A 72089-nucleotide genomic window follows, 5' to 3' on the forward strand; every position below is an offset into this window, starting at 1 on the left:
ACGATGCCATTGGAGATACTTCCCTCTCCAGTGATAAAACCGCCTTTGTCACCCGCAAAAGCAACATACCCTCCTCTAATATTTCTCACGTCGTATAGGAGCCGTAAGTCGCCAGTCATGTGCCTGGATGCCCCACTATCAACAATCCAATGACTATTAATAGGTCCTCCTAGAACATCCTGCACATGTCATGTGAAAACATCAGTTGAGAATGGGGACCCAAGCCTTAGTGGTCTTGGGTCGTCCCTGAGCATCACGAAACGTGATATCAATCTCTTGATGGTTTTCAAGAACAATTGCTCCCCCTGAATAGTCACCCGCCTTAGGTAACCAAGTTCGTTTTTGCCTACCAGTTTTTGAAGATTCTGGTTTTACAGGTTGTGACACACTTGGTTCCTTTTGAACTGTTTTAACTTCAGATTTTAAAGCTTTTTCAACAGTTTTCATGTTCTTACGTCGTTATTTAGTTTCTTGTTCCTTTACAGTTCGTTTATCATGTTTAGGTGAAACTGACCGACGTTGAGGGTGAACTGTTTCAGGTGGAGCTTTCTCAACAAATTTACTCTTTGCAACATTTGGGCAGTTTCTGATGATGTGCCCAATTTCTCCACATTTAAAACATGTTCTCCTTTCAACAGATTTTGGAGAACTTGATTGACCACAAGATGTCGAACTCGTGGAACCCGAGGTACTAGCCTTTTCATCACACCCATTTGTGCGTTGAGTGTAATTGTTATCACTGTTACGCTTTAAGATTGTTACTTGTTTTACAAAATCCGTGTTAGATTTGTTTTCAAAAGTTTCAATCTTATCACTACCCTTGGATGACACGAACTTGACATCTCTTGCTTTCTTTTGAAAACGAGCTCCTTTTGTTTCAGACTTCATCTGAGAGACTTTATGCTTTTGAGCTCGTTTGACTGGTTGTTTACCATTAGAAGCAGTAGGTTGTTGAGTGGTTGAAGATTTTTGTTTACCAAACTGTTTTCTAATCTCAGCCTTAGGAATTGGATCACATTGTGTTACCACAATTCCCGGAAGTGTTTTTCCCAAAAATTTGTTTGTGTTGTCTTCAAAGACTTTGTCAATCAAAGATTTATTTACATTTTTAATTGGGAAAACATGATCTGAGTAGATTTTATTATCTCCAACCAATGTATACAACACGTTACTGCTTTTAACAGTAGTCACACCTGTCTTATCACCTTTGACAGGATCAATCACTTGCTTCTTAACAGATGGAACATCAGGAGTATCAGGATCACAAAGAATGTGATTCTCTCGTGGAATAACTACTCCTTTCATCTTGTTAAGTGATTTATCCCGTTCACCTACATCCACTTCTGACTCATCATCTGATGTCTCATAGTCCTCGATAATTGGAGGACTTTGCTTCACGGATGATGAAGTTTCCGGTTGCTCAGAAGATGTATTTGAAGAATTGTCCGGTTTGAACCCTAGGCCAGCAGCAAATTCCTCAACATCAAGAGGCACACTGGGTTCATACCGAGGCATTTCCTCCTCATCAGGCATTTTGGTATAATTGTTCATCAAAGGGGGCGGACATTTCTTATACCCTATGCCTTTCTGATTTCCCTTCGGTTGTTGAACATCGATGATGTGATCAAGCACAAATTGGGAGTTAGAATAACTATCCAATTTCTGTTTGATCGCATCATGCTCGCATTGGGCAATGGCTAATTGCTTTTTAGTTTCTTCCACAATGTTAATATATTCATTTATACTTACTTGCTTGTGGTAAACTACTTTGTTAACCTCGGACACATTTTTCTTTAATGTTTCTATTACAGATTTAAATTCTTTTTCATTCCGAGTTAAAGCCATGTTCGCCTCTTTGCATTTCGACAGTTCAATAACCAAATTCTGATTATGACTATGAAGCTTTTCTGATTCAAGCTTCATATCAGCACATGATTTACAAACACTAGGAGCAGGAGGTTCAGAATTTACCTGACTAGAAGAGGCTGAACCGTTTTCCATAAAGGCAGTTTGAAAAGAAAAAGCTCCATCTTCAGAAAATAGCTTCTCCATTTCCTTTGATGCAATAGCCGCCTTTCTAATCAGAATTGATTTCTGACATTTAAGCTCATCAGCTTCATTCAGTAGATCCTGAATATCATCATCTCCTTCCTCCTTCACATCAGGCTCTGAGTGATTATCCCCAGAAATAGAGCCTTCTTCATCTGAGCTTCCAGAATAACCAGAACTGTCATCACTTCCAGAAGACTCTTCTTTATGAACATGCTCGATGATCTTTGCATAAAGAGCTGTTCCACTTCTCTGATCATCATCACCAAACTGAACTGACCAGTCACATCCCTCATCTGCTTGAACAGCCAGAGCCCGATTGGGATTTGAAGTTCCAGGCTGGCCCTGATTGTTATTAACTGCCACCATCCTCCTCTCACGGTTCTCTTGCTGGGCATTCACATTTGTATTACTCGTCTGGTTTCTGAAAGGGTTGTGATTGCCATGTTTTGTTGGTAGAGTGCACTCACGTTTGAAGTGCCCTTTGTTACCACAGTTGAAGCATGTCACGGCGTTGATATCAAAACCATACTTCGTATCTTTCTTTCCTTCCAACGAAGTTCTACCAGTACGAGCCATAAAGTCTTTGGCCCTTCTAACTGCACTTGCAAAAGCCCACTTAATATCCATCAACTCCATTTCTTCCTTGTCGATCTGTTGATAATCTTCATTCGTCATGTTGATATTTCCATGCTGACCTGCTACCAATCCACAGTAAGCACTGACCATTGTATTAATAATTTCCATGTGCTCTTTAGCAACTTCAATGCTGAGGTGTGAAAGGTTTGAATTATCGACTCGGATTGTGTGAGGATTTTGAGGTTGAGGATTGTTTGTATAATGAGCCTGCTGTTGTTGTTGTGGAGGTTGGACTTGTGGCTGTGTTGGGACAGGAATGTACGACCTCGGATCGAATTGAGGTTGTGGTGGAGTAGCCGTTGACTGAGGAAACGGAAAGGAACTTGTGTTGGACACAAAAGCAGTCTGCAGTTTAGGTTGCTGTTGCTGAGCTGCAGCGGATCTTGCCAAAGCATCGAAGCCTGGAAGGTACATTTCTGTATTCTGAGGAGCTGGAGCACGCCTTGCTTTCCTGATTTCTTCATCATTTTTATGTTCCAGCTTCTGAATGAACTCGTAGATGTTAACCGTGTCTAGAGTTCCAGTGTGCTTCAACAACTCAATAAAAGAACTCCATTTTGGAGGCAAAGCGTCAGCAAACCTATTCACCATGTCTTGTTGAGTAGAAACAACCCCATAAGCACACATTTCACTGATCAGATGATAGAAACGGGTTGTCATATCATTTAGAGTTTCGTTTTCCAAAAACTGAAACGATTCAAACTCTTTCTTCAACAAATCATGACGAGACTTTCGAGCAGCTGCATTGCCTTCTCCTCTAGCTACTAAGGCATCCCACAATGTTTTCGTGGTCTTGCAGTAGGAGAACTGATGATAGATATCTTTGTTGAGTGCTTGTGTAAGTGTAGCAAAGGCCTTTTTCTCCAATTCATAAGCCTTCTTGTCATTTTCCAGCATGTTGGCATAACCTTCTGAAGTGGACGCAACAGTTTCAAGATTAGTATTGAATGCATTGATGAAACACGTCCAAAGATCGGTGCTTTGCCCTTGAACATACGTGTGAAAACGGTTTTTCCATGATGGAAAATCGTTCATATGGTTCAACTTCGGTGGACGATTGTTGCTTCCCGTTTCGCTTTCACTAATCAAAAGGTTTTGAATGCTTTGACTTTGATTGGATACCAAAGCCCATTGACTTGGACTGATTGAAGGCGGTGGAAACATACTTTTTGCCCAAGCATTAGCAGAAGTTAGTTCTTGACTAGATTGTGAGTTCAAACTCCAATCCCAAGGACTTGTACAACTCATTTTGATCAAATATTAATATATAACCTACACAAACACAAACTGTTAAATGCAAACAGACCCGAAATGAAAGATACAACCTGGTTCGAAAGATCAATACTTGTTCGAAGGATCAACAGTGTTCGAAAGAGCACTGTTGAGTTTCGAGCAACAACTCCGAAAGATTGACTTCGAAGGATTGACCACACGAAGGATCCTTATCTTTCGAAAGATGATTTCGAAAGATTCTCCTTCGAAAGATTCTCCTTATATTTCGAACACAGATCTCGAAAGATTCACCAATACGAAGGATCCTTATCTTTCGATGAGTAATAGTAGCTCGAAAGATGTATCCTACGACAAGATTCCTTGGCTCGAGAGATAGAACACAGGCTTCGAAGGATATTCGAAGGATGGGTATCTGTCGAGCCTCCTTGATCGAAAGATTATCTTTCGATGTCGAAGGATGTCTTTCGAAGAGCTCTGACACAACTGAAAAGGTGACAGGTTGGTGAAAAAGGTGACAGGTTGGTGTACCAACTTTCGGCAGAAGGGATGTTCTGCACACGATTTTTCACCAACCTTTTGACTTTCAAACAAGATTTCCCAAAAAGGCAAATCTTATCCAACAAGTCCAGTCACCGGAGATAACCGGAATCTTGGCCGGAAAATTCAAAGTCACTTAAAAACAAGTTTTCAAGTTACCCAACCCAACCTAGAACACTCCTGAAGGTTTAGAACTCGTTTTTCAGTTTTAAGATGCAAGAAAAACCACCAAAACGGGTGCTAAACCTAGTGTCCAAACACACCAAGAACTTGAACAAAACCCGGTTTTAAACAAGGTAAAGAGCCACGGCTCTGATACCACTTGTAGGTCCCTTTCCGAAGGATGATGAACCTAAACCTTGTTATACAAACCCACTAGCGAGTGCGGAATCCAAGCTAGTAAGCAAACCGGGATGAAGCAAGTAGAGAAACAAACACACACAGGTTCACCGATTAACACCACTGTATTAATACGTATGAAAGGTTTCGGTTACAAGCACAATGTTTACAAATCTAACTTGCAAACTCTCAAAGTGTGTGTGTGTGTTTCGGACAGAATGCTCTCAAGAATACTCTCTCTCTTTCTGTGTGCATCTCCTCTCTTACATACACTGCATGGGTATATATATACCCAGCCCAGGTTGACATGTCCGAAGGATTCGATAGATGGTCGAAGGATCATCTATCGATTACGCAGTCATCGAGGGATTCACAGGGACCTCGAAGGATGATGTTTCGAGTCCATCAATCGAAGCTTATCTTTCGAGGAGATCGAAGGATCCACATCATCCTTCGATCTCTTATCCTTCGAGACAGACAACCCATATACAAACATAACTGTTTGACCAAGTCAATCAGGAGGATGGTTGACTCGGTCAACTTACAGACTAACTAGGACATCGTTTACATATAGACCGAATACAGACAAAGTACAGACACAAGTGCACCAACAATCGAGAAATGAAGAAATCAGATCTGGAACAACCCCACTCTTCATCTTCTTCACAAACTTGTCGGTGGTTATATGACAGTAGTGAACGACAACCATAATGAGCAGCAATGAAAAAATGGAGTTTCGACAAATCTAGATCTGGCGGATCAGTGGAACGACGGATTTAAGGGTTTAAACGACGACGACTTTTAGGGTTTCGATGACGAAAGAGCTATGTAATGACGACGAGTTGGTGATGTGATGGTGGTGGTATTGTGGCGGTGGTGGTGCAATGGCAGTGGTGGTGCTGTGGTGGAGGAGCTATGGGCGGTGGTGATGTGATGGCGGTGGTGCGACGCCAGTGGTGGTGCGATGGCGAAGGAGCTTTGGGCGGCGGTGATGTGATGGCAATGGTGGTGCCATGGCGGAATTCTAGAGAGAGAGAGTAGAGGAAGGAGAGTGAGTTTTAAGAGAGATGGGGAGAGAGGTGTTTTTTATTATTTATTTAAGTGTTTAGGGTAAAATGACCAAAATACCCTCATGTGGGACTCATTTGGTCAGATTTAACCATGAAAGCCAATTGAGTTAGGGCTAAAGAACATAACGTGCAAGGGTTTGCAAACATCGAGTACGTTTTTTATACTTTTTGAAGACAAAGGACACACTTTGCAACCTGGTGTCAATATAAAGGATGATTTTTGTAATTTACTTTATTTTTATTAATTTGATTTTACTATGTTAAATTTTGTTAGTTAACTTTTATAAAACTAATACACCATTGTGTATATATCTTTATATGAAAATTCAGGTATAACTACTCCATATCTTATCAGGAATTTGAAATAATCATTATTATTAAATTTGAAGTTTAACTACTATTCTAGAAACATAAAAAAAGTCCCCACTAAACTATTACCATAACTTTTTCATATAACTTACAAAGAATTATATATGATAATAAAAATGAAATAAATAATTAGATATATTTAATAAATGTATTTTAACTAGTGAAATTCCCCACGCTACGCGGCGGGGAATTCGAACGTTATCGATTCGTTTCGTTTTGTAACGGGATTAATACGGTACCGAAACTCGGTATAACCGAAAAAAAACAAAAAAAGATCTTGCCATGACAAAAACAATATCCACACATAAAAAATTATACATTACGTCTAGTAAGGTTCAATCTGTTCAATCTGCGCTAGGCGGCGGGAGCTTGTTTAGTGTCGATTCGATTCGTTATGATATTGGTACTTCTTAAAACATTTGATGGAGAAAACCTTAAAAATAAAGTCATGATATGTCCTTGACACGTGTTCACCGTGTAAGGAAACTATAAAATAAAAGGGTAAATTACACTTTTCGTCCTTTATGTTTGTAGCGGGTCGCAATAGATGACCTTTAACTTCAATAATTACAGACACAGTCCTTTTTTTTTTGTAAAACTCATTACACGTTACGTCCTTTATCACTAACCATGTTAGAATTTTCAGTTATGTCTATCCACTTAAGGGTATTATGGTCATTTCATGTTTTTATTTAAAATATTTATTAATAAATTAATAAACACCATCTTCCCTAACACTAACACTAGCACTAAAATCTCTCATTTCATCTCTCTCCAACCAACCCCACTATTCTGCAGTCAAGCCTAAGCTTTGAAATGTAAAATACACCTGCAATTTCACAATTTCCTTGGCACATTCTTCTTCACTAAGCTTTGAAAAGCTTTCGAAAAGTTATCATTTCCACATTTCTTCCACACAACCACCAAAGAATTCCTCCATCTTGAATTTGAGGTGGTTCACGGTGACCGAAGCAAACCACCCCAATTCGATCCCATTTGTTTCTATTTGTTTCTGATGAAGTCTAGCAGCGACCATGTCGTTTCCTCGTCTCCGTTTCTTTCTTTGACCACCGTGGCGTCGGAGGTAAGTTTTTTTGGGTGAATACGGTTATCCGTTTCTTTCTCTGACCACCGACGGGGGATTGAGAGGATGAATTTCAATCGGTAATAGAGGCGAAATTGAATTGAGCATTCAATTTGGATCCATAGGCCTATTCGACCTCGACCGCCATGACATGTTATCGGAACCACCACCGTCGCATATTAAAGTTCATAAAAGACAGAAAAAGTTGTTTGTGCCTGATCTCTTATTGACAACTCCTCTCCACCACTTATCGTCTCCACCATTATAAAAAAGGACTGTGCCTGTAATTATAAAGGTCATCCATTGCAACCTGCTACAAACATAAAGGACGGAAAGTGTAATTTACCCAAAATAAAACAAATATAAGCTTATTTGGTGTTATACTATACTATTTAAATAACAAACTAAAACAATTTGATATATATTGACGATAACTTCTTTATATCATATATATGTATATGTATTAATATGATATAACAATTAATAATGAAATATAAATACAATTTAATAAATATAAGTTAATGTTATGTTTATAAATGGAAATTAAAATCCCCAAATTATATAAGCCCTAAATATTTTTTTCCCGCTGATTGTGTTTTGGCGCTATACCCTCCCATCTCTTTCGCTGTTCTATACTTGGTGGACGGAGTGGTGGTTTTAGGTAGTTTCCCTCTTTGTTTCAGAGCGACAACTTGCTGCTACAATTCAAAGTTCGATCAAAACTGGTAAGTTCTCATTTATTCCCTTCGCCAAGATATAAATCTCCATACTTTAATTAATCATCTCTAAGATTCGACTTCACTAACTAGGGCTGAGGACTGTGCGACTGCTACTAGTGGTTTTCCACCATCGGTAGGCTCTGAGTTGGTGGTTTTTGGTGGTGCTCCTTTACAACAGGTACGAATTGAACCCATCTCTGATTAAATCTTCACTTTTGAGGATCATATTGGCTTAATTTCAATGTGACATGTGTCTTTATTTTTGTGGATTTTGTTGTTATGAATTACGAAACACGCAAAGAACTATATTTTTGCTATCTGTATATGTTATTATTGATGATAATCTGACTGCTACTTGATTAGAATCGTCTGTCTATCTTTGGAAACATGTTGTACAATTTATTCTTATTGTTACCATTACAGTTATCGTGACCCATAAATAGCCCCAACAGAGCTTTAATAGTTGTACCAGCATGATCTTTTTCTTTGCCTTCTTTCATTAAAGACCGACAACAACACGGTCGAACTATTACCAAGCATTGTTTACACATCTTCATATCTACATTTTCCTGCAATTATCATAAACATCTGTACAACGTGCAAGCACATCTAAAAGTTATCAACATTATTTGATGTAATCATGTTTGGCCTCCAAATCATAGAGCTCGAGTTCTTCAGCCACATTGCCACTAGTCATGCATTAATTGGCCTTGTTACATGGTTGTAACGTGACCTTGACTATAGCTTTAGTAACGTTTGTCTCTGGTCCTTTTTCGTCCACCAACTCTAGTCGTACGGTTCTTGCATCTGTTGATGGACCTGTCATCTTTGGTGTATACTAAATGTGTCGGAAATGACAACTTAAAACCTATAAACTCCTAGGCTATGTCAAAAAACGTCAGCCCTAGTCTAGATAACAATCTATGAATGATCTTTATGAATTGTAACCATAAACTCTTCGGTTAAAACATAGTTGTTAATAGCGTTCATAGCGGGCGCTACAGCGGATATCATAGTGAAGAGCTCGTGTGTCGCTATCTGATTTTGGCGCCTAGTTTTTTTCTGTTTTTTTATCTGTTTTAATATAAATAGCGGGATTTTATAGGTATAGAATAGCGGGATTTTAGATTTCTGGTTAAATATACATATAAAATAGCATATTTGGATATAAATATACATTTCATGGCTATTACTAAGTAGCGTATGGGTAGCTTATCACTACCGTCCACTATTTGCTATTAACAACTATGCGTTAAAGCATATGAAAGGGTATGGAAGTTCCAGCATGCAGTTCAAACATGAGACAATTTTGACAGCTCAAATATGAAGGTATGCATGCATATGTGGAGCAATAATTGTTCCAAAAGATGCTTCTGATAGGAAAAAAAACACTGAGTTATACATTTTTTCAACAGAATATTTCAAATGTTATAAAATATTTTTTCCCTGCAAATTATGAACATATATCAAATTTGCGACCCATTTTTACTTGACGACGACGATAAAGACAGGATCGTAAAAATGTGTTAAACGGGTTAACCCGCCAACCCGACCCGTTAACCTAAACTGGTTCGCGGGTTCAACCTGAAACTGACCAGAACCCATTTAGACTAAACCTAAACCCGCGAATTTCGTGTATTCGGATCGTGTCAGAAATTCACACCCCTAATTCAATCCTTGTAGCCTGTTGTTAAATCTTGATATCTTTCTTGATCGATAACCGAACTACCAATGCAGTCTCGGTTCCTACTTGCTTTCTCAATCATTTAACACAAGAACCAATCGATTATTCTCCCCCCAATCATAAACAACCAGAAGTGTTTATACTTAGAGGATAATTTGACAGTTCAAGGGTTGAATTATCTGGACCTCCGTACAAAAATCAGACACCAAAGCTGTATAAATTTGAATATGATTAGGAACACATTTATCAATCGATTTATTTATCAAGATCTATTGTTGTTTTTAAGTCGGAAACTACCTGTTTAACATGTCGATTTAGTTGATTTTTATTTATTTGACCCGTTTAGTGATTTGAGAGTTAACATGACCTGAATAACCTGAAATTGGATAATATTATTCATGTTTATACCAATAATCTATATATTAAATTGGAAAATCCTAGAAATTGTGGAATTTTAGTATATATTTATTTGTATGTATAAGGTTAGTATGTATATGTGCATGTCTATGTGTTCTTTGTGTGTTAAGCTCTAATACTTGTTGGATTTGAGTTATAGAGGTATAAAAGTGTCGTCGGATAGAGAATGGATGTACGAGATGAGATTCAATAAACATAGTACTTTAAATATGCAATTTCAACAACGTGTCTCTGGTCCTTTTTCGTCCACCAACTCTTGTCGTACGGTTTTTGCATCTGTTGATGGACCTGTCATCTTTGGTGATTGACGCTCACCCTGAATTAATACATAATTCCACAGATTCTGATGCGCAACAACTGGTGATTGACAATGTAGCACCAGAGATGATTCTAGCAACCCTATCTAATCTTTCTTCTTCGACCTGATCTATTTTAAACATAAATGTACGTCATCTTCTTTATCACATTAAAATTAAAAGCTGGAACAACTTTTGATGCTCTTTATACATATTCTCGATAACCACCATGTCCAAGTGAAGTACCCTTCAAAAATTTCACAAGAAAACGACGGAAGGTTATATCTTTACCACTCAAGCAATATATCTTGCCTTGATATATGAGGATCCGAATAATCAATAGAACGTCCTGTAAATGCCGTATTTGCTGAAGAGGTACTCAAAATTATGTGATAGGGTCCTTGAACCTTGAGCAGCCGTATGAAACAAAGGTACCTGATGACTCTTGGTTCCTGTCACAGCTTGCGGCGATCATCTTTTCGTCTTCCATTGCCCACAACAAATGAGACGATGACCTTTTACTTCAGGTTCCTATCTCCTCTACCACCAGAACCAGCATTGAGGGTAGTTCTTTCGCCATACTTATCCTCTGTTGTGGGATGACACACAATTCCCATCTTCTCCTGTGGGCTTTTGCTCTGCCTCGTCTATTTCTCCTTGGTGTCTTCTTTGAGGCTGTCTTACTTTGGGATCCAGTGCTACTTTCTTACCAACTTGCTTTAACTTGCTGAGTTACATGGATTCATGACTGAACCCACAGCCCTTGTGTTTCCTTTCCACTATTCTTCTGATCCGACAAAGTCCCTACTAAACGTCTAAACCCTTGGTTCAATCTAGGGGTGCTAAACGGGTCATGTTCATGGGGTGGCGGGCCCAACCCGACCCGAACCCGAAAATTTCACACGAACCTAAACCCAACCCGAACCCGAAAATCATATCATACATATGAACCCGAACACAGCCAGAAGTTTTGTTGGTTGACCCAAACACGACCCGTTCAACCCGAATTTTTTAATTTTTTTTTAAATTAATATACTAAAATTAAAATTTACTTAAAAAACACAAATGTATATAACACAATTATATTTAAATTATAAAATTTTATGTTAATTTCTCTTTCTAAGTTATAATTATGGCATAAAATACACACCCCGTTTAATCTCTAACATAAAATAAACTGTAAAAAAATATAATATAAGATAAATGTGTTAAACGGGTTAACCCGCCAATACGACCCGTTAACCTAAACTGGTTCGCGGGTTCAACCTGAAACTTGACCCGAACCCATTTATATGTGCATGTCTATGTGTGGTCTTTGTGTGTTAAGTTCTAATACTTGTTGGGTTTGAGTTATAGATCTATAAAAATGTCATCGGATAGAGAATGGATGTACGGGATGAGATTCAATAAAGATGGTACTTTAAATATGCAATTTCAACAACGTGTTGATTATTTTCTGGATTTTGCATACGAACACGCAACGAACATTGAAGAGGAAACTATAGGCGGGGTCCAGAAGTTACTAATTAGATGCCCATGTAGTAAATGCAAAAACCGTTACTACAAGACGAGAAACGTTGTTGATTGTCATCTAACTTCACTAGGATTTATGAAAGATTATCAGCTATGGTACGCACATGGTGAATCTGAAGAGCCGATGGGCGTGGACCAATGTTCAAACCCCATACCGTCTCAGCATGTGGGTCAGGATGTTGTTGAAGATATTGGTGAATATACCGAATATGATCAAATGGTCATGGAATGCATGCACCAAGATCCAAATCAAGAAGCACATGCATTCTACCGTATGTTAGAGCAAGCTAATGAGCCTTTATGGGAGGGGTGCAAAGATGCTAGCACACTCTCTATCACCACCAGGTTATTGAATTGGAAATCAGACTGTAATATTTCGGACTCGACATTTGATAAACTACTTCCGATAATCAAAGACAATCTACCTGATGATAACAAGCTACCTAGAAACTTTTATGAGACCAAGAAGATGTTGAAGCCACTAGAGTTGCCATCACAAGTGATTCATGTGTGTCAAAACCATTGTATGCTATTCAATGGCCCGCATTCTGATCTGGATCGTTGTATAGTATGTAATGAATATAGATACAAGGAAAGAGGGAAAAAAGTGCCTAAGTTGGTGATGACTTACATGCCTATCGGACCAAGACTTCAAAGATTGTTTTATTCAAAAAAGACAGCCCAACATATGACTTGGCACGCAGATCGTAGTCCATCCGAAAAGATGAGTCATCCTAGTGAAGGTCGAGCCTGGCACCATTTTAACTCGGTTTTTTCTGATTTTGCAAAAGAGACACGCAATATTCGTCTTGGATTGTGTACAGATGGATTTAGTCCAAATAATGCAAGCGGGGCAAAGTATTCATGTTGGCCAGTGTTTATCACGGTGTACAACCTACCTCCTTGGTTGGCCTTGAAAGAGCAATATGTACAAATTCCTTTAATCATTCCCGGTCCAAATAATCCCCAACAAAATATTGACGTTTTTCTACAACCTTTGGTAGACGAGCTAAAACAGTTGTTCACACATGGCATTGAAACTTATGATGCCCATCGATGTGAGAATTTCAAAATGAAGGCCGTACTTTTATGGACCGTTAGTGACTTTCCGGCTTATGCGATGTTGTCCGGATGGAGCACACATGGTAAGTTAGCCTGCCCATATTGCTCGAATGAATCGGGATCATTCCGACTTCCGTTTGGAGGGAAACCATGTTGGTTTGACTGCCATAGACAACATCTTCCCGCAAAACATTGTTTTCGAAAAGATAAGACTAACTTTCGAAAAAACAAAATGGTTTCGCGTGTAAGAGATATTCCACAGCCAACCGGAGAAGAAATATGGCAGGTTATAAAAGAGTTTCCCATTGTTTATGATGGCAAACCCTATGGTACTGAAAGATATGAAAAACCGCCAGGTTTTGGGATTACACATAATTGGGTAAAAAGAAGCATCTTTTGGGAACTTCCGTATTGGAGTAAGTTGTTAATCCGACATAATCTCGACGTGATGCATATCGAAAAGAATGTATTTGACAATCTGTTTCACACAATCATGGGCACCAACACATCCAAAGACAAAGACAATATGAAGGCAAGGCAAGACATGGAGCGTATTTGTGACCGATTTCATTTAAACCCCACATGTGATAACAACGGAAAGATGACTAAAAATAGGGGAAATTACACTCTGTGAAAAGATGACGTTAAAAAAGTTTGTGCTTGGTTGAAGAAGGTAAAATTTCCAGACGGGTATGCATCAAATATAGGGAGTTGTGTAAACATGAAAGACAACACTTTTCATGGTTTTAAAAGCCATGACTGTCATGTGTTTATGCAATGGTTGCTTCCACTCGCTATTTGAGGTTTTGTCTCAAAAGAGACATATGAGGCTGTAACAGAGTTGTGCATGTTCTTTCGAGTCTTATGCTCAAAATCGTTGCATGTAGATGACTTGATTAACATGAAGCGCACTATTGTTATAACAGTATGCAAGTTGGAGAAAATTTTCCCTCCTAGTTTCTTTGATTCTATGGAGCACCTAGTCATACATCTAGCTGATGAAGCTCTTCTTGGTGGTCCGGTACAATACAGGTGGATGTACCAATACGAAAGGTAATAACATTTTTTCATCTTATGAATTAAATATATATTTTTTTTAATTTTGTTCATAATTCTTAACACATATCTCAATAATTTCTAAATGTAGGAAGCTTGGCTTAATGAAAAGAAGAATCAGAAACAAATCAAAGGTTGAGGGTTCAATGGTGAAGGAACATCTAGTGAATGAAATCGCCACCTATTGTTCTCTATACTTTGACTCAACGATTGAGACACGCCATAATCGAGAGCCACGAAATTTCGCACCGCAACATCTCAGCTCTTCGAGTGGAGGCTCTAAACTAAGCGTATTTGTCGTTCCATCGAGACGATTACATCAAAAGGGTGGAACACGGAGGCATATGAGTAATGAAGAACTTAAAAAGGTGCACACATATGTTCTTCTAAATTGTGTAGAAGTTTACCCTTATATCGACAAATTTGATGAAGTGGCACCACAACTGTATCCGGACGAACCAGAATTCCTTCTTAGAGATAACCATTTTGCTGAATGGTTTGAAAATCACGTAAGTAAATCCAATTAACTCTTTATGATTGATGTTAGTGCATCGTTTAGCAACATGTTCCGTGTGTGTTTTTCATTGTAGGTAATGAATGGCTTAATTGATGGAAGCACTCGACATTTGGAAATTTTAGCAAGACAACCATCAATGTACGCTCAATCACACAATGGGTACTTTGTAAATGGTTATAAGTTTCACACCCAGAAGCATGGTAAGGGACTTGTGACCCCAAACTGTGGTGTATGTGTGAGAGGGGAAACGTATAACGCCGAAGAGTCTGACTACTACGGCTTAGTGGACGAGATATTAGAACTTAAGTATAATGGCAAGGAACCTCAAATTGTGGTAGTGTTTAAATGTACATGGTTTGATAACAACCTGGGTGTAATAGTTAACAAAAATAAGCTTGTTGATGTTAAACACAAGTTTCATCTTCCAGGTGATGACAAGTTTATCTTGGCATCACAGGCAGAACAAGTTTTTTACACTTCATACCCTGCCGTGACACGTGATACGAAAGATCTATGGCCGGTTGTGAAGACAAAATCCCGTCACATTTATGATCTCACTACACCTGAAACTGATGTCACCAATGATGGTAACACGACATCACACGATTTTCTTCAAACTGATGAACGGTTCGAGTTACCGAATGCGGTAACTCGGAGTGATCCCTTAGACCGGGTTACATTTCATGATGATGATGATGACGGTTGTGATGATGATGATGCAAACGTTTATTCTGACCACTCTTTAGATGAAGATGAACATGATTGTTAGGAACATAAATTGTTTGTTGTATACTTGTTATTATTTGAGATACATCATATGGTATGTACATTGTATATTTTTTTTCCTATCATAGAGTTTGTGAATCTTATATATATTATCTAACCAAATCTGTTCAATTAAATGCAGGCTATATACAATATGAATGCTGGTAAAGATAATACAAGTCGTGGTGGTGGTCGTGGTAGTGGTGTTGGTAGTGGTCTGCGTGGAGGAAAGACAAAACAAGTTTCAAGGAAACGCATTGATTGTGGCATTGTTATTCGGGAGCCTGATCTTAGTAGAGGTGATGGTGATGCTGTTTCTGGGAGACAAAGATCTGTAGGTCCCTTTTTCACGGAGGATAACGAACCTAAACCTTGTTATACAAACCTACTAGCGAGTGCGGAATCCCAGCTAGCAAGCAAACCGAGTTAGTAGCAAGTAGAGAAACAAACACACAAGTTCACCGATTAACACAACTTGTATTAATGCAATGAGGGTTCGGTTACAAGCTCAATGTTTACAGAAATGTTCTATAAACTCTCAAAGTGTGTGAGTGTTTCGGACAGGATGCTCTCAGCTGTGTGTCTCTCTGTGTGACTTTTCTGTGTGCATCAGTCTTAAACTCAACACTGCATGGGTATATATATACCCAGCCTAGCATGTCTGATCGAAGGATCTGATAGATGGTCCGAAGGATCATCTATCGAAGACCAAGTATTCGAAAGATCATCAAGGACATCGAAAGATTACCTTTCGAGGTCTATGATTCGAACCATATCTTTCGATGAGGTCGAAGGATCCACATTATCCTTCGACCTCTTATCCTTCGACACAGTACATCTTTCAACTGTTGACTAAGTCAAACCAGGAGGACGGTTGACTTTGTCAACTTACAGGACTGACAAGGACATCGTTTACATACAGACCGAATACAGACAAAGTACAGACACAAGTGCACCAACAAACTCCCCCTTGGCTGTAGCTTTGTCTTTATCTTCTATAGTTGTAGACTCGTCTCGAATTTCGACGGTCTTTGGTCTTCGAGTTCTCAAAAACTGATGTCCCTTCAAGTCTTCATTGTCGGAGGATCTTCAAAGTCTTCACGTCTTGAAAGCAGAGAGTGTATCAACAAACTACCCGTATCATATAGGAAGTGTGTTGACAAACTCCCCCTTAACATAAGCTCCCCCTTGAGTTATGCTCGTGAATGACTTGATCTTTACGAAGTGAGATCCTTGTGGTGTTGATGATGGCCAGCGGCAACTCGATCATCTTCATCAGTTGAGTGCCTTCACGTCATGTCTTGATTCCAGAGCTTGTCATCGACCATGTTCTCCTAGCCTTTAGAATCTGCACATGCAAGAAATCTAAACGCGTAATGAGAACAACTGCTTGGAATATAGTTAGCATAAACAAATGACACACGGATGACCATGTCACAATCAAACACCGTCCGACAGTCTGAAAGTTTTTCAAATTTATCAATTTCAGATTTTAACTTTCAAAACATGCAAATTTTGACCGTTTATGAAGATTTAGTCAGTTCGGTTTTCAGTCAGGTTTCAGGTAACGAAGACTTGAGCTCCAACATCGTACGATCGAAAATAAAGTAGAAAGAAAATCTTTTTGGCTTTTATAAAGTTTATATTAAAACAAGCCTAAAATCTTTTTGGTATTTTTGAAATTAAAAGACAACAATTTAAAATCCTTTGAGTGTTATCAAACGACATCACCGCTAATGTCGTGCTGATATGCACCAAACGACGAAACTGTTTAAAAGAAATAATAACAGTTAATAACAGTTAAGCAGTACATAAATATTTACAGACATTCTTTTTGCGAGTTTCGAGGGTAAGAGAATCATATCAGTGTACGGTCATGCCAAAACACTCTTGTTGTTCAGTTAGTTAACATTAAGATAAGCATCCTATAACAATTATCGGTATTGTTGTCCACTTAAGCTCAACTTATCAGATGTAATCATGGCGAGGGGATACGTTAAGGTATGATTTATACTTACCGACCGGTGTTCATCCACATCACGACACATTCCCGTATCAAGGTATGCACGAGAGTTCATCTTACCGGTGAGTATACCGATTATCATCTGTTTGACCGTATAAATTGTGAGATACTCACTTATTTTGATTTGAAAACAAGTCCTATGTGATATAATCACTTATTGATGAGGAACTTGATTTTCGTATGCATGAGGGCACAGGTGCAAGTCCGTGAACAGGTCAGTACTTCCGTACAGCAGAGAGACGAACTTGACACCCGGATAAATGTGATATTTTATCACTTATTTGATATGGACATGTGATTGTTTATCACTTATTGAGGTCGAATGCAGTATGTATTATGTACACGTATGTATAGTATCATGGAAGATCTAGACTTGCGTCCCCGTTATTTTTCGGTAAAAGATACAACCATGATACCCAGATGATAAGCAGCATAAAGACCGAATATCTCAGAACCTCGGCAATCTATCAAACGAAATTTCGGTACTAAGACCATATGCCAATGAATGGTTCCCACCTGGTCTTCAGTCGATTAAGATTTATATCACCCTGCACACTTTAAAATGATTGTGAGCCTACTGATACATCTTATATAGAGCTGCTTATCGTTTTTCATTTAATGTTTAAAGAGGTATGGATAGACCACTGATGTACTATCATTTTCTCTTTTGCTCGCCAGGAAACTCATTTTTGTTTTTCTATTGTTTTTGTGTTTTTGAAATTTTTCGATGTTTTTGGATTTTCAGATTTTTGGATTTACTCCCCCTAAAATCAATAAACTAAGACAAATTTAAAACACAAAGGTATTTACAAAAATGATTTTCCGATGTTGGTTTTACTCTTGCTTGACCTTAATGCCGTTTACCAATAATAAGAAATCAAATCTAGATTTGTCAAAAGCTTTGGTAAATAAGTCGGCACGTTGGTCATCGGTGTGGACCTTAACAACATCGATTAGCCTTTTCTCAAAGCAATCACGTATGAAGTGATATTTGATTTCGATGTGTTTGGTCTTTGAATGCTGCACAGGATTTTTAGTGATATCTAAAGCAGCAGAATTATCAACGTAAATAGGAGTAGTTAGGAATTCAAAACCGTAGTCCCGCATTTGTTGTTGAATCCAAAGAACTTGGGAGCAACAACTTGAGGCAGCAATGTATTCAGCTTCGCATGTTGATGTAGCTACACACGTCTGCTTCTTGCACTGCCATGTGACTAGGCGATTTCCTAAGAACTGACATCCAGCCGTTGTGGATTTACCGTCGATTTTGCATCCGCCAAAATCAGAATCACTGAAAGCTACCAATTCAAAGTTATTATCCCTAGGGTACCACAGACCGGTGTCAGGGTACGCCTTCAAATAACGAAAAATCCTGGAGTAATTCCGTGATTAGTTGGCAATGGGGTACCAATGGGCGTTGCATCAGACATCTGGAACCGGCTCAAGATGTCACCAACATATTTAGTCTGATGGATGAATATCCCAGACTCCGTTTGTTGTACTTGTAGGCCCAAGAAGAAAGTCATTTCCCCCATAGCACTCATCTCGAATTTATCCTGCATAATGCGCTCGAATTCCCTACACAAGACATCATTAGTAGAACCAAAAATAATGTCATCAACGTATACCTGTACCAGAAGAAGATCTCCATCTTGTTCCTTGATGAAAAGAGTACAGTCGATAAGACCTCTACGAAAACCGTTCTCCAGCAGATAGTGAGATAAGGTTGCATACCAAGCTCGCGGTGCTTGATGAAGACCATAAAGAGCTTTGTTTAGCAACCAAACCCGATCGGGATGGATAGGATCTTCAAAACCTGGAGGCTGTTCGACGTACACCTCTTCTTCAACCACACCATGTAAAAATGCACTTTTCACGTCCATCTGATAAACCTTGAATCCTTTGAAGGACGCATAGGCTAGAAAGATTCGAATTGCTTCGAGACGTGCCACTGGTGCATAGACTTCGTTGTAGTCGATCCCTTCAATCTGACGAAAACCCTGAACGACTAAACGTGCTTTGTTTCGGATAACAACTCCGCGGTCATCCTTTTTGCATTTGAAAACCCAACGGGTACCAATCTTCTTGTATCCAGCAGGTTTCTCTACGAGTTTCCAGACACCCAGCTTCTGGAACTGTTGCAGTTCTTCCTGCATTGCTTCAACCCAAGCGTTATCTTTCAAGGCTTCTTTCCATGTTCTTGGTTCTTCCTGTGAGACATAACACGCGAAGGACCAGTCGTTTTGTTGCCCGGATTCTCGAATAGCTGCATACAAGCCTGCATTGTTGTTGTTTCGCAACATGTTTCTTGTTTGAACGCCACTCTGCACATTTCCAATGATGTTTTGTTGAGGATGGGTATTATGAATTCTTGTTTCTGGATTATCTGGAACTGGAACATTTATACCCAGATTGTTGAGATTAAGATCAACAACCAAATCAAGACCCGGAATTGACGAAGAGGATGATGCAGTAGCCTCAGCTGTTCTATGGGCATCTACTGGAGGAGTACCCTCTGAAGTACCATGAACTGCTGTTGTAGGAGCTTCCTGATCTGCATCTAGAAATTCATCATCCTCTGAAGATTCGTTCAATTCGTTTGCATCATGAAAATCCTCATTGTTGAGAGTATTATTGTTCACCGAAGAAGATGGTTCTTGATTAACAAGAATTGGACGAACCACCGGTGAAACTGTTGCATTGTCACTCTCGAAAAACATCCTAGCCGCAGCATTTTCTTCAACGGCTTCAACATTGATCGAATTGAAAAAGTCATCATACTCAAACATCCAAGGTTGACCCGGATTTTTGACTGGCAAGGTGTGCCTTTGTACTCTGACCTCAGACCATTCCTCGACCCTTTTAGTCTCTAGATTCCAGACTCGTAAGTTAGGGGTGGCATACCCAAGAAAGTATCCATCAATTGCTCTTGCCCCAAACTTTCCATTAGGATCGATGATTGTGCATGGAGCTCCAAACGGTTCTAGATAAGACAAATCTGGTTTCCGTTTTTGAAGAAGCTCAAAGCAGGTCTTGTTGTGTCTTTTGACTGTAAGGACTCTGTTCAATGTGTAACATGCAGAGGCCACAGCTTCAGTCCAGAATGGAATGGGCAACTGTGACTCTACCAACATTGTCCTAGCAGTCTCGATCAATGTGCGGTTCTTACGTTCAGCGACACCATTCTGTTGAGGAGTATAAGCTGCACTAAACTCATGAAGAATACCCTTTGAAGTGCAGAACTCCGCCATGGAATGATTCTTAAATTCAGTACCATTGTCGCTACGTATCCGCCTAACCTTCAACTTATACAAATTCTCAATCTGAATGATCAAGTTTTTGATGATGCCAAAGGTTTCATTCTTGTGTGCCATGAACGCAACCCAAGAAAATCTTGAATAATCATCAGTAACCACGAGGCAGTATTGATCACCCCGAATACTCTTGTGCTTGACAGGACCGAACAAATCCATGTGCAAGCGTTCAAGAGGAACTGCCACCGTGTTGATCTTCTTTGTAGGGTGCTTCTTCTTTGTTTGCTTTCCTTTCTGGCACGAAACACAGACGTCTTGAAGATGGAAATTTTTGAGGGGAACACCATTCACCAATTCACTTGAAACCAAATGATTCATTTTGCGTAAGTGAATGTGACCCATTCGTCTGTGCCAAGAGATAGTGTCTTTTTCTGTGGCTTTGGAAACGAAACAAGTTGCTTGTGCAGACGTAGTAATAGCTTGGCTCATGTCAAGGACGTACAAATCATTTATCCTTGGAGCCGACAAGAGAATCCATTCTTTTGGAATTTTGAAGCCGGGTTTCAGCACATAACATCCATTAGCATCAAAGTGTACTGAAAATTTCTTGTCACAAATTTGAGAAACACTAAGAAGATTGTGATCAAGTTGTTGCACAAAATTGATCTTGTCAAAGCTGACAATCCCGTTAGATATCATTCCTTCACCCGTTATATATCCACCCTTATCTCCAGCAAAAGCAACATAACCTCCTCTAATAGATTTAACGTCGTAGAGAAGCTTTATGTCGCCTGTCATGTGCCTGGATGCCCCACTATCAACAATCCAGTGACTACTGATAGTTCCTCCTGAAGCACCCTGCACATGAACTCAAATGAATTAGTTGGAGATGGGGACCCAAGCCATTGTGGTCTTGGGTCTTCCATTTTCATCAATGACAATAACTTCTTGTCTTTGATGGTTGGTGAATTGTGATGGTCCCCCTGATTCAGTAACCGATTTAGGTTTCCATGTCTGTTTTGTTTTACCAGTATCTTTCTTTAATACATACTTTCTTTAATACATACTGCATTCGACCTCAATAAGTGATAAACAATCACATGTCCATATCAAATAAGTGATAAAATATCACATTTATCCGGGTGTCAAGTTCGTCTCTCTGCTGTACGGAAGTACTGACCTGTTCACGGACTTGCACCTGTGCCCTCATGCATACGAAAATCAAGTTCCTCATCAATAAGTGATTATATCACATAGGACTTGTTTTCAAATCAAAATAAGTGAGTATCTCACAATTTATACGGTCAAACAGATGATAATCGGTATACTCACCGGTAAGATGAACTCTCGTGCATACCTTGATACGGGAATGTGTCGTGATGTGGATGAACACCGGTCGGTAAGTATAAATCATACCTTAACGTATCCCCTCGCCATGATTACATCTGATAAGTTGAGCTTAAGTGGACAACAATACCGATAATTGTTATAGGATGCTTATCTTAATGTTAACTAACTGAACAACAAGAGTGTTTTGGCATGACCGTACACTGATATGATTCTCTTACCCTCGAAACTCGCAAAAAGAATGTCTGTAAATATTTATGTACTGCTTAACTGTTATTAACTGTTATTATTTCTTTTAAACAGTTTCGTCGTTTGGTGCATATCAGCACGACATTAGCGGTGATGTCGTTTGATAACACTCAAAGGATTTTAAATTGTTGTCTTTTAATTTCAAAAATACCAAAAAGATTTTAGGCTTGTTTTAATATAAACTTTATAAAAGCCAAAAAGATTTTCTTTCTACTTTATTTTCGATCGTACGATGTTGGAGCTCAAGTCTTCGTTACCTGAAACCTGACTGAAAACCGAACTGACTAAATCTTCATAAACGGTCAAAATTTGCATGTTTTGAAAGTTAAAATCTGAAATTGATAAATTTGAAAAACTTTCAGACTGTCGGACGGTGTTTGATTGTGACATGGTCATCCGTGTGTCATTTGTTTATGCTAACTATATTCCAAGCAGTTGTTCTCATTACGCGTTTAGATTTCTTGCATGTGCAGATTCTAAAGGCTAGGAGAACATGGTCGATGACAAGCTCTGGAATCAAGACATGACGTGAAGGCACTCAACTGATGAAGATGATCGAGTTGCCGCTGGCCATCATCAACACCACAAGGATCTCACTTCGTAAAGATCAAGTCATTCACGAGCATAACTCAAGGGGGAGCTTATGTTAAGGGGGAGTTTGTCAACACACTTCCTATATGATACGGGTAGTTTGTTGATACACTCTCTGCTTTCAAGACGTGAAGACTTTGAAGATCCTCCGACAATGAAGACTTGAAGGGACATCAGTTTTTGAGAACTCGAAGACCAAAGACCGTCGAAATTCGAGACGAGTCTACAACTATAGAAGATAAAGACAAAGCTACAGCCAAGGGGGAGTTTGTTGGTGCACTTGTGTCTGTACTTTGTCTGTATTCGGTCTGTATGTAAACGATGTCCTTGTCAGTCCTGTAAGTTGACAAAGTCAACCGTCCTCCTGGTTTGACTTAGTCAACAGTTGAAAGATGTACTGTGTCGAAGGATAAGAGGTCGAAGGATAATGTGGATCCTTCGACCTCATCGAAAGATATGGTTCGAATCATAGACCTCGAAAGGTAATCTTTCGAGGTCCTTGATGATCTTTCGAATACTTGGTCTTCGATAGATGATCCTTCGGACCATCTATCAGATCCTTCGATCAGACATGCTAGGCTGGGTATATATATACCCATGCAGTGTTGAGTTTAAGACTGATGCACACAGAAAAGTCACACAGAGAGACACACAGCTGAGAGCATCCTGTCCGAAACACTCACACACTTTGAGAGTTTATAGAACATTTCTGTAAACATTGAGCTTGTAACCGAACCCTCATTGCATTAATACAAGTTGTGTTAATCGGTGAACTTGTGTGTTTGTTTCTCTACTTGCTACTAACTCGGTTTGCTTGCTAGCTGGGATTCCGCACTCGCTAGTAGGTTTGTATAACAAGGTTTAGGTTCGTTATCCTCCGTGAAAAAGGGACCTACAAGTTTGGGGTTAAAGGTGATCCTTCGAAGATAGATCAATTGACCTTTCAAACAGTAGCCTGATCCTTCACTGATGTGAAATGACCTTTCGAACAGATAACTGATCCTTCGAAGTATGAAGATGTCCTTCGAAGTATGAAGATATCAAGAACTTCAAGAACACAGCTACTGGGTAAAATTTGCAGATTTGATGAAAACATTTGTACACGAATTTTGATGAAGAAAACTTGAACTTTTAGGAGAAAAACATAAAACCCAACACTCGTTTTATCACAGATCTGAATATTCGGGTTCAGATCTGAGTTTTTCTCATTTTCACCATTTTTACATCTTGAACAAAAACCCACAAAAATCACAGATCTAGAGCACATGTGACTTAGTAAACGGTTAGTTTTACTAAATCGGGCACCATGGCTCTGATACCAATTGTAGGTCCGTGTTTCGGGATCCAATCCGTGATTTTCATGTTTATGTTCAAAGATGGAAGAGATAAAGAGATGATAAACAAACAACTTTTGCATTAATCCGGTAGTAAAACATTACAAGTCGGCCCGATTACATGGAAACCGAACTAATACCAAAGAAGTATACATCCAGGGAGAAATCAAGTGGTGATTTCTCCCGGTGAGGACTCAAACCTCTTATCACTCTCTAGCACACACTTGTGCTCTCACTCTTGTGTTGCAAATGACAAGGTGTTGGTATTTATACCAAACACAGGTTGCACGGTCGAAGGATAACACTGACTGGTCGATAGATCATCTGTCGACCATCCAGATTTCGAAAGATACACACATGCCTCGAAGGATACCATATCCTTCGAGGTCCATCTTCATCCTTCGATGGGTATCTTTCGAGCTCATCGAAGGATATCAACAATCCTTCGATGCCCTATCCTTCGACACCAATTATACAACCATTATTTGTCCGGCAAACACACACGGTCAACCGAATAACCCTCTTGTTTGACCACTTCAAACGAGCGGGTCTATACACGTTCGATAGACCGTTTCACTAACTATTACAAATTCAGCGTAAAATAATAACTAATCTATTCGACAAGCATCGGACACAAAATCTGCATCAACAAGATCCCAAAAGTTGGATCCAAAACATCCCAATGGGAAGGCAACTGTTGAGAAACCTACTATATGGACTAAAGGGCCGTATTTGATGGTACGACCTCCAAAAGGTCCTTCAATTTCATACCGCAGAGGTGTAAGGGGCAGTTATCATCGTATGGGTGAGGGTGATCCAATGGCTGATTTAGGTGGGACGTTAAATAGTTTGTCAGCAGATATTCTTGATGATAGGGATGGTACAACGTTACAAGATTTGTCACGTGATATCCTTGATGATGGCGACAATGGTAATCAATATAAATTACTAATTTTTTATTAGTTATCATTTTATTAATTACTATTTTTAACTTTTTAGATGATGATGATGCTGGTGACGATGGTGATGATGGTTACAATGGTGACGATGGTGATGGTGTCAGCGAGGACGATGACAACTTTGAGGGTGACGGTGACGACTTTGAGGGTGGTGATGACGACTTCGAGGGTGGTGGTGACGGTGATGGGAGGCAATTCATACAAAGCAATGGGAAAAAGTATGTTTCTAGTTTAATATTTTAATTTATATTGTTTATTGATGTTATAAAGTAGTATTAGTAGTAGGGTTGTGCAACGGTTCCGAACCGGGAACCGTTACACTCTAAATACAAGAACTGGATCATTTAAAAACTGGTTCGGTTCGGAACCGGGTTAAACGGTTTGGGTGTAAACGGTTCTTGTCAGAACCTATTGTCAATTAAGTCTCAAAATTAACAAGTAAATAAAAACAATCAAACCATTCAAAACGTATAACTGAATGACTTATGTTTGGTGTGTGTCGTTTTCACTAGAATCCATGAATTCTATTGAAAGATCAAGGCAAAAGAGGACACAAGGTTTTCAAACAATGCTGCAGAATTTAAAACCGACTTTAAGAGGCCATATCTTGGTCATTTCGAAACCTTTTTGAGCGGGTTTTAGCCTAAAATGTAGTACTTTGAGCGGATTATTCACCCAAAAAGTTTCGTAACTTTTCAATACCATTTGAGCCCCGAAAAACTGTTCGCAAAACTGAATGTCAAAGCTGTCAGATTTGGACAGATTTTGCATCAAAACAGCCAGCTTTGGACAAATTGTGCATTAATTTTAAGGTCTACTAGGAAGCCTCATATTGTATACTATAGTTACTTAGATTCATGCGGGTAAACTATGATCTGTTTTGCATGTTTTAGCATGTATACTATACTGATTCTCAAATATCTTTTCAATATTTTAGGTTTGTAGACTCAAAGGTACATAGACGTGTAAAGGAAATACTTGAACAATGTCTTGATGGAGATTGGGTCACGTTTAAAACGATCCCCCAAAATGTAAAGACGCGCATGTTTGACCGCTTCCGGGTAATTTATCAATTATTTATTTGTATATGTTATGATTATATGTATTGTTTATTGCATTTTTATTTTTGTTTTTGTTTTTGTAGACTATGTATAGATGGGATCCAAAAGCACACCAGAGCATACGTCATTCGTTTATTTGTGTGCTCAAGGATCGATTTAGAGGCATAATGAGCGATATGAGGAAAAGTTCTAAAAAGAAAGCTTTAAAGGCGAGGGAACGTATTCCCGATGTCGGATACAATTTTGAGATACAATGCAAATATCCGCCCAATGGAGTGCCTCGTAGGAAATGGGAACGTATGTGTATGGTAAGGGTTTTAATAATTTACATTTTTTGGCTTAATTATTTTTATGTATTAATTATATATATATTACCACTATAGTCTTGGAGCACTAAAGATTGGGAAAAGAAGTCCAAAGCAGGGAGAGAAAACCGGAAGAATGACTTATGTCGTCATACAGGCGGGTCCAAAGGGTTTGACGAACACCGTCGCAACTTGGTAAGCTAATCATATTATTACTTTTAGAAACCTATATAAACAATTAGAACTTATAAATTACATTGCATCTTTTTATGTAGGAAAAAATAAAGGGTAAAAAGGTTGGATTCGCGGAAGTATTACTTCATACCCACGCCACCAAAGAGTGTAAAAAGAGATTAAATGATGGGGAGATCAATGCAAATGACTATGATAAGTTACAGTTTGTTACCGATCGTTCAAAACGTTCATATGTAAGTTATCTTTTATCATTTATTTATAATTATTGTATCATCTTTTAGTACAATATCAAGCCATTTGTTTTGATAAACTGTAGGTCTCTTATATGAAAAAACTTGAAAATAAGTATGGGAACACGGATTGCGATGATATGGAAGTGTGGGAGAGTCTGCATCCCGAGTGTCAGGGTCGTCAGTTGTTTGGGGTAGGATCTTCTGATCCACATTTTGTGTTGACTGGAACAACATCTTCCACAGCTAGTGTGTCAGATACCCGACAATTGCATGAGGTAATGTTACTGTTATTATTGTGTGTATATATATGTATGAATGTATCAGACTAGTGTGTGCTATCCAGTGGCGGAACCAGAAAATTTTAACCGGAGGGTCAATATATACGTAGACACACACTCATCTGCTAGTGTATAATAATAATAATAAAAATTTTACCGATATAAAAAAATTTAAAAATTGAAACTTGATAAATTAATAAATCTTGACATTCTCTAAACTAAATGAAAATTATTAAATTTAAAAATTGTTACCAGAACAAATTAATAAATCTTGACAATGTCTAAACTAACTGAAAATTATTAAATTTCTAAATTGTTAACATTCTCCTAAAAGATAGACCCACACTTTAAAATATTATTATCATTGTTGTTTAATATTACACTTTTGAAAAGAAAGAGAACACAGTATAAGTATTTGACAGCTGCCAATGATGGCCAGCCCAGCTGGTCGGAGGTGTGAGGGTTTACTCACTTGGTCTCAGGTTCGATCCTGGGGTCAGTGAGGTTCCCACACGGGAGGGAGCTGGAGAATTAAGGGGGGCTGGCGTTTCGACCGGTACGGAAGGCGCTTAACTGCGGACCGTGCGAGGTTCGAACCCAGGGAGGCTGGCAACGCGCCAGCCGGTGGATCAACTGGTCTGCAGCTGTCCAAAAAAAATGTATTTGACAGCTAATAGTGCCCAGGCTTTTTTTATTGGATGTACATCGTCTTCTTTATCCACTTTATCCTTCTCTGTAACTATGGCGTATATCATAATTACTCAAATGACCATTTTTTTGCCCTACGCCCTTCATCTTTCTTCTTTTGCACTTCATTTATTGCTCAACTAAAAATTAGGGGGTTCATAATACGAAAACCCACTGGATGACATATTAAAGCTTGCATAGCCGGCCGGCGGCCGGAGGGTCAACGGACCCTCATGTGCTATCTAATATATACATGTATGTTTGTTTGGGTCATTTTTTTGGATTGACCCGTTACTTGTTAATATCTGCTAATTATATTCGTTTTAACAAACTGTAGCTCCAAAAAGTTCAAGCTGAACTAGAAAAGGAACGAGAGGCTCGACAAAACATTGAAGCCCGTTTTGAACAATTTGAACAAGAGCGGGAACAAGAAAGGGTTGAACGTGAACGAGAGCGGGAACAAGAACGTGTTGAACGTGAACGAGAGCGGACCGAACATGCTCGATGGCAGAAATACATGGAAGCAAAGTTTAATAAATTCGGAAAAAAGTAATTTTTTTATGTATGTTAAAGATCATGTAGTTTTGTTACAAAAACGTGCATTTTGTTTTTTATTCTAAGACTACATGTTTTTTTTTTTGTTGGAATCTTTAGGATTTTCTGCAATTTATTTAAAAGAATTTGGTTTTCAATTTTTTTGTTTTAATAATATTAATTTGATTTATAAAATAATGGGAATGGGAATTTTGTCAGTAAGTTTAAAGGAATTTATTTTATTTTTTAAAACCGTGGGAATTTTGTCACCGAGTAAATTTAAAAACCGTGAGAATTTTGTCACAAATTTTAAATAATGATTGTTAGAAGCGTGGGAACTTTGTCACAACATTTATCTCAAAACCGTAGGAATTTTGTCGCCAAATTAAAATATTTAAAATATATTAAAAATATATGTTTTGTGACAAATTTGTTGTTAAATAGAAAGAAAAAGTTTATAACAAACTTTGTGGGAATGTTGACGCAAATCTTCCGACAAGTTCGGTTTGTGGGAACATTGCCAGAAATTTTGTAGGAAAATTGTCGCTCATGCCATTTCCGACGATGTTTTTTCACACCAAAAGAATTCGTGGGAAATTTGTTGCTACTACTTGTTTCCCACAAATTTGCCACAAAATACGCCGTGAGAAAAGACTTGATACACAACCTGCCAGAGATCAAATCAATAGTATCTCTGAAGTTACATAGAACACTAACATTTATTTCGTATTTACATTGCTTAACACAAAACTCCAACTCTATTTATAGTTTAATCTATTTTCGTGCTAATTAGCAGTAAAACACTATGTTATGGCTGTTCTATTTTTTATAATTAAAAAAAGCCGCGAGTGTCCAAGTCCAGATCAGGACATTCCATTTCAAATTCTAACATGAAATCAGGACGATTGCGTTCAAATTCAATATTCCAAGATTTAGAACGACCGGTACCAGATGCTATTTGATTGATTTGAGTTTCTGGAGAAGATGCTTCGGTAGTCATGGTTGACAAATCAAAAATTCCAACGTCCCTACAATGGAAATGTAGAAGGTATATAATTAGGGAGTTCAACGTCCCAAAACCAAATTAATGTATACGTTTTGAAATGGATCTAGGTATCAAATAAGAAAGGTCAGACATGTACTCCATAGCAATTTGATCTCCAAAAGAACTAGTATCAGATGCTATGTACTCAGAGAGAGATGCTTCAGTGGAAGTCGTATTTTGTGTATATATACGGCGACTCACAACTTCCGACATTCCTACAATGGAATTGAAGAAGATATTATGTATACATTGTAAATGAGTTCAACATCCCAAAATCAAACAAATGTGAGTTTTGAATGACATACCAGTCGGGGATCAAATAAGAAAGGTCAGGCATGTGATCTATATAAATTGGAGCCCCGAAAGAACCAGGATCAGATGCCATGTACTCGGTTTCTGCTGGAAATCCAATAGAACCATATTGTGTAGCAATTAGAGTTCCAAAAGGACTAGTATCACAATCTATTTGGTTGGTTAGATATTCCGAGAAAGGTGCTTGAGTAATCATAGTTTGTACAGGTGACCAGTTATTGATTCCCATGTTCCTACAATGGAGTTGAAGAAGATACATTGTAAACAAGCCCAGTGTCTCATAATTGATGACACAAATGTGACAGTTATGAATAACGTACCAGATGTAGGGCATGCTCTCTGTAGCAATCGAAGTTGGAAAATAACTAGTTTCAGATGTCGTTGGTGTAATTGGAGATTCAGGATCAGAAGAAGCTCTATTAGTTGTACTACTTGGTATCCATGGCCACTCAGGAATTCCTACATTTCTACAAGCATTCCTAAAGGTGCTTGTTTTGACTGCATATTTTAGGACAAGTGTAGGTTAGAAAAACTTCACCAGTTTTAATACTAATAGAACGGCGACACTCACCCACACATTCTTCCCAAATCTACACCACCTAAAATCCACATAAATACCCACAATGGGGTTTTCACCCTCACCACTTGGTTGAGGGGAATTCGGCAATACCATTGGGCCAAAGGCCTTTTGGCTTTTAATACTTGAAATAGGGGTAGGGTACTCTATATACCTCTCACCGGGTGATCAAAGTTTTCTAGATATTTATATATAAAATCTGAGTATTCTTTAGTAGAAACGTGTGTTGGACCCTTCTATACTAAGAAGTTCTAGTTCCACCACTGTCAGGTGTTCTTCCCCTAATGAGGTCGAGGGATAAGTCTCACTTAAGACTAGGTGTAGAGTTTAGGATGTGCATGAAATTGTTAATAAAATATTAGTAATATGTTGGTAAACAAGAAGTTTACCTCCAAGCATGGCTGCAACATGGGCACTACCCAATCCAAAATAAGGAACAAGACAACAATACTTGGTAATTTCAAATGATTTTGTTCTGCGTAACCTTTTTGGGTCATCGATGGTCCTTCTTGGGAAATTAATGTCGACTCGGTCACGAGATTGAAAACCGGCATGCTGCAAGAGAAGAAAAAAGATTTATAACGTTTGTTCAATGATGCTAGATCATAGCATCTAAGGATTGGTTTCATCACATGCATGGGACTCGTAATGATATTCTCCCTCTAACGGCATTATACCCTCGGAGGTGGTTAATTAATTACCATCGGACGATCTTGTTAGAGAAGGAATATGAAATTTTGAGGTTTATCATAGATGGTTCTTATAGTATCTAAGCACTACTAGAAAATTGTCAAGTTTGTGACAACCAAATTTGTAGCAAATTTGTCTGAAATTGGTCTTACCCACAAATTTCCTACAAAAAAATTCATAGGAAATAAACTTGTGGGTAACCGGATTAGCTACAAAAATACGACAAAATCTGCTACAAAATTCCTACAAAATCTCTCGTCGCAAAATTTGCTACAAAATACTGACAAATCGCTCTTCTTACAAAATTCCGACAATTTTTCCACGTTTTTGCCTTTTTGTATATTATTTTATGATATTTTATTTTTATATTTAATAGCATTATTAAAAAAATATTCATAATTTTTTGTTTTCCCGACAAAATACCTACAAATTATAAAACGTTCTTGCGACAAAATTCCTACAAATTATAAAACTTTTCTACGACAAAATTCCTACAAATTATAAAACTTTCTTGCGACAAAATTTCCTACAAATCATAAAACTTTCCACAAGTTTCCTACAAATTTATAAAGTTTCTCTAAACAATTTGCTACGAATTATCTACAAAACTAGCGGTTTCCAACAAATTTCCTACAAAGTTATCAAAACAGTTTACGACAAATTTCCTACAAATAAAAAATATTTTTTTTAATGTAGCTACAAATTTCCTACAACTTAGAAATTAAGATTTGCGACAAAATTCCTACAATTTTTTGCGACAGATTTGTGACAAAATAACAATATCAGATAATTTTGAAAAACCATTTTTTGTATAAAAAATGCAGCAAAATATTAAATATTCCAAAAAAAATTGCAGCAAGCAAAATTATAAAACATTCTAAATTGCAACAAGCAAGATTCTAAAACATTCCAAAAGTTCCGAAACATTCCAAAATACACAAAAAATCCTAATTAAGAGCAAGTTTTTTGATTCAAAACTAATCCAACATTCCAATACTTAACACGACGAGAGCTTTGTTTACTTCTTTTCGATGTTTTTCACCATTTCTTCCATATTTTTTCGCCATGCGTCTTGGTCGGCCCGCTATTTTTCACGCTCTTGTTGAAATAGTTCGAAACGGGCTTCTATGCTTTATCGGGCCTCACGCTCTCTTTCTAGTTCCGCCTAAACTTTTTGAAGCTGAAAATAATAAAATAGTAATCATCATATAATAAAATACTATACAAAAATAAAAAAATCTACCGACTGATGCTTACATTTACAAGCCAAAGAACTATCGACTTTTAACCAATATCGCTTTATGGGTCACAATCCATGTACAAATATATTTATCTCTCGGTGATGTTTGCAATTCATTGTTTTTATATGTACTGAATGTAACTTTAAGCTATACTAAGTTACAAATAGAGTGCTTTGGCTAACATTTTTTTGCAAAGCAAATTTCATTTTATTCTACACCCAAAATACAAAAACTTTTCAGCAAGCTACCGGAGTAGAACATACATAAAAAAACACACCCAAAAAACAATTACTCCCACCATCACAAGTTACATCATATGGTCTAAAAATTATAAGTGCACCACTGTTCCCATTCCACACTCAGTTGTTAACATACATAGACTACAAGATAAGCATTTAATTGATGCATATCATAAACCAAAGATCAATATAGACTATAAGGACCAATAGGGTGGTGATCCATTGGCAAAGGCAAAACATTTAAACACCTTGAGAGAGGAAGGTCTTGGGTTCAAGTCCCACAGATGAGAATTAAAAAGAAATTTTCCGTTCAAGAAAATATAGACCATAAGAAGTAAGCATGTACTTGATGCATATATCATAAACCAAAGATCAATAAATGACTACAGCTATGGAAACAAAAAGATTTGCAGTTGCAATCATAGATATAATGAAAGCTAAATAACAATAATAAATCAAATGTTTATTGGAGAATCATCCTACATAAATATAAGAATTCAACAATGAACTATTCAAGTTTTTAACAATTCAAGTTTCAACAAATCATTCAGCTTTGCATTTCCGCATCTAATTCAAGTTTCAACAATCCAAATTTACATTTTCACATAATCATTCAACTATTCAAGTTTCAAGACAGTTATAGCAAGTGTCAGTACTATAAAGAATCAAACCGATATCAATCGAATACCCGTCGCGAAGTGCGAAGGAATTCCACTAGTTAAAATAAATGATAGAAGAGAGCTTACATATGAACGCTTTGCACGGCCGGTAACAAACTCCAACGACTCAAAATCATTTTCACTTATCTCCCCATCTTGTAACATTTTTTTGCACCTCTTAGTGGTGTGGGTCTGTAACAATACTTTCTTGTATCAAACTGTTTTACCCTCTTCTTTGTCCTATACAAAAAGGAGTATTGTAAATTATAAGTGTTAAATATAGAGATTGTTAATAATATTTAGCTTACCAAGTTGATACGATATTGATCAAATCGTATTGACCCGCCTGTACGACGGCACAAGTCATTTTTGTGGTTTGCTCTCCCGGCTATAACAATTAATCAAAAACATAGACATATAATTAACTGATAAATACCCGAAAGCGATCAAACAAACGCATCCTTACGTTTTGTGGGATCTTTTTTAAATGTGACCCAATCTCCATCATAACATTGGTTAAATATATCCTTCACACATTTTTTTACCGTTTTGTCTGTAAACCTACAATATTGAAAAAACCATATAAGTATATTACTCTATAATAACAAAGAACATCGATTCTTATCTACAGTAACCACATATGAAATCTGGCAACCTGGGCGGCGACGGTTCATAAGGTTTTTATGTCATGTTTGTGGGATTATTTGGGTTCGTTTACGGGTCATCCGGTTCAGCATATGGGTCAGCGGGTCAGAAGCCGGTCAAACGGGTCATATGGGTTGTTGAAGAGCTGGAGTAGATGATCGATTAAACTAGAAATGAACGAGGGTTTGCTGATAATAAGAACATGAGAATTAAATATTTTTTTTAAATGTTGGTTACAGGACTTGATAAACAAGTAAGAAAAACTAATCAATTCCCATGTTCTCCTTATTATCAGCAAACCAATATCTATTTCCAGTTTAATCGGTCATCTACTACCAGGTCTTTAACAACCCATATGACCCGTTTGACCGGCTTCTGACCCGTTGACCCATATGCTGAACCGTTTCTAATTCCCAATAAAAATACACAAGTGTGTTTGATATTTACAAAAAAAAAAACCCGGGACAACGCAGGGTAAACACTAGTTTATAACACTAATAATAAACAATGTATATTAAAATGTTAAATTAGAAATATACCTGGTTTCGTTGCATTGTATAAATTGCCTCCCATCGCCAACACCATCGTCACCTACGCCAACACCATCGTCATCACCTTCGTCGCCGCCACCATTATCAAACATGTATGGCTTAAAGTGACTTGTTGGTCTATAAATTAAGTTTGTTAGGCTTAGCATGATCCATCAAGCTAACTTAAAGACATACATGAGCTAGTAATCTAGTATGACAATTATATAATAAATACTTCTACATCACATAAGTTGCGGTATCAAAAGAACTAACCTTATAAGTCTCGACTAGATGATGCAAATTGGCTTATTTGTAAAGCTTCCCGATCTTCCAATCACTAGATCACCAAGAGTAAACAACCAATAATTATTGGAACCATAAATAACAGAAATAAACAAATAGAAATAATAGAAATAAATAGAGATCTTGGACATAAGTTCTGGTTGAAACGGGTCCGGATCAGAACGAATTTCGGGTCGGTCCAAGAACACACAAAAAAAAATGGTCCACGCCGTCCTCCTTATCAAGATCAAACTCCAACGTTCAATTCCGTTTGGGATTCAGTCAAACCATAGTTATCAAATGCGCCAGGCGCAAAAAAGCGAGGGCCTGAGAAAAGAAAAGCACACTTGAATGAAAAAAAATATATTATATTGGATAATTATATTAGTCTTATAAATATATTTAGAGAGTAATATTTAATATATTTAATTTGATACTAAAATCATCTAACTAGCATCAAGAAATATAAAACCTTTTAAGACCTTCACTTAATCTAAAATTCTAACAACAGATATATTATATGTACTAGCTATTAAGGGTGAGCAAAGGTTCCGAACCATCAAGAACCGACCCCAAACCAACCCGACCCAAAACTGAATATCTAACAAATATAAGAACCGGAACCATTTAAGGAGGAAAACGTTCGGGTCTAAGAAGGGTCTCATGGGTCCTAGACCCTTTTAGAACCTTAAGAGCCATTTACATACAACTTATTTTTGGGGCTGCAACAAATATGAGTTTAGTGAACTTCTTTGAAGCTGGTTCCTGACTTCTATGATCCTGATGCATCCTTGTAATCTTTGGTACCCTCTTATCGGATATTCTACATTACATCACTGATGTAATGATCTTTGCATATAAAAAATGTACATTTAAATCAAATCCACATGTATTAAATCGGTTTCAATGGAACACTCACACTAGTTTAAAAATATATAATTATACACACATCATACATATATCATTAATATCACAAATAAACCAAATCAAGCATATACATTAGAAACGGTTCTCATGGTTCATAATGCTTTTGGACAGGTTGGAACCAGAACTGACCCGGAACCGCATATTCAGGAAATACAAGAACCATGAACCGACCCCTTTTGCTAAATCGGTACCAACACGCGGTTCTAAAGGGTCGGTTTTGTGGTTCTCGTGGGTCGGAACCGATTATTGCTCACCCCTACTAACTAGTAGTATGCCTGAAAAAAAGAATAGACATAATTACCCATTTAAAACTATACACAATTCATTTAAAAAGCCTAAAACAAAAATAGCCAAACTTCAGCTCTGCACTTTGCTTGCAACCCATCACTGTTGCGAATCAGCCAATCTAGTCCTAATTTGTGACTAGTCACCGTTCACAGTAGCTAACTTCAGCAAAAACACTAATAAATTTCACATTTATACACTAATAGTAACAAAAAACACTTACAGTAGTAAAAAACACTAAATAAATTTCACGATTTCACTCAAATTTAGGTTTTACAAAACTACCATGAAAGTTAGGAACCCTAGGGTTTACGAAATTGGGATCAGGTCAACTTACCGGTTTCACAGTTTGAAGCGCCGCCCGAAACCACCGTCTGGAACACAGCTTCTGGCCTCTATCTTCGTCGTCGCCTACTCATTGGCTGGTCGATTTCTTTGGTGGGAAGATTAGGGCTGGAATGAGTAGCGGGAAAAGGAGACAGCGAGCCAAAAGATAGAAGCGGGAATGTTTATTTTTTTCAATTAGGGCTTGAAAAGGTGGGCCACAGGGTTGACGATCCAAAGGTTGTGAGATCCAATGGTTGTGTTTTTTTATACATGCTTATTATATTATATTTTGTATATATTAATAGGAATAGTAAATCTAAACATTTAATATTATATATTTTGATTTTCTCTAAATTTAGTTTTTATTAATAATGTATGTATATTGTCCTACTATCGTATCAAATCGAATCAAAACTAAAAACGAATTGTAATTTATTCTTTCTGTAAATTATACGAGTGCCGATAACAATATTAAAAAAACATATTTTTTAATCGTAAATTATACGAGTATCGATACGTCACGAATCAAGCCGATTTCAACCGAACATCGGTACCAATATCGGTAGTATCAGAACCGGTATCATTCTTTTATAGTTTTTGATTGATATAATACACGTGTTGATATCCTTTTGGGCATATCACAACTTTATCTTTTTAGTTTTCTCTTGAAGCTGCTATAGCGAGTGTTCGTATAGGAAAGAAATTAATCTATACCAACTAAGCTCCCGCCGCATAGCGCGGAGAAAAACCACTAGTTATGATTAGAAAGTGTAGGTCCGGCTAGGGGAGGATCTAGTCGCCTAATCCTTGTGTACAAATCAACCCGGTTGTGCGGAATCCAACCGAGATAGCAAACCGATATAGAACACGTAAATAAACGAAACGAAATTCAACGATTAACACCAATGTATTAATACTATGAAAGTCAGTTACAACACAAGGTTTACAAATGTTTTCTGTAAACTCTCTCAAACTCTCTCGTGTGTGTGTTCTCTCTGTGTTTTCTATCTATCTTCTGTCTATATATAGTCACAGACATCACAGCCACCACGAAACGGAAATGAACCCGGCGAAACACAATGACTTTGACGAAACAAGATGGCAAGCGACGAAAGGGAATCAATGTCGACGAAACAGGTTTGTTACGTCGACCTCTTCGAGTTTCGCCGACTTGGGCTTTGGCGAGAAATCGTTCGTATCGGTTCGATTTGTTACGCAAGGGATTCGGGGTGGTAACGTTCGGAATCGTTATAGGACCTGCACTCGGTTTAAAATCATGATATATTTGTACGCCTTTTAGATTAAAAGCGAATACCGGTAGTTCATTTCGTATCGTAATAGTACTATACAATACAGTGTAGTATTGTATAGTATAGGATCGTATCGTATCGTATCATACAATATAGTATAGTGCAGTACAGTACAATATACTGTAGTGTAGTTTTGCATAGTACAGGATCGTATCGTACAATATAGTATATTATAGTATAGTATAGTAGTATGTTACAATATAGTATACTGTAGCATAATATAGGATCATATCGTATCTTACAATAAAGTATAGTATAGTATAGTATATTATAGTATAGTATAGTATAGTATAGTATAGTATAGTATAGTATAGTATAGTATAGTATAGTATAGTATAGTATAGTATAGTATAGTATAGTATAGTATAGTATAGTATAGTATAGTATAGTATAGTATAGTATAGTATAGTATAGTATAGTATAGTATAGTATAGTATAGTATAGTATAGTATAGTATAGTATAGTATAGTATAGTATAGTATATTATAGTATAGTATAGTATAGTATAGTATAGTATAGTATAGTGTAGTATAGTGTAGTATAGTGTAGTATAGTGTAGTATAGTGTAGTATAGTGTAGTATAGTGTAGTATAGTGTAGTATAGTATAGTATAGTATAGTATAGTATAGTATAGTATAGTATAGTATAGTATAGTATAGTATAGTATAGTATAGTATCGTATAGTATAGTATAGTATAGTATAGTATAGTATAGTATAGTATAGTATAGTATAGTATAGTATCGTATATTGTATGGTTTAATATATTATAATGTAGTACTGTATAGTATATGATAGCATCGTACAGTATAGTATAGTGTAGTGTTGTATAGTATAGGACCGTATCGTATCACACAATGTAATATAGTATACTATACTATATCGTATAGTATAATGTCGTGTCATGTTGTGTCGTGTCGTGTAGTGTAGGATTGTAACGTATGGTATTGTATAAGGTACAACATAGTATAGTATCGTATAATATATGGTATAGTATGGTATGAGGTATGATATAGTATAGTACATAATCGTATATGTAAAGGGTCAATTGCCAAAAATTTCTGACAAAATTGACATTTTATAATTTAAAATTATATGTTTTTTTTTCTAAATTGATAAATTAAAATAACCTACTTGTAGGAAATCTGTAGCAACTGATGTTCATTTGCTACAAATTTTCGACAAACTTAACATTTTATAATTTCAAACTATGTTTTTTTTCTATAAATAATTGTTTTGTAGGAAATTTGTAGCAACTTGTGTCAATTTGCTACAAATTTCCGACAAACTTAGTATTTTATTTTTTAAATTATCTATTTTTCTAAAATAACATAAATTATTTTGTAGGAAATTTGTAACAACTTATGTTAATTTGCTACAAATTTCGGACAAATTTAACATTTTATATTTCAAAATTAGGTTTTCTTCTTAATTTGATGAATAATAGACTTTTTGTAGGAATTTTGTAGCAACTGCTGTCAATTTGCTACAAATTACCGACAAATTTATTATTTTATTTTTTAAAATTATATATTTTTTTCTAAATTGATAAATAACAAATAACATAACTTTTTTTGTAGGAAATATGTAGCAACTAGTGTCATTTTGCTACAAATTTCTGACAAATTTAACATTTTCTATTTTAAAATTATGTTTTCTTCTTAATTTGATGAATAATAGCGTTTTTGTAGGAAATTTGTAGCAACTGCTGTCAATTTGCTACAAATTACCGGCAAATTTATTATTTTATTTTTTGAAATTATCTATTTTTTCTAAATTGATAAATAACAAATAACATAACTTTTTTTGTAGGAAATATGTAGCAACTAGTATCTTTGGTGGGAAGATTAGGGCTGGTCGATTGGCTGGTCGATTTCTTTGGTGGGAAGATTAGGGCTGGAATGAGTAGCGGGAAAAGGAGACAGCGAGCCAAAAGATAGAAGCGGGAATGTTTATTTTTTTTCAATTAGGGCTTGAAAAGGTGGGCCACAGGGTTGACGATCCAAAGGTTGTGAGATCCAATGGTTGTGTTTTTTTATACATGCTTATTATATTATATTTTGTATATATTAATAGGAATAGTAAATCTAAACATTTAATATTATATATTTTGATTTTCTCTAAATTTAGTTTTTATTAATAATGTATGTATATTGTCCTACTATCGTATCAAATCGAATCAAAACTAAAAACGAATTGTAATTTATTCTTTCTGTAAATTATACGAGTGCCGATAACAATATTAAAAAAACATATTTTTTAATCGTAAATTATACGAGTATCGATACGTCACGAATCAAGCCGATTTCAACCGAACATCGGTACCAATATCGGTAGTATCAGAACCGGTATCATTCTTTTATAGTTTTTGATTGATATAATACACGTGTTGATATCCTTTTGGGCATATCACAACTTTATCTTTTTAGTTTTCTCTTGAAGCTGCTATAGCGAGTGTTCGTATAGGAAAGAAATTAATCTATACCAACTAAGCTCCCGCCGCATAGCGCGGAGAAAAACCACTAGTTATGATTAGAAAGTGTAGGTCCGGCTAGGGGAGGATCTAGTCGCCTAATCCTTGTGTACAAATCAACCCGGTTGTGCGGAATCCAACCGAGATAGCAAACCGATATAGAACACGTAAATAAACGAAACGAAATTCAACGATTAACACCAATGTATTAATACTATGAAAGTCAGTTACAACACAAGGTTTACAAATGTTTTCTGTAAACTCTCTCAAACTCTCTCGTGTGTGTGTTCTCTCTGTGTTTTCTATCTATCTTCTGTCTATATATAGTCACAGACATCACAGCCACCACGAAACGGAAATGAACCCGGCGAAACACAATGACTTTGACGAAACAAGATGGCAAGCGACGAAAGGGAATCAATGTCGACGAAACAGGTTTGTTACGTCGACCTCTTCGAGTTTCGCCGACTTGGGCTTTGGCGAGAAATCGTTCGTATCGGTTCGATTTGTTACGCAAGGGATTCGGGGTGGTAACGTTCGGAATCGTTATAGGACCTGCACTCGGTTTAAAATCATGATATATTTGTACGCCTTTTAGATTAAAAGCGAATACCGGTAGTTCATTTCGTATCGTAATAGTACTATACAATACAGTGTAGTATTGTATAGTATAGGATCGTATCGTATCGTATCATACAATATAGTATAGTGCAGTACAGTACAATATACTGTAGTGTAGTTTTGCATAGTACAGGATCGTATCGTACAATATAGTATATTATAGTATAGTATAGTAGTATGTTACAATATAGTATACTGTAGCATAATATAGGATCATATCGTATCTTACAATAAAGTATAGTATAGTATAGTATATTATAGTATAGTATAGTATAGTATAGTATAGTATAGTATAGTATAGTATAGTATAGTATAGTATAGTATAGTATAGTATAGTATAGTATAGTATAGTATAGTATAGTATAGTATAGTATAGTATAGTATAGTATAGTATAGTATAGTATAGTATAGTATAGTATAGTATAGTATAGTATAGTATAGTATAGTATAGTATAGTATAGTATAGTATAGTATAGTATAGTATAGTATAGTATAGTATAGTATAGTATAGTATAGTATATTATAGTATAGTATAGTATAGTATAGTGTAGTATAGTGTAGTATAGTGTAGTATAGTGTAGTATAGTGTAGTATAGTGTAGTATAGTGTAGTATAGTGTAGTATAGTGTAGTATAGTGTAGTATAGTGTATAGTATAGTATAGTATAGTATAGTATAGTATAGTATAGTATAGTATAGTATAGTATAGTATAGTATAGTATAGTATAGTATAGTATAGTATAGTATAGTATAGTATAGTATAGTATAGTATAGTATAGTATAGTATAGTATAGTATAGTATAGTATAGTATCGTATATTGTATGGTTTAATATATTATAATGTAGTACTGTATAGTATATGATAGCATCGTACAGTATAGTATAGTGTAGTGTTGTATAGTATAGGACCGTATCGTATCACACAATGTAATATAGTATACTATACTATATCGTATAGTATAATGTCGTGTCATGTTGTGTCGTGTCGTGTAGTGTAGGATTGTAACGTATGGTATTGTATAAGGTACAACATAGTATAGTATCGTATAATATATGGTATAGTATGGTATGAGGTATGATATAGTATAGTACATAATCGTATATGTAAAGGGTCAATTGCCAAAAATTTCTGACAAAATTGACATTTTATAATTTAAAATTATATGTTTTTTTTTCTAAATTGATAAATTAAAATAACCTACTTGTAGGAAATCTGTAGCAACTGATGTTCATTTGCTACAAATTTTCGACAAACTTAACATTTTATAATTTCAAACTATGTTTTTTTTCTATAAATAATTGTTTTGTAGGAAATTTGTAGCAACTTGTGTCAATTTGCTACAAATTTCCGACAAACTTAGTATTTTATTTTTTAAATTATCTATTTTTCTAAAATAACATAAATTATTTTGTAGGAAATTTGTAACAACTTATGTTAATTTGCTACAAATTTCGGACAAATTTAACATTTTATATTTCAAAATTAGGTTTTCTTCTTAATTTGATGAATAATAGACTTTTTGTAGGAATTTTGTAGCAACTGCTGTCAATTTGCTACAAATTACCGACAAATTTATTATTTTATTTTTTAAAATTATATATTTTTTTCTAAATTGATAAATAACAAATAACATAACTTTTTTTGTAGGAAATATGTAGCAACTAGTGTCATTTTGCTACAAATTTCTGACAAATTTAACATTTTCTATTTTAAAATTATGTTTTCTTCTTAATTTGATGAATAATAGCGTTTTTGTAGGAAATTTGTAGCAACTGCTGTCAATTTGCTACAAATTACCGGCAAATTTATTATTTTATTTTTTGAAATTATCTATTTTTTCTAAATTGATAAATAACAAATAACATAACTTTTTTTGTAGGAAATATGTAGCAACTAGTGTCAATTTGCTACAAATTTTCGACAAATCTAATATTTTATTTTTTAAAATTATGTTTTCTTCTTAATTAATAGCCTTTTTGTAGGAAATTTGTAGCAACTGCTGTCAATTTGCTACAAATTACCGACAAATTTATTATTTTATTTTTTAAAATTATTTATTTTTTCTAAATTGATAAATAACATAACTTTTTTTTGTAGGAAATATGTAGCAACTAGTGTCAGTTTGCTACAAAATTTCGACAAATCTAATATTTTATTTTTTAAAATTACGTTTTCTTCTTAATTTGTTGAATAATAGCCTTTTTGTAGGAAATTTGTAGCAAACTACTGTCAATTTGCTACAAATTTCCCACAGACTTATCATTTTATTTTTTTTTAAATTATCTATTTTTCTAAAATTGATTAATAACAAATAAAACAACATTTTTTGTAGGAAATCTGTAGCAACTGGTATCAATTTGCTACAAATTTCCGACAAATTTAATATGAAAGTCAGTTACAACACAAGGTTTACAAATGTTTTCTGTAAACTCTCTCAAACTCTCTCGTGTGTGTGTTCTCTCTGTGTTTTCTATCTATCTTCTGTCTATATATAGTCACAGACATCACAGCCACCACGAAACGGAAATGAACCCGGCGAAACACAATGACTTTGACGAAACAAGATGGCAAGCGACGAAAGGGAATCAATGTCGACGAAACAGGTTTGTTACGTCGACCTCTTCGAGTTTCGCCGACTTGGGCTTTGGCGAGAAATCGTTCGTATCGGTTCGATTTGTTACGCAAGGGATTCGGGGTGGTAACGTTCGGAATCGTTATAGGACCTGCACTCGGTTTAAAATCATGATATATTTGTACGCCTTTTAGATTAAAAGCGAATACCGGTAGTTCATTTCGTATCGTAATAGTACTATACAATACAGTGTAGTATTGTATAGTATAGGATCGTATCGTATCGTATCATACAATATAGTATAGTGCAGTACAGTACAATATACTGTAGTGTAGTTTTGCATAGTACAGGATCGTATCGTACAATATAGTATATTATAGTATAGTATAGTAGTATGTTACAATATAGTATACTGTAGCATAATATAGGATCATATCGTATCTTACAATAAAGTATAGTATAGTATAGTATATTATAGTATAGTATAGTATAGTATAGTATAGTATAGTATAGTATAGTATAGTATAGTATAGTATAGTATAGTATAGTATAGTATAGTATAGTATAGTATAGTATAGTATAGTATAGTATAGTATAGTATAGTATAGTATAGTATAGTATAGTATAGTATAGTATAGTATAGTATAGTATAGTATAGTATAGTATAGTATAGTATAGTATAGTATAGTATAGTATATATAGTATAGTATAGTATAGTATAGTATAGTATAGTATAGTATAGTGTAGTATAGTGTAGTATAGTGTAGTATAGTGTAGTATAGTGTAGTATAGTGTAGTATAGTGTAGTATAGTGTAGTATAGTATAGTATAGTATAGTATAGTATAGTATAGTATAGTATAGTATAGTATAGTATAGTATAGTATAGTATAGTATAGTATAGTATCGTATAGTATAGTATAGTATAGTATAGTATAGTATAGTATAGTATAGTATAGTATAGTATAGTATCGTATATTGTATGGTTAATATATTATAATGTAGTACTGTATAGTATATGATAGCATCGTACAGTATAGTATAGTGTAGTGTTGTATAGTATAGGACCGTATCGTATCACACAATGTAATATAGTATACTATACTATATCGTATAGTATAATGTCGTGTCATGTTGTGTCGTGTCGTGTAGTGTAGGATTGTAACGTATGGTATTGTATAAGGTACAACATAGTATAGTATCGTATAATATATGGTATAGTATGGTATGAGGTATGATATAGTATAGTACATAATCGTATATGTAAAGGGTCAATTGCCAAAAATTTCTGACAAAATTGACATTTTATAATTTAAAATTATATGTTTTTTTTTCTAAATTGATAAATTAAAATAACCTACTTGTATGAAATCTGTAGCAACTGATGTTCATTTGCTACAAATTTTCGACAAACTTAACATTTTATAATTTCAAACTATGTTTTTTTTCTATAAATAATTGTTTTGTAGGAAATTTGTAGCAACTTGTGTCAATTTGCTACAAATTTCCGACAAACTTAGTATTTTATTTTTTAAATTATCTATTTTTCTAAAATAACATAAATTATTTTGTAGGAAATTTGTAACAACTTATGTTAATTTGCTACAAATTTCGGACAAATTTAACATTTTATATTTCAAAATTAGGTTTTCTTCTTAATTTGATGAATAATAGACTTTTTGTAGGAATTTTGTAGCAACTGCTGTCAATTTGCTACAAATTACCGACAAATTTATTATTTTATTTTTTAAAATTATATATTTTTTTCTAAATTGATAAATAACAAATAACATAACTTTTTTTGTAGGAAATATGTAGCAACTAGTGTCATTTTGCTACAAATTTCTGACAAATTTAACATTTTCTATTTTAAAATTATGTTTTCTTCTTAATTTGATGAATAATAGCGTTTTTGTAGGAAATTTGTAGCAACTGCTGTCAATTTGCTACAAATTACCGGCAAATTTATTATTTTATTTTTTGAAATTATCTATTTTTTCTAAATTGATAAATAACAAATAACATAACTTTTTTTGTAGGAAATATGTAGCAACTAGTGTCAATTTGCTACAAATTTTCGACAAATCTAATATTTTATTTTTTAAAATTATGTTTTCTTCTTAATTAATAGCCTTTTTGTAGGAAATTTGTAGCAACTGCTGTGAATTTGCTACAAATTACCGACAAATTTATTATTTTATTTTTTAAAATTATTTATTTTTTCTAAATTGATAAATAACATAACTTTTTTTTGTAGGAAATATGTAGCAACTAGTGTCAGTTTGCTACAAAATTTCGACAAATCTAATATTTTATTTTTTAAAATTACGTTTTCTTCTTAATTTGTTGAATAATAGCCTTTTTGTAGGAAATTTGTAGCAAACTACTGTCAATTTGCTACAAATTTCCCACAGACTTATCATTTTATTTTTTTTTAAATTATCTATTTTTCTAAAATTGATTAATAACAAATAAAACAACATTTTTTGTAGGAAATCTGTAGCAACTGGTATCAATTTGCTACAAATTTCCGACAAATTTAATATTTTATATTTTTTAAATTATTTATTTTGTTGTAGTTACGAATAATATGAAAATATATAATTTTTGTCGGAATTTTGTCGAAAAGGTTATAAATTTTGTTACTAAATTGCTACAAATGCTTATTGTGTAGCAATTTTGTAGGAAATTTTTGGAAAAGTTTTGTTGTTTTCTTTTTTGTCAAAAAATTGTAGGAAAATTGTAAAAAAAAATAAGTTGTGGGAAATTTGTAGGAAACTTTTGTAGGAAAAAATGTAGTTTTCTAGTAGTGAAGGTTTGGTTTCATGCTTACATACATATGCTTAGAAGTTTGTACATGGATACTATATACAGTTGTGTACATACGTCTAGATACATTTTCGCACATGAGAGATTGATTACCTCTAATTTTGACGCCATACAAATCATAAATGAGTCAAGTATTTGTGCTTCTAGCTCTCCTAACTACATGTTATGATAACGAATAACAAGAATATTAAGTAAACCAAGAAATTCATTCTAGAAATGTGATGCTCACACGAGTAAATTTATATATGGGAAAGTGAATATGATGTTGTTAGCCATCAATTTTTTTCCATAAAATCTTTTCCTTTTCATGAATGCGTTTCTGATCTATTGAACACAAATTTCATGATACTTTCAGGACCACGGTAATCACCCGGGGATGTTGTTGAGTATCACAAACACATCAACAATACTCGACCAACTAATTAAACTATCTGTGGAGAACTGGATGGTGATCTAGTTAAGAGAGGTGGAAAATTGTAGAGATTGATTACCTCTAATTTTGACGCCATACAAATCATAAATGAGTCAAGTATTTGTGCTTCTAGCTCTCCTAACTACATGTTATGATAACGAATAATAAGAATATTAAGTAAACCAAGAAATTCATTCTAGAAATGTGATGCTCACACGAGTAAATTTATATATGGGAAAGTGAATATGATGTTGTTAGCCATCAATTTTTTTCCATAAAATCTTTTCCTTTTCATGAATGCGTTTCTGATCTATTGAACACAAATTTCATAATACTTTCAGGACCACGGTAATCACCCGGGGATGTTGTTGAGTATCACAAACACATCAACAATACTCGACCAACTAATTAAACTATCTGTGGAGAACTGGATGGTGATCTAGTTAAGAGAGGTGGAAAATTGTAGAGATTGATTACCTCTAATTTTGACGCCATACAAATCATAAATGAGTCAAGTATTTGTGCTTCTAGCTCTCCTAACTACATGTTATGATAACGAATAACAAGAATATTAAGTAAACCAAGAAATTCATTCTAGAAATGTGATGCTCACACGAGTAAATTTATATATGGGAAAGTGAATATGATGTTGTTAGCCATCAATTTTTTTCCATAAAATCTTTTCCTTTTCATGAATGCGTTTCTGATCTATTGAACACAAATTTCATAATACTTTCAGGACCACGGTAATCACCCGGGGATGTTGTTGAGTATCACAAACACATCAACAATACTCGACCAACTAATTAAACTATCTGTGGAGAACTGGATGGTGATCTAGTTAAGAGAGGTGGAAAATTGTTGAGATCCACTTGGCTACATAGTATTTAATTTGGATTGAGATAAGGCCATGCATAATCAAACTTCTAACAGACCATCAGATATATTGAACCACCCCACAAAACAAAGGCTTAAAAGAGGTAACAAGTCTAATCTATTAAAATAGAAACAACAAAAACATTAATTAGGTGTCCATCATCAAATATTAACATGTAGATGAGGACTAAACAAACCTCAAGTGCACTGTAAACTGCACCAGTAATGTCAGAAGAATCCTTTGGTGTATCCATGACAAACTCAAGGACACCAACACATTTATCAGCTTCAATCACAGGTACAGCAAAGGATCCCCATATCTTAGTAAAAATAGCATCTTTGTTAATGCACTTTTGGGTGATAAGTGCAAGGCTTCCAACATCAAGGGTCTTTATTGAACATTGTCCAAAGTCTAGAAAGAGTTTATTCTAGAAAGAGTTTATGGGAAGAGCTTCTAGAAGGTTTTATAGAAAAAGTTTATTGGAAAGAGTTTATTGGAAAGAGTTTATTTGGACAGAGTTTATTTAGAAAGAGTTTGTATAGTCTAGCTTCTTTGTCTGAGTTTTTGTATTGCTTAGGCATGTCTGAGTTTTGTAGCATAAACTCTGTGCTTGCTTTGTGCTTTGCCCGAGCTTTCTATTTGGTGTGGAAAGTCCGGGTTTCACCTTGTATATATACTTTAATATGGAATAGACAAGGTAACGATTCTGTGTGAATTTCTGTGCCCTAATCATTGTGCTTTTTGTCTGGCGGCGCTTTGTGTGAGTGACGTCATTCATCTTCATCAAGAATACTCTGTGTATTCTTGATTTCTCTCTCAAATCCTTGCTTTCTTGTGTTCATCTACAGTGGTTGATCATCAGGTGGATTCCGCACACCTGTTGGTTGCTTCAGCTGAGTGAGATCTTGGATTAGGAGGCCTAACAAGTGGTATCAGAGCAGTGTGCTCATACTACTGTAGGTGTTCTTAGTTTGAAGGTTTTGGTGAGATTAGTTCATACTTTGATAGGGTTTAGTGAGTTTTTAGTGAGTTTTTGTGTGTTATTCATGATTCTTCATTCATTTCTAGTGTTTGGATGATGGATTTTGAGTAGTTTAGAGAGTTCTTAGTGTTTTCTTCATCTGGGTTTTACAGGGGTTTTTGTTCTTGTTCATACAGAGCTTTGAAGGAGATAAAGATTCTGAGTTTTGATCTTTGGAAGCTTGGTCTGAGGTTTACACTTTGTGTTTGTGTCTCCGGGGTATTGTTGAACCAGTGTGTAGTCACATTGGGGAGATACTCCGAAGATTGGTTTCTTTCTGAGTTTTGAAACTTGTCTGAGTTTCAAATCAGTCTGAGCTTTCTCCTTGTCTGAGTTTTCCTTTTTAAGTTAATTGTGTCTGAGTTTAGTTGTTAGTTTGGTCCGAATTTATCTAGTTTAGGTAATTTTAGTGTCTGAGTTTGTGTTTTGGTCCCAATATCGTGAGTCCGAGCTTATCTTTACTTGTGTCTGAGTTTATATATTCATTTTGAGTCCGAGTTAAAGTAGTTTATATAGTGTCAGAGTTTAAATTTTTAGTATTGTCCGAGAATCAAGTCTGAGTTTGTAAGTCTCCGAGAAACAAGTGTCCGAGAAACAAGTCTGAGTTTGTAAGTCTCCTTGACATCTCCGAGTTTATTAAATATATATATCAGTCTGAGTTTATTGATTTATACCTAATATCTTGTCCGACTTTAATATTAGAGATTAGTCCGAGTTTAATATTAGATATTTAGGTCCGAGTTTAGTCTTTCCATTTAAGTCCGAGTTTAGTTTCATTTTATTAAGTGTCCGAGTTTAAAATTATTGTATCCGAGTTTATTAGAAGTCCTTTAAGTCCGAGTTATTTAATATATAAAGGTCCGAGTGTTTTTAATTTATTGTTATTTCCGAGTTTAGATATTATTATTTAAGTCCGAGTTTATTAGAAGTCCCTTGAGTCCGAGTTTATTAGATTGTCTTGAGTCTGAGTTTACTTTTATCATGTAGATAGGGTCTGAGTTTAATACTCTCACTCTAGTCTGAGGTATTAGTGCAGTGTGTCCGAATTTTTTCAATCAGAAAGGGTGTCTGAGTTTTAAATTTCTAACAGTGTTGTGTCCGAGCTTTGTTGTCTGTGTTTAATTTCAGGTTTCTGTGATCTTGGGTACACACTCTGACTATAGCTCACTTCACTGCTTGGAAGTTCACTGTTGTTGTCTAAAATGGCAAACAACAATCTCACTACAATGGTGCAAAGCCTCAAGCACAATGCTGAGGTAGGAAGTAACGACAAACCTCCTTTGTTGATCAACGAACTTGATTTTCCTGAGTGGAAGGAGCGTTTCGAAAGATATGTTCGAGCAAAAGACATCAAAATCTGGTTGTGCATCGTTAAAGGATGTGGAGCTACTCCAGTACGTACGTTGACGATTGATACGTACTTGGCAACTTACTGACGATCAGAAAAAGTTTTATGACTGTGAAGAGAAAGCTATGTCAATGATAACGATGGCAATGACACAATCTATACTTCACACGTTCCGTAAGAGAAATAGCTCAAAGGAATTATGGGATAGTATGATCCAGCGATATGAAGGAAACGAAATGTACAAGAAACGACGTCTCGAACGTTTGAAGACTCAATTCGTTGTGTTCAAGGCTTTAAAGAATGAATCGTTCGATGACACTGTGAATCGATTTTATCATCTGCTGAGCGAACTTGATAGAAGTAAAGAGGGTATCTACACTGAATTCGAGAAGGTTGAGAAGTTTCTGAATTGTCTTTCGAGAGAATGGAATATGTACACCGCTTTGATCAGAGAGGGTGTTCTCTACGAAGAGCTTACATTGGAAGAAGTTGTTCAGAAGCTGAGGGGTTACGCTTGGAATATGGAAGATCAAGCATCTGAATTCGAGAAGATCCAAGATCCTCAGTTGTATAAGGCTTCGAAACCAACGGATAAGGGTAGTAATGGTGGAGTCGGTGTTGCTTTGTATTCGGAAAATGAAGGTCCTGCAAGTGAACACGCCTTCATAAGCAACAATGTCAGTTCAAGCGGAACAACCAATTCAAATCAAGGGATGTACTCTTCTAGTGGCGCTCAGAAATCTCAAGGAACAAGTGTGAACATTCCTAAGATAGATGCAAGTTGTTTAAAGATGATTGAAGAAAACATGAGTCTGTTGGCATCCTTCATGACTGCATACGAGAATTTCTGTCTTGGGAAACTCGTTGAACCGTCAAGTCTCGATGAAGACTTCGATCAGATAGATCAAGACGAGATGGAAGAACTTGATCTACAACTCAATATGGCATTGCTTGTCCGTAGAGCAAAGAAGTTTCTGCTGAAGACGGGTAGGAAGTTCATAGGGGGTCAGACAAAGACTCGAATGGGGGTCGACATGTCAAAGGTAAAGTGTTACAACTGTGGTATCTACGGGCATTTCGCACGTGATTGTCGAAAGCCGAAGATGGAAAGATCTGACAACAACTCCCGAGGAAACAACTCAAGACCTCAAAACAATACATCAAATGCTGCCTCCAACTCAAGTGCTCGTTCAAGTGGGTCTGAAAATACCACATCTTCGACAAACAATGCTATGGTGGCTCAACCTTTACAGAGTGTGATTGAGCCTTATGACTGGGGTTGTGCTTTGGAAGACATCTCAGGAGCTATTGTGTCACAAGCTTTCATAGCTGAAATTGTGAACGAAGAAGTGTTTGAAGAGGTTGTTGAAGAGACAAGCATTGAGGAGCTTGCAGTTGTAGCTGAAGTTCTTGGGGAAGAGTTGGATTCGGGAAATGTTACTGAGAATGAAAGTCCTTCGATCGAAGAGACTGTTGAGAAGCCTAGCAAGACAGAAGATGGAGAAAAAGGAGAACGCTTTGAATTCAACATCTCCACAGCTATCTCCACAGCTGAAATGCAGCAATTTGCGGATGCAGAAGCTAAAAGGTTGGAAGAAAATTCCGTGGAAAATGACGCTTGTGCATTCATGGCTGGCATTGAGGTAAAATCATCTACTGTAGATAAGCGATGTGCTAGATGTGTTGAGTTTGTGACTAAGATTGATAGATATGCACTTCATAACACAAACTTAATTGCAGATTTAGAAAAATCCAGAGAACTCATTGCGGTTTTGTCAAATTCGGATAAAGAACACCGAATTAAGATAAAAGCACTGAAAAATGATATCTCTGAATTTGAGAGACTTGTGGCTGTGGGTAATCTTAGAAATCAGGAATTAAAATCTGAACTTGAAATGAATCAAAATTGTGTTTTGGAAAAGAACAAAATCATTTTGGAAAAAGATAATCTGATTTTAGATTTGCAACGAAAGATCGAAAAGTTCAGGGATTCATCTGAAGTGATGAACTTCTGTATTAATAGCCAACATCTCAAAGAATCTGAGGAAGAAATGTTCGGTGTTGGTTATAATAAGGTGCCTCCACCGGTAAACCATAATTATACATCAATGCCAAGCATTGACCCTGAATTGGCAAATTTTGTGCCAAAGACTCCTCTGACAGTTGAACCACAAAGTGAGTCAGAATCTGAACCAGATGAAGTTACAGACTCAGATCCGTCGAAGAAGAGTGGCTTGTCTAAGAAAAATGAAGTGAACCTTGAAAACATTGAAAATTTGATAAGCAACAAGATTTTGGAAATTTTCAATCAAGTTCAAAATGAAAAATCAAAACCTAAGTCACGTGGGAAAAACAAAAAGGCTTTGAAAAATGTCCCTAAAACAGAGTTTGTTAAAGGGGAGGATTTTACCAAAGAAGAAGTAAAAATTGAAACAGGTTCCAACTCACAGTTTGTGAACCAAATTTTGAAAAATCCCACCAATGCGTCTTCATCTTCGACCGATCTTGAGGAACGTCCGAAGAACGCTGCGAAAATTCGCAAATGCTACAAGTGTCGTGGGAAAGGACACTTAGCAGCAGACTGTCCAGATGACAGGGGTAAATCACTTGTTGATCCTGATCAAAAGAAACCTTTTGTTGACAAACCTCAAAATGAATCAGTTAATGTTGAAAAGAAAAATGGTAAAAATCAAAAGGTTGAGAAAACCAAAGTGATTAAACATGAAGTAAAACCAGTTGTTAAACCAAATGTTAAATCACAACAAAATCAGGATCAAGAGGAGAAACCCGCTGTTAATAACCGTGGGGACCGATCAGAAAATGTGCCTCAAAGACATGATACTCGTGAGAAAACCCCTCACAGACGACAAAATCATGTCACCTTTCAAGGCGTTGAGAATGACAAACGTTCTGGAGGTTCGAGCAACAACTATGCTAGACCTCATGCACAGAACAGATTCGTGAATGATCGAAATGGGTCACCCCCCCCCCCCCGATTTCCAAATCAAAGACCGCATTCGGATAATCATCCACGATCATTCTCAAGACACGAAGATGCTCCTAGATTTGATAGGAATTTTGAGCCTCCCAGGAATCAAAATTACAATTACCAAAACTATGGAAGCCGTGGGTATGGAAACTCTGGTTATACCAACAGATCGTCAACTCCGTATAATCCACGATTTGCGGGGACTCATTCCAACAATTTCCGAAATGGAAATGGTGGACACAGAGGCGATGATGGTTATTTCAAAGAGTTTTCTTATGTTGACGAATCAGGACGACCCAAGACCATCATGGCTTGGGTCCCACACTCTAACTAAATTTTTGTTGGGGAGTGTAGGAGCAGCTGAAGAGGGCTATCTATATTTGGTATATCGATAGTGGCTGTTCCAGACACATGACAGGAAATAAAGAATTATTGAACAACTTTAAACAATTTCGTGGTGGTTATGTGAATTTTGCCGGTGAAAAGGGTGGTTACATCACCGGTGAAGGCTCTGTGTCAAATGGAAAAATCACGCTGCATAAAGTGAACTACGTTGAAGAACTGAAGCATAACTTGATGTCGGTTTCTCAAATCTGTGATAACAAGTACACGATGCTGTTCACTGATAAAGCTTGCTTCGTATTGCGTCCGGGATTTGTTGTTCCTGAAGATTGGATCGTTATGAGGGCTCCAAGGGTGAATAACACATATGTCATGGACATGCGCCCGTTGGTTAACTCATCTACTCCAGTGACTTGTCTACTTTCAAAGGCGACTGAAGATCAATCGTATCTCTGGCATAGGAGAATGGGCCATGTGCATCTGCGAAAAATGAACTACTTAGTGAAAAACAACTTGGTGTTGGGGGTTCCTTTACGTAGTTTCAATATGCACAACAAATGTGAATCATGTGAAAAAGGAAAAATCAAACGAAAGCCTCATAAACCGAAAACAGTTAACTCAATCCAAAAACCACTTGAATTGCTTCACATGGATCTTTTCGGCCCGATCCATGTTGCTAGCATTGGTGGTATGTCTTATTGCTTAGTTGTCACTGACGATTTCTCACGTTACTCATGGGTATTTTTCTTAAAAACAAAGGATCAAACCGCTCGTATTTTAAGAGATTTATTCAAACAACTTGAGAAAAATTATTCACTTCCTATTAAGAAAATCCGAAGTGACAACGGCACTGAGTTTAAAAATCAGTATATGGATGAGTTATGTCGGGAAATGGGAATAATTCATCAGTTCAGCGCTCCATATGTTCCTCAACAGAACGGAGTTGCAGAACGGAAGAATCGTACCCTAATTGAGGCGGCCCGCACTATGCTTTCTGAATCAAAATTGCCAATTTTCTTCTGGGCCGAGGCGGTGAACACTGCATGTTATGTGTTAAATCATGTGCTTACTGTCAAAAGAGAAGATAAAACTTGTTATGAATTACTTGAAAACAAGAAACCGAACCTTTCTGGTTTTCAGCCTTTTGGGATTAAGTGTGTTATCAAACGCACCAAAGATACTCCAAAAATGGGGGAAGTTGGTGAAATTGGGTTCTTCTTGGGTTATACCAATGGAACTCCAAACAAACGCGTTTATAACATCAAGAAACGAACAGTGGAGATCGTGTTTGATATAACTCCTTTGAGTTTCGATCCTCCACCGTCCGAATTCGGTCCCAAAAGCGGTTATGATTATGATAAATTATTTGATTCGTTTGATCTTCCTGATGTTTCAGAAGAAGATTCGGAGGTTGTTTACACACATCTTGTGAACCAAGATGAAGTGGATGCGAGCTGGAGAGCAAGTATTCCTACTAATGTGTCTTCGAATGTTCCAGTCGCTGATTCTTCGATCGTAAATGATGTTGTTGCTGAGCAGATCCCCACTGCAGCTGCTCAAACTACAAGTGGAGATCTATACGTTGACTTTTCAGCATATCCAAATGTTGATGCGTCTTCTGGCAATGGTGGAGCTTCTAGTAGTAATGCACATGCTGAGGGGGAGATTCAATCAAATTTGGGAAACAATCTTCAAGCTCCGGCAATCCCAGTTCCAAGAACAAATATTCATCATCCTGTTGATAATATTATTGGGAATCCAACTGCGGGAGTGCAAACGCGAAGAAGTATTTCAGAAATGCAATGTCTGTTCTCTGCTATCAAGAAAGAAGAAATCTACAATCTTAGCCTGCACGAATGTTTTATCTCTCAGATAGAGCCGAAGAACTATCAAATGGCTCTGAAGGATAATTCTTGGTGTGAGGCGATGCAAGAAGAGTTAGCTCAGTTCGACAAGTTAAAGGTGTGGAATTTGGTCGATCTTCCTAAGGGCCAGCATGCAATCAACACGAAATGGGTTTTCAAGTGCAAGAAAGACGATAAGGGTGTCGTGGTCAGAAACAAAGCACGGTTGGTTGTTCAAGGCTTCAATCAGGAAGAAGGGATTGATTATACAGAAGTTTATGCACCGGTGGCAAGACTGGAAGCTATTCGTTTGTTTCTAGCCTTTGCTGCACACATGCGTATCAAGGTCTATCAGTTGGATGTGAAAAGCGCGTTCCTTTACGGGAAATTTCATGAAACTGTGTATGTGTCCCAGCCGTCGGGTTTCGAAGCTCCAGGGTTAGACAACAAGGTCTATTTGTTGGACAAGGCTCTCTATGGTCTCCATCAGGCTCCTCGAGCATGGTACGAGACGTTGTCAAAACATCTTTTGGAGCATGGGTTCTCGCGTGGTGCAATCGACTCCACACTGTTCATTTTGAAGAAAGGGGGAGATTTTCTGATCGTGCAAATTTACGTTGATGACATAATCTTTGGCTCTTCAAATGAAGAGTTGTGTCGTGAGTTTGAGAAGGTGATGAAGTCAAAGTTTGAAATGAGTGCGATGGGCGAGTTATCATTCTTTCTAGGTCTTCAAGTGAGTCAAGAAAAAACCGGGACGTACGTGCATCAGACAAAGTATGTCCACGAGATTCTCAAGAGATTTGGATTGGAAGATAGCTTACCTTATGACACGCCTCTACCGACAAATCTCAAGCTTTCACCCGATGATGAGAAAGATCCTGAAGTGGATCCGACTCTATATCGAGCAATGATAGGTTCATTGATGTATCTAACTGCTTCACGACCAGATATTATGTTCTCTGTTTGTTTGTGTGCTAGGTACCAATCAACTCCGAAGGAATCGCACTTGAAAGCTGTCAAGCGTATTTTCAGATATCTGAAAGGAACGCCTAAGCTTGGATTGTGGTATCCAGCTGAAGGTGGTCTGGATTTGATGGCGTATGCTGACGCAGATTTCGGAGGGTGCCGGATGAACAGAAAGTCAACCTCTGGCGGCGCACAACTTCTTGGAAACCGTCTTGTCTCTTGGCAATGCAAAAAGCAAGTTGCCGTTTCTCTATCCACGTGCGAGGCCGAGTACATTGCTGCTTCAAGCTGTTGTGCTCAGGTTTTGTGGATTCAGCAGCAAATGAGGGACTACGGTTTGAATTTTACTCGAACTCCTATCCTTGTTGATAATAACTCTGCCATTTCCATAACAAACAATCCGGTAAATCACTCACGCACTAAGCACATAGATGTTAGGCATCACTTTATTCGCGACTGTGCTGAGAAGGGGTTAATTGAAGTGGTTAGGGTAGACACCTTGGATAATCTTGCCGACCTGTTTACGAAAACATTCGATCGGGCTAGATTTGAAAATCTCGTCCGAATGATTGGCATGATCAACCCAGAGTAAAATGCTTTCCAAACTCGCATAGAAACTTTATTTTATTTTTCTGTATAGTTCTTACCGCTTTCGAAAAAAAAAAAATTGAAAAACTCCAAAAATATTTTACTTAGTTGTAGGATAAATTTCAGAAAAATACAAAAACAATTTGAAAAATCTAAAATGAAGTCGTGTTGAGATATAAGGGAAATGATAGTACATCGGTTAGTCGTATCTGGTGCAGGACTATAGCTATATATATATATATGAGATTAACTATTAAATGTGACAGCTTCATCATACGTTGCATCGGTAGGTTTTACGCGTAAATAAGAACCTGTTTTTGGTATATAAACATAATGAACTGCGTAACTCGTGTGGCGCATCTCTCGGATATATGGTCTTGGTACCGTAATTTCGTTTGATAGATTGCCGAGGTTCTGAGATACGTGGTCTTTATGCTGTTTATCATCTGGGTATCATGGTTGTTTCTTTTACCGGAAAACAACGGGGACGCAAGTCTAGATCTTCCATGATACCATACATACGTGTAAATATCTTCAAAACATGATGCATCCGACCCGAATAAGTGATAAACAATCACATGTCCCTCAAAATCTTGCGGGGGTCAAGTCTATCCTCAATAAGTGATTCTATCACAAATGACTTGCTCCTGTGCCCTTTGCATCTGAAATTCAAATAAGTGAGTATCTCACATTAGCTTATACGTCAAAAACAGATGATAAATGGTATACTCACCAGTAAGATGATCTCTCGCGCATACCTTGATACGGGAGTATATTCTGAGGTGGGTAAACACAGTTAATGTCAGCTTAATACACTTAATTCCATATCTCGAAAACAGTGTTCGAAAGCGTGCTAAAACTTAAGTGGACCACAATACCGTTGAACGTCTTGAACTGTGCACATTAGTCTAAAACATTAAAGCTAAATGCTATGGTTTCTGTGTTGAATACCGACAGAAAAACCGATATGATTCCTTGCTCCGACTTCACAAAAAGATAATTAGTGTAAATACGTTCTAGGTTAAATTCTTAGTTAGTTTAAATTGAAAAATCACAAAAAGACTTTGCTCTCTTGTTTCTATGTGCGAGTTAACTCATTAAAATACTTTTGGGTTGTGAAATTTATTTAATAAGGTGTTAAACATCGATTTCGATAATTTAAAATAAGTTTTCTTTGAAAAATCGGTCGTGTGAGATTCATCTAAGTGTGTGGGAAATTTCATCGGGAGGGAAAGTCGATAAAAATTCTGTTTTCCAAGCGTTAAGATTTTTTCGATATCGATTTGTTCGTTTTTCTAAATTAGAAGGGTTAAATGGTTTTATTGAAGAGTTCAAAGTTTTTAGGTAAGGATGATTAAGTTGAGTAAAGGCTAAGGGTGTAAAGTGAAAATAGATAAATTAGTCCGACTTTAAAAAAAAAAAAAAAAAAAAAAAAAAAAATCGGGACCGAGTTTATGTATATAGGGTCGATTTTCTTTTAGTCTTTCTCTATTCTTCTTCCAAAAACCTCTGAGGTTTCATTATCCCTTCAAAACTCCATTACACTTTCTTCTTCATCTCCATTTTTTTCTTCCTGCAAGATTCTTGTTTGTAGAGATTCACCTAAGTTCATCTTCAAGGTATGTATCCTCTATCTTTTAGTTCTTCATGGCTTCTTTTGAGTAAGAAATCTTGATTATTAGGGCTTGTTCTTGAACTTAGTGTTCATATTTCTTGATGATTTCATGTCTTAATCTTCTTGTTTCTTACAAAATTGAGGGTTTCATGTGTTGATTTTGGTGTTGTTGAAGCTAGGGTTTGTGTAGAAAATTTGGGGGTTTTTTGAGATTAGGTTCAAGAACTTGGTGTTCTTGAGGTTGGGGTTGATGAATCTTGTAGGAAATTGCTTGATTGAGAGATTTTGAGCTTTGTTTTTGGTTAAGTATCTTGTATGAATGTGATTGTTCATGTGAAATTTCTTGTTGATTTGAATGTGTTAGCATGAGTTCTTGGCGTTCTTGGCGCGAAACTTAGTTGGATGAAGAAGATGATAGAATTTTTGAATTTTTACCCCTTTGATTCATATGAAAAGAGGGTTCTTGGTTAATTGTGTTAAACCCTTGAGATTCAACTTTTATCTTCTCCGTAAGTTCGGAGAGATCGAAGTATGTATCGATGATAAGGTTTTACATATCCCGAGTTTATCTACCTGTTACTGTCCCGAGTTTAGTAAATTGTTTTAAACCAAGGATGTATCACGTCTGTTCCGAGTTTGTGTTCCGAGGTTCTTTGGTCCCGAGTTTAAACTGCAGCCTGTCACCGAGTTTAGTTATGTCTCTGAGTTTTAGATCAGCCCCGAGGTTATTAGTCCCAAGTTTATTAACTCAGTCCCGAGGTTTATCAAAGTGTTACCGAGTTTCGGTCTGAGTTTATGTTATCGAGTTTCGGTCTGAGTTTATTTTACCTCCGAGTTTCAACTGACTCCGCTTAACGTCCCGAGTTTCATATTTTGACAGTTCCGAGTTTACTTACCTTTAAAACATGGTCCCGAGTTTCTTTTGGTCGGAGTTTTTGACCATTTGTACAATCCCGAGTTTAGGTGTTGGTTGTGTACAGTCACACCCTCCGAGTTTCATATAAATCCGCAAGTTTAAAACAGTTTCATGTATGAAAACTGCTCCCGAGTTTACACCATTCCCGAGTTTATTTGATTTAACTGTCCCGAGTTAACAGCAGATCATTTTCACTCTGGTCGCTCCGAGTTTAAATTAACAGGTCCGTCCCGAGTTTGTTTTGTTTCAGCAAACTGTCCCGAGTTTGCTTGGTCGCTCCGAGTTTGACCTTGGCCTTGACTGTTCCCGAGTTTGCTATATGTCCCGAATTTAACCCACACCTTTGTCTCCGAGTTTCCTCTGCAATGTTCAGTCCGTGAGTTTATCAATTAACATGTCCCGAGTTTCAATCCGTGACAGCATTGCCCGAGTTTTGATCAACCGTCCCGGGTTTTTGACCAAATGTTCACTGTCTTCGAGTGTTTGGTCTGTCTTCCTGTTTGCTCTGTGTTATTGAACCTGTAGAAGACTAGTATTGCTATTTTCAAGGTTTTGGATAGTGTGATTGAACATGTTCTCGATTACTTAACTATTTTCAAGATTTTGGATAGTGTGAAATGAATGTATTTTCGATTACTTAACTGTGTGTGTTTGAATTATTCGGGAGTTGATATTCATGCATTAACTGTGTGTTCAATGTTTTCGTCTATGTGACAGTACATTATTGGCGACATTATGTATTTTAAAGTTTACTATGTGTAAACTAAATGTTTAGCTTCTTAGTCTATTTGACAACTATAACTGATGCATGTGTTTCGTTTGTGGCTTGTTTTCAACAGGAATGGACGAACAACCGCATCCGGTTCGTGAGTTTTACAAAGGTCATAATCAAACTGCTTTGCTAGATGTAAACATTCGTGGTGGAGCCGAATATGCCAATATTATTCGTTTTCTTCGAAATTCAAGAATTGGTTTTGCGATTTCAGAAAGTATTCATCTAGTGCAAGCGTATATTGATGATTTTTGGCGTACAGCTCGGGTTGTTGATGATACTATTGAGGCGACTGTTTCTGGGAGTTCTATTGTTATCACGGAGGAGGTTATTCGTGCGGCTCTTCGTTTTGGTGACTTAGATTATGGTAGCACGTGTTATGTGCGTCAAATACGGGAACGTGGAGTTAGATCCTTCGGTTATGCTGCTTCTTTTGATAAAAAGGAGATTTCCAAGGGAATGTTTCTCGGGCAATGGAGATTCTTCTTTCATGTGTTGATGCAGTGTTTGTCTCCACGAAAATCGGGAACTGATACGATGAGTAATGATCTTGTGTCTGGGATGATTGGGTTACCCTACAACCAGCCATACAATTTTTCTCTAATGATTTTCCAAGCACTCAAACAGCAGATTGGTCTAAAGGCGAATGATAAGCGACTGATGCTTTTGTATCCTCGATTCCTTTGTATTATCTTTCGACATTTGTTGCCGAATCTTTCATTCGAAGGAACCTTGCTTGCGTACGGTCTAACGCCGATGGGTAATCGTATTTTCAAGGATTGTACGAAGATTAACAAGTCTACAAGAACTGATGCACGCCCAGTTCTGACTCCCCTGTGTGGTGCTATTCTTCAAGACAACTACAATCCAGAATCTGATTTGCAATGGTTAAACATTAGAGATGGTTTAGATCACATCTTTGTTGGGGATGTTCAAGAGCCCGTGGTTGTTCAACCTCAGGTTGATCTTCAACAACCACCGGCGGTTATTCAGGAGCCTGAACCGGTTCAAGAGCCTGTGATTTCTGAACCAGTTACTGCTACTTCTATTCAAGCAGCTGTATCTGTTCCAGTTCCAACTTCTACGTCTTCGGCAACAGAGGTTGCTGTAGAAACTGATGCTGAGATTTTAGAGCTTGATGCTGCTTTAGATGCAGGTCCATCCTCCCGTACTGTTGACAAAGGGAAACGACCTATGGAGGATGCCGTTGTGGATGAGTTGTTAGATGATATGCCAACCGAAAAGGAATATCTTATGGCAGTAATGAGTGAGCTCCAAAACTGTATTCGACCACCCCAAAAGAGATCGCTTGAGTTATTTCGAGCAAAGGTTGCTTCTCTCGGTCCCTCTTCCGAGTGGGGTATTCGCCTAGCTAGATGGAATGAAAAAGCAAGTGATCCAGATTCCATTGTTTTTAGCTCTTCTGATGATGATGATGATGCGGACCGTCCACGTCCTGTCCTTGATACGGTTCGTGCCTCAGCTCCTTTGAGGAAATTTAAGCGACGACGTGTCGCTGTTTCGGATCTTCAGTCTTCTAGTCCGATGGTTGCCTCAGTTTCAGTCACATCCAGTTCTGCACCATCCGACTCAAGAGGTCTTCTTAATGTGGAGTTATCTGTAGCTCCTCCGACACTATCTTCCCCGCTTCCATTCCCTTCCTTTGTGGAAGCCACCAGTGTGACTACGTCCGTTTTACCGGATACGCCGATTATGTCTTCTCCTATTCCTGTACTACCGCTATTTGAGTCTTTATCATCTCAGACGGGTACGAGCAATGCGTTTGCTTTATCAGGAAGTTCATCTTTGCCAGTTCAGCCTACTTCTCCTATTGATTTGTCAGATCCAGAGACAGGGAGGACACGTGCAAGGACCGCTGTTGGTAAAAATCCGCCATCAGTTCGACGGAAGAAAGCTTCTTCACGCCCTCCAGTGTCGCCATCTTCGGGTTCTAGGCCATCCAGGGCTCAGCCGTCTGGTTCGAGACCTCCTGCTCCTAGATCGGCTCTAGTTTCTTTTTCGAGTCCATCCGGTTCAGGTACAAAGCAGAACTTTCAAGAGTTTGTTCGTGATCAGTTTCAAGATGTAGCCAAGGTCATGTTTCAACACAAGACTCAATTTTCTACGCTGCAAAGTGAAATTGAACTCTTGAAGAAAAGGGATGTAGCTCGAGAGCAACAGTTGGCCCAGCTTTTCCGTCTATCCAAGGCTCAGAGTATTCAGTTGGGGAAGTTCATAGCTCAAGAGGCTTCGATGTCTGCTCGTCAACAGACCTTGGTTAGTACTACGGATCGGCTTATCGGGGTCGTGACAGGTCTCGTATCACTCCTTGCTGCTCAGGGGGAGAGTTTATCTTCTGATTTTCAAGTCCAGGCTCAGTGCAAATTGGATGAACTCAAGAAAATCAGAGAAGACCTTGATAAGGACAAGGATCCCAACGCATCAAAGCAGGGGGAGCAGTCAAGGAGTACACGTGCTCCTGAAGCTGCGACTCCGGCTCATGTTGAGGGGGAGTCCTCAGGTGCAGTTACAGGTGGTGATAAGGGCCCTGTAGAGGCTGTTGCTGAAGTAGTTTTGGAGCCTGGAGAAGTGGCTGAGGGAACGTTTGAGGATTGGCGTACAGATGATGACTTGGCTGGCAAGTTCAGTTTTATTGAAACTGCGAAAGGGAAGTCTATTCAGTATGAGTCCTTGCCGGTAAACAGTGATATTCTCAGAAGCTATGTCTTTGGCGTTGAAATGCCTGAAGAAATCTTCAACCCACTACGAGTTCCCGAAGAAGTTAGTGCGGCAGCTCGCCGATGGTTTAGGGTTCTTCCAGATGACACGCAAAGGAAGAGATACCTATCGACTAAAGGCGAGTACTCGGGTCAAATTCGCAGTTGGGATTTCGACGAGCAGCATGGCTTGGTGATGATTAAGAGGACTGATGGAGTTCAGTACTTCAGGCCTAGGGCTAAGGACCATCAGACTCTTCCCGCACGTGATCTTCATCACATTGCTCAACTTGACCTCAACAACCATACAAACGTGGCTAGTATCAGAGGATTGATTCCTCATTTGATTGCTGAGAGTCGTGAGAGCAAGTGGAAGCTGTTCAAGCCAGCTGTCGGTCAAGGGGTTAAATATCTGAATAAGTTCACTGGAAAAGAGGAATGGAAAGTGGTTTACCCACCATCGAGTTGCCTTCGTGAAATCCCTATGAGAAAGTTCGATCTCAATAAGTTTGATAAAATAGGGTATTGGTACCTCAATGGAAAAACTGGGGAAGCCGTGATTACTGAGACGAATGTGGCGGAGGAGATTGCGAAGATACTGGATCCGATTTGGCTCGCAAACTTGAGGGAAGGACACTTGAAGAAGCTTCGTCGCCTGCCCCTGAAATACAATGCAGAGGATCGAGTTCTTGCGGACCAGTTCATCAAGGTGGTCCAGTTCTGTGTGAAGAACAAGGTCTGGGCTGGTAGCGTCTTTTCAAAAAGAAAATGAAGATCTCAAGTTCAATGAAGACCATGCACTGATCAAGGGGGAGTTTGTTAATGCACTTTTGGGTGATAAGTGCAAGGCTTCCAACATCAAGGGTCTTTATTGAACATTGTCCAAAGTCTAGAAAGAGTTTATTCTAGAAAGAGTTTATGGGAAGAGCTTCTAGAAGGTTTTATAGAAAAAGTTTATTGGAAAGAGTTTATTGGAAAGAGTTTATTTGGACAGAGTTTATTTAGAAAGAGTTTGTATAGTCTAGCTTCTTTGTCTGAGTTTTTGTATTGCTTAGGCATGTCTGAGTTTTGTAGCATAAACTCTGTGCTTGCTTTGTGCTTTGCCCGAGCTTTCTATTTGGTGTGGAAAGTCCGGGTTTCACCTTGTATATATACTTTAATATGGAATAGACAAGGTAACGATTCTGTGTGAATTTCTGTGCCCTAATCATTGTGCTTTTTGTCTGGCGGCGCTTTGTGTGAGTGACGTCATTCATCTTCATCAAGAATACTCTGTGTATTCTTGATTTCTCTCTCAAATCCTTGCTTTCTTGTGTTCATCTACAGTGGTTGATCATCAGGTGGATTCCGCACACCTGTTGGTTGCTTCAGCTGAGTGAGATCTTGGATTAGGAGGCCTAACAATCTTCACATGGAGGACGCTGATATTTTGGATATCTATGGACATCTCGAGTCTGCTCATGAGTACGGTTCAGGAACACACGGCCAGAAAGACCAAATGCTACCCCTTCCTTAGGATGTACATAGAGTTTGTGGTCTGAACAACCTTTATGGTATGACTGAAGTTCTTTGTTGTTCCCCCAAAGGCCAAAAGGCTGGCATGTAGTAGTAAGCACAACAGTGTTTCCAATTTCCTTTGCCGCCCAGTACTGAACAAGAACAGACTCGCTTGGAAGAAACAATAAAGTTTGAAGCAGAGAAATGATTTTTTTCTTGAATTCCACAGTTGTCGGAACACATATATTGCAAGGTATACAAACCGTATTAGGACAATATATGATGAACAAAAATGCTACGCGCGCATAATTTCAAGAAAACAAATGAGGTTTTTGGTAGTGGACTCAAAAAAATTATTGGAGACATAACTAAATTCATTATAAGTTGAATAGTTGACTCTAACTAGTTTAGTGCAGATAGTTTCCTATGAATCAGATCTAAAACTTGTATAAGTTGTAACTAATAAATATGTTAAATTTACCTAGTTAAGGAAAGTTGAATTGTTATGGACACAGTTTGACACCTAACAACAAGAGCAGCAGGTAAGCAACTCCAGAAACACATCTTTATACAATTTTTTTTTTTTCACATCCATTGAATGGTATTAAAAGCACAAAGGAGCCAAGATCTGTAAACTGGGTTGACTTTTGGTGAATTTTATAACAAAGATAGTACTTAAGAGTACACAAACCAGAAATCTTGTAGGCTAGAAGCAGATCTAAATCAATCCCCAACTTTTCATAATCAAATTGAACTTAAAACAATCAAAGATCTAGAACCAGGTTGGGAAGCGATTAACAAGCATCAATATAATAGTTGAAAACCGTAGAGGTTGCTCGATCCACTGTTAGATCCGAAAGTGATCCAAACTAGAGATTGAAGATTCTACTTTGACGAATCATTGAGGAAAGAGAGGAGAGAGCTTAAATTTATCAGGAAGAAAGTATAAATGATATTAATTAAGAAACAATACTAATGGAGAAAAACAGTGTTTATTACTTCTTAAAGAGCTGTAAGCAAGTATAACGAGCCATGATCTTCCATTAGTTGAACTTACAGTTAATATTTGGTGATCGCCGGCAGAAGGAATCATCAGAAAGCTCAAATTTCCAGTAAGCAGCTGGGATTTGCAACGTGTCACAAATCATAGTAGAGGGCTACGAGGGACTGTCTATACAACGTGACTACGTATAACGTATGCATGACTACATAAGTTTTTTAGACAGGTTAAAAATTACAAAAGGGTACTTCTTATGTATTTTAATTTGTGGTTTAGATTGATGTTTGTAGACTTTTGTTTCAATTCGCATTAAATATATGATTGTGTAAGTAAAAATTACTGTTCTTCAAAATTATTTAAAAGATTAATATTAAATAAACAACCTGCGAACCATTTATATATTTTAGAAATATTTAATGATGGAAAAACATTTGGTATATCGATATATAAAAAAATATTGCTATAATAAAATCATGGACCTGTAAAGCGTTCCATGAGATTAGGACATCCAGCTTTCTGAGGGGATGAATTAACCGATTAGAATGGTCAATAAGACCGACACGAGATGAGCCGGCCATCGCAAAGCAAACGAAAAACACTTTTCTATATGGTTTTTTTCAAGTGGTAGCTGGTGGTGACACATTGCTGGCAACTCACAATGTCATGTGATTTGATGTATTTTAAATAATATTTTTTTTTTAAATTTTTATTTGTTTAACACGTTGCGAAACATTGAAAAGTTTAGCAGCAATGTTTTCATGATCGGATTGGACGTCGAACCGGTCTCCTTACCGGTTCACTTGTTGGACCGGTTCAAGCGATCGGGTCGGATTCAAGAACCGGATGACGTCGTAATTAATTTGTAGTTCTTATCATTTAAAAACATTCACAAAAAAAGAATACTAAAAACAAAAGCAGACATACTAGTTAAACAGTTTCCTTTAAATATAAAATCATATAAGAAAAAAAAAGTTGATTTTTGAGGAAAAGAAGAAGAATGGCAAATTAACAAAACTAATTGATAGAAAAGAAAAAAAAAATAAAAGAATGGTAATGTAAAAGGTTGGTGGAAACGTGAAAAGTGAAAAGTGAAAAGGAAAACAAAAAATACATTCTCCCTTAGTAAAAGGTTGGTGGAAACGTGAAAAGTGAAAAGTGAAAAGGAAAACAAAAAATACATTCTCCCTCAAAATATATGACGAAGTAGTGCCGCTGCAACCTCTAAACACCCAAAACACTCTACCGGCCGTCACTTTCAGGTAACTAACAATATTGGGACTCACATTCCGGTGACTACTTCACTCATCTCGCATCTGCAGCATCTAAACACTACGCCAACCCGATGGTTTTTTCACCGGTTTTACGGACGTCGACTACTTGCCAAACAGGTTCAACTCCCCGAACCGGACCGTTTAAGGCTCTGGCGGCCGGTTCGGCCTTCAAAACATTGGTCAAGAGATATGCTAAAGAGTGAGATGGGTGTTCATTCTGTTGAATCGGTTCAAGATTAAACAAAACCATCTAAGTTATGCCTCAAAATTGATTTATTTTATAATTCAATTTTTTGCTTGATTTTTTTTCGGCATCATTATTGTCTCATCTTGGTTATCAACATTATGAATAAAGATCGAATCTTTGAACGATTTGTCTTCAAGGTAACCACACCTCTTGCATGTTGCATGATTATTTGGTTTCACAACAATCTTTTAGATAAGGTTTAAGTATGAAGAGGTATGCTCCCGGACCCTCCCCCGGGTCCGGGCAAAACTCATATCCGACCCCTAAAGTGATCTGTTGGCCTTGACAAGTCATCTGTCAGGCCCACCCGCCACGTGGACATATGCGAGCACAAAGAAGACAAAGGATACACGACGAAAGCGACGTGTAGCCAATGGCGCTCCGCGTATTACTGTACTAGGTGATCTCACTATCGGTTATTATAGAGGAGATAGGAGACACACGCGATAACGACATCTGGCCAATCACACGACACGAATTCACACTCTTTTAAACTTCCACTAATGGTTACTGTTGGTATCATCATCATCGGAAACCCAGGACCATTCGGAACGGACAGTGTTGTGACCACACACACAATCGTTTTCATACAACCCACAATAATCACAGTGCATCGTCATGAATTGAACAAAAACTAACTTGTGAATGATAATGAAACTAACCGAAAATAACTTGTAAACGAACTTGAACTTTGAATAACAATCACTTGTAATTACACGAACTTGAATAACTAACCGAACCGAAGAACAATGGGATTTGCAGCCGTATATATTTGCAGCGAATGGGTACGTCTCCAACAGTCACGTCGTTTCAAATCAAGGGATATGTCGTTTCCAAGATAACCGCTCCTGCGGTTATTAACGTGGACGTACCGGTTCGATTATATCGGCCCAACCCGCATGTTCTCCAATCCGCTACATAATCCTACTGGACTTACAAACTTGTTCGACCCATTACATATGGCCTACGGCCCAAACACATAAAACATAAGTACTAACTGTTTTGACCCATTATAAAACTAAAACAAATAAATAAACGTTACCGGCCCGAAAGCCGTTTCTTGTACTCGGATGGACTTGATTAAACATCGTTCTTCATTCACCACCCTAAGCAAGAACATCCGAGTCTCCGGCCGCGATCACTCCTTGCGATTGTTGGTGACCTCGATCTTGACCACCACGTCGTCGTCGCTTGATTCGTCGAGCCAACCGCAATTGTTACTTGAATTTCCAGCCACTCCATCTTCCTTTCTTTCACGCTCTTTCTTCATGTAGTCGAAGTACCACTCGACTAATTCCAAATAATAGATGTAGGCGACTTTCACCTCGTAAGCATCATCCGGTTCGTAACCGTACTTGGCCGCAATCACGTCCCACATATTTTTCTCCATTACTTCTTTGAACCCACCGTTGTGCTTCACTATGCGGTGTAACAATATGAGACTAAGGTCTCGGCCATCGATTAATTCTGGCGGCATTGCTTTCTCACATACAATCCCGAGAAAATCCGTAATGAACCAAACCAAGACTTCTTCGAACGGTGCATCGAAGAACCTTTGGTGTTTCTTTATTTCCTCGTGCAATGTAATAAGATCTCCCGGTTCCACACAACTTTCCATAATCATGTTTCTTTCAACGACGTCCTCCTCGAGTTGCGAGAGGATTAACGCTCGCTCCCGAAGCGTTTCTCTTGATTGACGCGGGTTATCTTTCTCGCCTTCAATGTAAATCAACAGTGCCTTTTTCACTTTCTTGGAATACACCACTTCTTTCTTTCTAGCCTTTGAATGTTCACCGTACACTTTCTTCTTGTTTCTTGCTTTCTCGAATTCCCTTTCATAATAATCACCCAAACACTCTTGGAATTCTTTCTTTTCCTTCTTGTAGCCGTTGTCAACGCCAAGATTATCGTAGAACGCATTGAGATAATCTTGTTCCAAGTCGACTTCCGACTTGTCTTCATAAATGTCAAACCCTTTCGACCGACAACCAAACATTTTCTTTAACACACACGTATCTCCCATGGTAACCGTTTCTATCCCTTGAAACTAGAGTTGTTCTAGACTTAGAACATTCTTGTCTAAACTTGGTGCATAACTTACGCACGGGATCGTCTTGTCTTTGCCGTCCACCGGCACTCTCACTTCTCCTATTCCATGCACAAACGAAAAATCTTTCCTACTTTCGTTTGTCACAACCCCGAAGTGTCTCTTGAAAAACACTTAAACATATTCCGGTTTCCCGTCATATGTGTTTTGAACGTGGGATCAACGACCCATATTGAATCCCATTTGCCACCACAAGTATCTTTCACAACATAATCACTTTCAATTGGTAACGGTGATAACTTGATATACTTACTTGGGCAAATCAATGCGATATGACCGAATTCCTTGCATTTGAAACCCCGGATCCCCGGTTTCCTCGGCCTACCCACTGGTGCATTTGATTTCTTGCCGGACTTCTTCACGAAACCCTTTTGAAACACTTTCTTTGGAAACTTCTTCGTTGGTGATTTCCCGGTTCGCATGGTTGGCTTCCCCTGCGCGTACTCATCCTCTTCTGCCGCCCGGCCGCACTTTCCACTACGAACAATAACTTCCTCACCATAATCGGTTTCCACCGATTTTCCTTTGTTTCCACAAACCCGGTTTCCATCTTGATCACAACTCCTTCCGCTTCCTGTTAAACCTTTGGCTCTGATACCAATGTTGGTATCATCATCATCGGAAACCCAGGACCATTCGGAATGGACAGTGTTGTGACCACACACACAATCGTTTTCATACAACCTACAATAATCACAGTGCATCATCATGAATTGAACAAAAACTAACTTGTGAATGATAATGAAACTAACCGAAAATAACTTGTAAACGAACTTGAACATTGAATAACAATCTATTGTAATTACACGAACTTGAATAACTAACCGAACCGAAGAACAATGGGATTTGCAGCCGTATATATTTGCAGCGAATGGGTACGTCTCCAACAGTCACGTCATTTCAAATCAAGGGATATGTCGTTTCCAAGATAACCGCTCCTGCGGTTATTAACGTGGACGTACCGGTTCGATTATATCGGCCCAACCCGCATGTTCTCCAATCCGCTACATAATCCTACTGGACTTACAAACTTGTTCGACCCATTACATATGGCCTACGGCCCAAACACATAAAACATAAGTACTAACTGTTTTGACCCATTATAAAACTAAAACAAATAAATAAACGTTACCGGCCCGAAAGCCGTTTCTTGTACTCGGATGGACTTGATTAAACATCGTTCTTCAGTTACTAATGGTTGATGAATGAGAGCCCACTAAAGCACACACTCCCTTCCAGACACTAGTTGTCATCACAAAGGGGACCCAATGGATATTCCTGATACTGACGTCCCCGCCCCATCATGTTGGTTTTCTTTGTTCTCCTAAGTGCATAGTGGAGGGTGGGCTACATCACCTCGCCATGGAAGTCGTGCAATGGTCACAAAAATGAGGAAAAATTCTCATCATATGCTATTTGCTTCCACTTGAACTCTTTCGCGTAGTTGGTCATGTGAAGCTAAAAGTCAGTTTGAGCAATCCTCTGTTGAGCAAAATATAAACCTCATTAAAGCCCTCTTTGCGACCACAATGCTTGGACGACACCAGCAGGTCCGTAACACAATTCGTCAGCTCGGACCCGTTCTTGATCCAATCAGTAACCTAAGACGAGGAGTATGTAGATTATACAAAAAAGAAGAAGAGAAAGAAAGAAAAAAGAAAAGGAGAAGGAACAAGCACACAACTGAAGGAGAAACTAAAATTAGGAATGTGTCGGTTTTGAAACCAGTTGTGGTCCCCCTTGAGCTCCTCAACGACCGCCTCCACGTCGGACAAATCCTCACTAACACGGTTCCGCCCATCGACAACATCCTGGTTGGCTTTCTCCAGCTCCGCAAAGCGCTTATCTTTTTTGGCCAACTATTCATTCAGACGGTTATGCTTGTTGATAGCTTGATCCGCGAATTTCTCCAACTCCAAAAGGCGTTCATTTTTCTGTTGGGTTTCTAAGGTTTCTTGAACTGGTACGGGATTTATGCATATAATTCCTCTCTCTATATATATATATAAATATGTTTGGTTAGGAATACTTAAATATATATTTTTCAAAATAATATTTTATTCAAAAGTCCCCAAATTAAAAACCCGAATCACTAGTCCAATTCTACCGTTCTATTTGTTTAGGTTTTGATTTATATATTTTTAGGGTGACTTGCCATTGGATTTCATTTGGATATTATATTATTATGCGGAATCATTTGAGGACGCTTCGCAACTTGTGAGTAGATCTATTTTATTTCCCTTTTTTATCACTAAATATTATATATTTCATATTTAAATCATCAACATGTAAAATCAATGTGTCGCCATGTGTTACGTTTACTTGTATCTATTGTTACATATACTTGTATCTGTAACGCCCTTGAATTTATACTAAAATTTAATAGCTAATTTATACCAGAAGTTAATAGTTTAACATAAGTTTCAAAAATGTTACACATCTTAGTCTACTAAGGACTAAGGTAGAACGTACTAAGTCGTTTAAGAATTTGTTTACAACCAAAGAACAACTAATTAACAAGTTCAAAACATAGCGGAAGCTTCGAAGTGGAGTGTTCGGTTCATCATCAAGTCGCTTGATCGCCATCCATGTGACCACCTAATTACCTATGAATCAACAAATAAGTCATTAGCTTTGACGTTTATGAATGATAGGATTCAAGGTTTAACATCACTTTGAATCAACAAAAATATAAAAGTTTTCCAGGCTCCACCGTAATTTACGGTGCCACCGTAAATTACGGTGAGTGCTGGAAATTCTTGGATCCACCGTAACTCAGTAGAAAACCACCGTAAAACATTAATCTCTACCGTAATTTACGGTGACACCGTAAATTACGGTAGCACCTGGGAATTCATTTTTTGTTTGGTTTGAGCATTTCAACCAAAATCCCAACTCTCGGGTTTCAACATTCTGCATTATCAATGTAATAAAAGTCTGATATATTTCTAGTACGTCATAATATAACCACTACATACATCAATTTATCATATTTGGAATGTAGATCATGTTTTACTTGATTATTTGACCCGTTTGGCTTGTCTATGGAATTCCTTCCTTTGTGATAACTACCAACAAGTTTAATTCATTATTCAAACAAGTATTCAATACAACAATGCCTTCGCTTCAATTCAAAATAACTAGAAACTTTGATAATCAACTACAATGATCTAATTTCACATAATGTAACGAGTCATGTTACATACCTTAGCGCACGCCCTTCGAACGAGAATCACCACCGGCTTGTCCGTTCGATGTCCCGGTATCTTGTCCTATAGAGTTCATTTTCAAGACATGTTTAGAACCCTCTTTAGACATCATTTCGCATAATATACCGAAACATCTTAATTAGGCGTTAAAGCTTCAAATTTCTATTTATCAGCCTTCTTTGAGGCATTTCTACAAACACCTTGAGGGCAGAATTTTCATATCATTACATTCAAGTTCTTAGTTCACTTTTTGGCTAACTCATCATCAACGAAACTCTTATAAAGCATGTATATATCTTACTCATACTGGAGATTACCTTCTATGATCAATTTACACTAGGATAACCATCTAAACCCTAGTGTTCATCA

General features: G+C 37.1%; 3 protein-coding genes and 1 long non-coding RNA gene across 6 annotated transcripts; 2 read left to right on the top strand and 2 right to left on the bottom strand.

Annotated features, from left to right (window-relative positions):
- Positions 1–7910: 7910 nt before the first annotated feature.
- On the top strand, positions 7911–28522 carry LOC110922500. Its single transcript, XM_022166793.2, has 11 exons — positions 7911–8045; positions 8130–8217; positions 15512–15699; positions 24821–25098; positions 25167–25344; positions 26064–26187; positions 26271–26495; positions 26571–26687; positions 26768–26920; positions 27004–27195; positions 28223–28522. The coding sequence occupies exons 3-11, from the start codon at positions 15524–15526 to the stop codon at positions 28436–28438; spliced, it is 1659 nt and encodes a 552-aa protein (XP_022022485.2). The 5' UTR covers positions 7911–8045; positions 8130–8217; positions 15512–15523; the 3' UTR covers positions 28439–28522.
- LOC110922501 lies at positions 11734–15415 on the top strand. 2 transcript variants are annotated; one of them, XR_004886128.1, is made up of 3 exons: positions 11734–14084; positions 14179–14596; positions 14678–15415. XR_004886128.1 is itself a non-coding variant. In XM_022166794.2 (3 exons), exons 1-3 carry the CDS (start codon positions 13879–13881, stop codon positions 15371–15373), a joined length of 1320 nt encoding a protein of 439 aa, XP_022022486.1. In that variant the 5' UTR covers positions 13684–13878; the 3' UTR covers positions 15374–15404. The 2 variants fall into 2 exon arrangements, 1 of the variants encoding a protein (XP_022022486.1); XM_022166794.2 differs by having other exon boundaries at positions 13684–14084; positions 14678–15404.
- An 849-nt stretch (positions 28523–29371) lies between the features above and the next one.
- On the bottom strand, positions 29372–30861 carry LOC110921432. Its single transcript, XM_035986662.1, has 4 exons — positions 30743–30861; positions 30097–30274; positions 29562–30009; positions 29372–29447 (listed from the first exon to the last, which is right to left on the bottom strand). Exons 1-3 carry the CDS (start codon positions 30750–30752, stop codon positions 29703–29705), a joined length of 495 nt encoding a protein of 164 aa, XP_035842555.1. The 5' UTR covers positions 30753–30861; the 3' UTR covers positions 29372–29447; positions 29562–29702.
- Positions 30862–31908: 1047 nt separating this feature from the next.
- On the bottom strand, positions 31909–36357 carry LOC110925683. 2 transcript variants are annotated; one of them, XR_002584657.2, is made up of 8 exons: positions 36189–36357; positions 34790–34966; positions 34631–34694; positions 34367–34495; positions 33649–33743; positions 33491–33570; positions 33270–33422; positions 31909–32223 (listed from the first exon to the last, which is right to left on the bottom strand). It is a non-coding gene; the product is annotated as an uncharacterized LOC110925683 (long non-coding RNA). The 2 variants fall into 2 exon arrangements; XR_004886129.1 differs by having other exon boundaries at positions 34631–34966.
- Between the last annotated feature and the right edge of the window lie 35732 nt (positions 36358–72089).

The sequence above is a fragment of the Helianthus annuus genome, chromosome 17 (assembly GCF_002127325.2).
Source record: "Helianthus annuus cultivar XRQ/B chromosome 17, HanXRQr2.0-SUNRISE, whole genome shotgun sequence".
Taxonomy (NCBI): Eukaryota; Viridiplantae; Streptophyta; class Magnoliopsida; order Asterales; family Asteraceae; genus Helianthus; species Helianthus annuus.

Excerpts from the sequence above, each read along its gene's own strand:
- LOC110922501 (XM_022166794.2), top strand. The coding sequence starts at position 13,879 with ATGTTCTTTCGAGTCTTATGCTCAAAATCGTTGCATGTAGATGACTTG. Across the intron at positions 14,085-14,178 it reads TGGATGTACCAATACGAAAG|GAAGCTTGGCTTAATGAAAA; the intron begins GTAATAACATTT and ends TTCTAAATGTAG. Across the intron at positions 14,597-14,677 it reads CTGAATGGTTTGAAAATCAC|GTAATGAATGGCTTAATTGA; the intron begins GTAAGTAAATCC and ends TTTTCATTGTAG.
- LOC110922500 (XM_022166793.2), top strand. The coding sequence starts at position 15,524 with ATGAATGCTGGTAAAGATAATACAAGTCGTGGTGGTGGTCGTGGTAGT. Across the intron at positions 26,188-26,270 it reads GCATGTTTGACCGCTTCCGG|ACTATGTATAGATGGGATCC; the intron begins GTAATTTATCAA and ends TTGTTTTTGTAG. Across the intron at positions 26,688-26,767 it reads ACGAACACCGTCGCAACTTG|GAAAAAATAAAGGGTAAAAA; the intron begins GTAAGCTAATCA and ends CTTTTTATGTAG.
- LOC110921432 (XM_035986662.1), bottom strand. Across the intron at positions 30,010-30,096 it reads GAGAGCATGCCCTACATCTG|GAACATGGGAATCAATAACT; the intron begins GTACGTTATTCA and ends ACTCCATTGTAG.